Source organism: Watersipora subatra, chromosome 9 (genome assembly GCF_963576615.1).
Source record: "Watersipora subatra chromosome 9, tzWatSuba1.1, whole genome shotgun sequence".
NCBI lineage: Eukaryota > Metazoa > Bryozoa > Gymnolaemata > Cheilostomatida > Watersiporidae > Watersipora > Watersipora subatra.
The window spans coordinates 42413052-42485140 of NC_088716.1; the positions used below are offsets into that span (position 1 = coordinate 42413052).

A 72089-nucleotide genomic window follows, 5' to 3' on the forward strand; every position below is an offset into this window, starting at 1 on the left:
TTAACTCATCTCTGTGCAGCTTTAGCTTGTGTAATAATGAGCCATACTCATTCACCAGTCATCTTGCTTGCAACAATTATAGTTGTGCATGAGAGCTAACACTTATTCGTTATTAGACAACTTGTACTCAGAACCCATTCACAAGTGGATAGTCAGCGCTGACTTCAACAACAGTATTCTTGCAGTGCTTCTGCATTTTAATTGCCATAGAACGTAACTCGGAATCCCAATCTCCTTTCTCGAATAAACCTAAAAATATCACCTGTCTTGTGTTTTTCCATTATCCCTTTAAATTTTGTGTTTGTTGTCACAGATTTACTCAAAAAATTTTGTTACGTGTCGATCACATTATAGGTGGGTAAAATTGTTTGTACTCTCCTTCATATCTTAATCAAAAAATTAGGCAAGTTTGCTTCATGGGCATTTATATAGTTTGTGCTTAGCCAAGTTATTTACTTTACCTTTATACTGAGCTGTACTGCCTACCTAGTGTTTACCCGGCAAACCACATATTTGAGCAAAAACATGATCTGCACATATATTGTTATGTCTAAAGCTAAATGCATAACTATAGTAGAACCCCTACGTACGACATTCATTTTTTGGTGTCGGGATCGTAAGGTGAAAATGTTGTATGAAGGGGCATAGGAACCTATTGTAATTATTTAATGCAAACCCTCTGGTAGAAACATCAAAAGGTTTTATACGTACTGTGCATATAAAAAACTAGTACAGTAGATGCTCCTACAACGTAAATAATCTGTTTCAGAAGCGTTATGTTATAGGGATTTTACTTTGTATGAACAGTAAAATACATGGAAATTGCCTAATCCGTTCCAAGATCTTTCTAAACTCACTCTTTTAACCATACAAAGAGAAAAAACTAAACTTGGCTTTTTAATTTGTGGGCTGTATTGTAACTGTTAATGTTATTAGTTTGCAACGACAAATTGCAACTTTTCGGATCAATTTCTCTGGTTTTATAGACTATTATTGCGATAGTTTTACAATAAGGTGATGGGAACGCACATATTCGACGTCCATTTACTATGATCTGTTTATTTTTTTCTAGACAGCCAAGTCTATTCTGCGAAGCAAAACTAATCACAAATATTTTCTACGTTTGCAATAAAGCAGAACAAAAATGTATTTTTACTATAAAAAGAGCAGCGTCTAACTGCTCGTTGTGTATCTGTACTTTGGGTCAAGGTTAGGATAAAATATAACTTTTGGCGATATTCCAACCCGTGACATTCAGATATGTACACTGACGCTGTAACACCTGCACCAATTGATCGAATTTAAATATTTATTAACAATTGTACAGCTACTTATTCTCTGTTTTTTCAATCTATCACGATGAATTAATTGTCATAGAAGTTGTATATATAACGCTATATGTACATCATTTTTTCACAAGTGCGGCGAGATATGTTACCATTCAAATCGAATTTGAGAAGTTGCCCCTTCTTGACACTTTACGTTATATGGAATTGTTTACGTGGTACAAACAAAAACTTCGCATAAATTTTTTACGTTATCTGGAATTTACGTTATAGAAGGTATACGTTATAGAAGCGTCTAGTATAGTAACCTTGGTAACTATTGGTGACCTTTATAATTACCTACTTAGTGGTTATGATCTGCAATAAAATGTAATATTACTATGTACAGTACTGTATGGAGTTCTTACTTTCAAGTCAGATGCTGTGGCTAATGGCGGTGCGAGAGACTTGACAGCAATGTGTTCGGTACACTAGACTTTTGTGACGTTACGTAACGTAAACTTTAAATTTAACTTGAAGAATTTAGCTTACTAAGCACACACGCACACTTAAAGCTAGGCTTTGATATTTTACTAAACTTACGCGGACTTTAATTCTGTCATGGTCTTAATATTTTTATTACCTGTCTGTTTCTGGCTTGGCGTTTTTGGCTTCGCATTTACTCTAACTTTTAGCTAACCTTAATAAAAAAATTTTCAAACTAATTCGACAAGAAAGACCAAGCCCTGCTGTTCAAATTTGAATTTCGAAGAGAATTTTGTTGACGCCGTATGGTGGAGAAAATGTCATAACGAGAGCTCGGAAAAACTTTTTAAGGCGAAAAAACCGTAAGGCAAGGTCGCCGTAACTCGGGGTCCGTCGTAATTATAATCACTGTATACATAAAAAGTTAGCATGATATGATCAGTAATTAGTATTTTGATTTGTCTGCAATGAATTGCCAAAGTTCTTTGTTCGGTCCTAATAAGTTGAACTTAGGAAGCTCACATCAAGAGCATGAAATGCTGTATGATTGCTGAACTTGGTTTTAGCTTTAACAAAGCGTTTTTATCTACAGATGCCATTTTGTGCAGAATGATTGTCAAATCATTGCATTGAAGGTTTTTATAATCCATGAATTAATACACATCTATTTTATATATCATACTAGACATGAGTTAACTTAGGATTTGACACTTCAAGGTGTATTCTGCATTTTTGAGATCACTCTAGAATTGGTCTCATTTCTCTGTTCGCAACTGTTTATAATGCTAAAGTGATCATTAACTAATTCAAGGTGTCTGAGGTTGATCGTGGGAGTTGCTTACTCAAGCTCAGGTATTGTAGGGAGAGCGGACAATTTCATACTGTAAATGTACAGTTGCAGCGTCTCGTACTCACTAAAAACTGGGGGCCATAGATTTGTCACTATGCTCTTACGGTAGCTAATCTAACAAAATCAAGCTTATGTTGCACCAGAAACCTGCTAGCTTGCTAGGCCTTGTTATAACTGATTAACATGAGAAATCAACCTGGTATGATCATTTGGTCCCAACAACTGCACAATCCTTTATAGATTTGCGGTCTAGCTTTACTATTTACACTTTAAACAAAGTCAAGAGTAGAAAAGAACAATTTTTAGAAGTAACCTATATATGAGCTCTCATTTAAGACTGCCTGCTATTCTGTCAGTCATTCTGTTTATATGTCACCTAGGTAACAGAGAAAACAGACTGCGTACAGACAGGAACTAATGAGACATTGATTCACATAATGCTTTTTGTTATTAATTGTGTAAATTTTGATAGGGAGAAGAGGCAGTGCAGGTCATATGCAGTATGGGTAGTGGCTTTCTATTTAAGCTGCTCTAGCTTGCTGGCCGCAACATGCTTAAGTTGCATTTCAACAACCAGTACGATTTTCGTAGAGATGCCAGCTATGCAGCAGTTTTAGGTAAGGAAGTGTGTCATGTACCACGGCCTATTACACCAATATCAAAAGGATGTGTACTTCACTAGTACAGTCCAACTTACTTGCAGATCACTTACACTACTACACTTACACTACTACACTTACACTATTACACTTACACTACTACACTTACACTTTTACACTTACTTCTTTTTTACATATAGCGTAAAGCCTGAGCAAAGATTTGCCGCGACATGAAAATGTGAAGAAAGTGAGCTAAAATTCATTTTTTGTGAAGAACTTGATTTTTGTTCGGAGTCATGCTCTCATGAAACCAGATGTAGTCGTTAATAAGATGCTGTAGATAGTATTTGTGAAAATTTTAACAATGGCAATTTAATGAAACTACTTACGTAAATATGTGGCTAAAAATTACCAGAGCTCCTCAAAACTGCTCAGAAGTCCAATTTTACATACGACTTTGGCCAGTTACTATTAAGCAATTCAGCAATAATTTTTTCTGAGAGCGAATTTATATTTTAGCCGGATGTTTGTATGCTCGCCACTATTTTTGCTAACCTTGTTAAGTTTCAACTCAACCAAAGTGATAATTGCACTGTTTTTGATTATTTTTTATGGAAACTTTTTTGATGAATAATAAATAAATAATAATAATAATAATAAATAATATGTCAACAAATTGCAATATTTTTCATTGTAGCTGACTTTCAGAAATGGTAAAGAGTAGAGTTCTGTGGTTTTACTTCCGACGTAAATTTAGATTTGTTTGAGTCATTGCATAGGCAACTACCAGTGTGTTCAGTCGTCAATCTCTTGACACAATCAACACACTGAGTCACATAAGGCAAATTTAATATTAGTGTTAACATAAATCAAAAGACATCGAAATTTTCTTAAAACAACTCGATATTTCGTTTTGATGAGTCTTAATTATCATCTCGCAATTTAATCAACTCTTAGTAGTGCATATTTGTTTGTTTATAAGTGAAAGCTGATGCTCATGCTAACAAAGTCAGCACAATCTGAACTGGCTTATTTTCTAATCTTTTCATACATACCGATATATTAGTGTAGCTGAGATTGTTTGAAGTCAAGGAGAGAGTCGTTTGCTCATGTCAAATTATTTTGTTATATTTCCAACCTGTGTTCTAAGTCAAATTACCCTTTAACGTTGGCTAGACTAGAGCTACAGTATGGTGATGTGGTTTATCGTAACACCTCTGGAGATTTATACAACTTATGCTAGTGTGACCAGCACTATACATAGCGTCATTAAAACTTGATGTATTTATGACAAATCATTCTTAGACACTTTCTATATCGATCGCCCCTAAGTGGTTATCATATCTACTCAAAATACCTCACTTTTACCTATATAGAATATGTCACTATGAACATTTTTATTATGTTACAAGTTTTTTGTGTGCAGGAAATGATTGCCTCATTAGAAGACTGGCTCTTGAGAAGAGACTCAAAGTGCATAAAGGATGTGTAAGTTATTTATGAGTCAATCTTAGCCACAATATTGGTCTTACTAAGAAGAATCTATTAAAGGGATAAATGCTGCTTGTTTTGTTGGCTTCTAATATCAGTTACTGTAAATAACGCTAACATTTCTGATCGCATGATCTGCCAGTTCAAATACTTTTAAAGCTCATCACTACACGCTTTCTCATAGGAAGTAACCTGCTGTAGTTATGCTATAGGTCAATACAATTGCTTGGAACAGCAGTGGCGAATATATACTCTCCGGATCAGATGACCTCAAGCTAGTGGTGACCAATCCTTTCAATGGGAAAGTAAGTTCTAGTACATTCTATTAGGAATGTAAGACTTTGATGGTTGATTGTATGTTATATACTTTCAAGTATATCATATTTTTGTTGGGTGCGATTATGCTAGATATTTTCAAAGAATTCAGATCATTGAGTTTTGCCGGAGGTATTCAGCTCAGGGAATTTTTTGCTTTCTCTCGCTGCATACATACATATATTAATCTTTATCCGTTGGTATTACACCAGATATCAGTGTCAAATGTCCAATCATGACTACTTTACTAGTGTAAATAGAGTGGTATTAATATTAGTTATATAAATATAATAATAATAGGACTAGTATAAATAAAATAAAATAATAGTAACATAAACTGCTAGTCCAGTTGTTTTATATTCCGCCACTGATTGCAGGTGGCTGCCCGGCTGCCCTCTGGTCACAAACGGAACATATTGCAAGCGAAGTTCCTACCTGTGAGTGGCAATAGGCGGGTAAGTATTAACTGACCTTCCAGCTTGTGAATACCTAGCTGTCAGGTTAAACAAAGATAATGCATGTCTACTGGATATCTTTGGATGTTATCTCCTCTCGTCTTTACTGGCACTGTTGAAGCGGGTCATAGGCAGTGTGTCTTAACTAGAAATATTGTTGGTTTAGTGGTGATAGATTGTCATATGGACTCTTCAGTCTAATCCTCTAAGTTCCCCAGTTATACGGTGAGCTACGGTTTGTCATGTATGGTGAGGTGAGAAATGGGTTTTGACAGATTGTCTATTTCCTATAGTATGTGCACTCTGGTAATACAGACACCGTTGAGCTGACTGATTCAACATTATATGCCATTTTGTATGCTGCTTTTCTCCTCACCCACATTGGCAATGAATTCTACTCAACCACTAGTGCTCCGAATGGATATTTGTGCAAGCTGTAACCTAAACGTAGCAATTCGAGACATTAGACACAAGATTCTTGAGTTTATTTGGGTCTCCGATTCGAAATTACCAGGTACACAGGCTATTGTGGTATCACAGGCTCAGTATTATAACTGACTCTTTTCCAGAAGATGTAGGGTGTCTGAGGATCAATCTAGCGTTTTTGCCTTTGTGTAGTTTTTCATAAGCTAGTATGATTAAAGCTTAGTTTGGAGTTTTTTTCTTTTATGCAAACAATGTTTAAAAGCATGAGATAATAACTGCTAATAAAATATAGTTAGTTTGGAGAGATCTGGCTTTGGCTATATTGTTTTTGCCTATTAATCAGTTGGCCGATATCCAGTTTTCGCATGTAAAAAAGATGTTGCCATATGTTAACAGTTGATTAACTGGCTTACTGGTTTCTCCTCTATTGCATCTTTAGAAAATTAGTTTAAAAATGTACCATTAAAAGTGACCAACCCATTATCACTGAATAACCCATTCTAACAATGGTTTTTTAAAAGGGATTTTTGAAAGGCTATATTCGATGTTTCTGGATTCCTTCCCTCAACCATAGTGAGCTATAAGCTTCGTCTCTTGGGTGGAACCATTCGTTATTCAACTTCGTATAACTCAGTCAGTCACATAATGAGTAGTGATGACATGTGGTATCTACTAAAGCCTCTGTTCATTTACAGATTTATGTTCTTTGCATGGGTGATGGACAGACGCTAAGCATTGTAGACTTATTCAATCTGAATATAGACAAGGCCTTGCATACAACCACAAGGCCGGCTGGTAAAGTCTACATATGAGAAAAATTCTTGCTCACATTATTGATTGGAGAATATCAAAATTAAAAAAAATTGGTTCAACATTTGTTTTTCGAATATTTCTCTCTTTTGTAAAACGACCTTTTAATCAGCATTGCTTCTACATTGATTGAGGTTTAGTTTACAGCTGATGAACGCTAAACAATTGAAGATATCTTATCGCGCACTGTAATTGGTAATTGTTTAATTGCTTGCTAGTCCAGCGGTTTCAGCCACTGGTGAGTCTAAACGCAGGGGTGACATGGTGCACACAACTCCGCATAGATGTAATACGGACTACTCTTTTTGTTACTATAAGCATTGACCCTCAAGTTTGTTAGCTACTGATGAGTCTGGAGGAAAATTTCAGACTTGGCAGCTTGTTGAACACTGATTAAGTCAAATCACATGTTCACAGATTCATTAGGCATGTTTATTATTGATAAGTATTGTTTTCCAGTTTAGTTTTTACATTGCAGTTAATATCATCTGACATGGCTGGCACCGTATCTTATACCCAACTGGAGCGTCCACAGCTGTATGGAAAATCTCTCTTCAATTGTCACAGTCGCACGGTCTATCAGGTAATTTGCATGTTTGTTTTCCCACTATTTGTTGTGGTCTCCATAGTCATCTGATGAGACAACTCCACTAGATTTTGAATATGTCAATTCTCATATTATTACAAACAAAAGTCATTCAAATAAAATGGTTTGATGAGCTAACCATGGCTGCCAAGATATATTGTTACTGGCAGCTATTAAAGAGCAAGCTGAGCAATAGCTGGTCAGAGGGAAAAGAAATGTGACAAAAACTATAAGAGAGAACTTCTATCTAATGACACCCAAAAGCAAATTTACATAAAGGTTGAAAGAATCTAGACCAAAGCAATCATTGTACTAGCTCAACTACTATGAGAATCATGGGTTACATACTCAAGTGAACAGTTGTAAAATTATATAAGGGAATTTAGTTATAATTATTTGTTTTTCAAAATAACTTCATTAAATTGTAAGATTCCAAACTCTTTTGATATTGAATTCTTATCAATTATTGATGAACTGGCTAGTAAATATTGCCAACAAGTTGGTATCAGAAAGGAAACCTAGTTTTCAACCACTTTCCATTCCAGAAAGATGTTGAAAAAGTGAATTGTTAGAATCCAGTAACAAATTTTCTCAATAACAACTATTATAAATAGTTTAAATCCATTTTAAGGCTAGAGGTCGACTTTTTAAAATGTTGTTCCATGACCAAACACGAGCGAAACGATTGTTTGGGAGCTTTATGATAAATGCATATGCGCACACAACTCCCGAAAAATTATCCGTCAACGACTGTTACCAAACCCTTGTACCGAAATCCAATCAAAAAGTTTAACTATTTTTGTGTAGAGTCGTTTAAGTATAATAATGATACAAAACACATATAAGCATATTTAAACATGTTACCAAGTCTTTGAAAGGTTGACGCAATATCCTAAAACTAACCCATCGGATTATACATAAATAGACAGATTAATTTGGCCTAAAATTGTCATAAAAACTTGACAAGGCTTTTTAAATCAAAATTAAGACCGACCAACGAAACGCCGATAAGGCCGTGCGACAGAGAGTAGAACCATTGTCTAGCGCATTTCACAAGGAAATCGTGCACATTGCACCAGTCTATGGCATTGTCCAATGCCAAAGGTTTCTGTAATTAACGTAGAAGTACTGAAAAGTGATCGCTTCTTTTTTTGCCGATTCTACTGGACTCTGACATTTTGGACACTTGTATTGAGTACTTTGGTATTCCAACTGATGTCCAAAGCAGTGAAAGTAAAGGAAATGATGATGATATTTTCTAGTGTTTTTTATAAGATTATTACAATATTTAATTGTAAGGATAATTATTCGATTTCATACGATTATTATAAGATTTAGTTATAAGAATAATCATTCGAATTTACAAGATCGAAGTATATAGTGACCGATGGTGTGCAATATGTTACTGTTATTATTTTTCTAAAGATTTTGTTGATGATACTGCGGATGTGCCCAATATTGCGGTACTGCCAAGCCGTTTTTAATATCTGCACAATAAAAGGCCTACATTTTCTTATAGATATACATCTATTTCTATAACAACCAGCTAAAATCTGTTTAGATTTTTAAATTCAGCATAATTCTTTAGATATAAATACAGAAATCTAGATAAATATCACAACTTCTTGATATTGGCTGCTATGACCAATGATATACAGCCCCCCAGCCTGTGTATATTACACAGCAACTTGCCATTTTACTTCTAATATTGCATTTCTCCTACTGCAGGGGAGAGATATAAACATAATCTTTTCCTTTCATTATTGCTGTTTGTTGTACATGATAACACCCAGTACATTACAGCTACCATTGAAGCTACCATTGCAGTTCTCCTATTGCACTGCAGTGCCATTTGACTGCTAATATTGCATTTCTCAGCCGGCAGTACCCTTTCTTTTTCCATTATCACTTTGGTCGTGGGCTGTATGACAGGGGAGTTTCTAGTTAATATATCTTACACCATGAACTGTATATTAAGCTCGTGGGTAATATATAAAGTACACTGAATTTCACATAAATACTTTATTAATAAATACATTATTAATAAATTCTCTATTAATAAATACTCTATTAATAAATACTCTATTAATAAATTCTCTATTAATAAATACTCTATTAATAAATACTCTATTAATAAATACTCTATTAATAAATACTCTATTAATAAATACTCTATTAATAAATACTCTATTAATAAATACTCTATTAATAAATACTCTATTAATATAATAGAGGTTTTAGCGAATGCTTCAAATCTCTTTAAGACTCAAGAAATGCACTTTTATTTTTCCATAGCCAACTTAGCATTTTGTCATCATGCTATAACAAATATATTTTTAGCTACAGACCATATTCGGTGAGCCAAATCTGTTCTTTTCCTCTTCTGAGGACGGCACTGTCAGGTGGTATGACACACGAATAAAAGAGTCTTGTGTGGAGGAGGATTGCTCCGAGGTAGGACAACTTCAGGTTATGCAGGTTTATGATTTTCAACTTGTGTCTAACTATCCTAATTCATCTGCATATCGGATAGTCAGTACTGTCATTAAAATTTTTTCTGGATTTCTAATTTTTATGTTTAAAATGTTTTCATTACATCAGAAATGGGGGCCTACTTTGCAAATGTTGTTGTTCCCAAAAATTGTATATCGCTCCACTAATATCCAATAATCGCTAAAAAGCTAATAAAAAGGTTCTGTTGTCATAGCTGGTTGAAATTATAAAAATTTGTCAGGTAACCTTGAATCATTTTTTTTAGAATGTTCTGCTGGACCTGCAGTTTGGAGTCAACAGCATAGACATAGACCCCATCAGGTCACACTACCTAGCAACTGGTACCAACGATTCGACGATCCGAATATTTGACAGGAGGATGCTAAGTGAATGCTGTAAGTGTATGTTAAAATGACTTATATTGATGATGAACTATATTGATGATAACCTATATTGAATATGACCTATATTGAAGATGTCACTACTAATTACCACTACTTGTGTTTTATTTCACAGAAGTATCTATAAATATCTCAAAGTTACTTTTAGATAACAGTGCCCTGCTGCATCGAGGACTACGGTAACCTTTTAAAGATGTGACATCAATTAAATTGAACAAATACTCATTATGACACAATTCATTTATAGTAGCTAGCGAGAAAATGCTCAAGTGTAGAAGCTTGTCGTTGTGACAGTCATCTCAGCAGACACTGGTGTAGCTACCTTACACAAAATAATTCTAACTCTGCTACAGACAATTCTAAATAATTCTAATTTTGCTACAGACAGTGCTGTTCAGCTATTGAAGCGTCATCAGTGCAGCTCGGAGCTGGCAAGGGAGATAACTCCCATTGCCAATGGAAGGCGACTTTCTGCCATAAAACAACTAGGTTGCTTTCCAGGAAGGCAAAGTGTGATACGAAAGGGCTCAAATCACAAAAGTGATTTGCGCGCATTATATACATACATATATACCGGAAAACCTCTAATTGGACGCCACATTTATTTGAACGCCATCTCTATTTAAACGCCACTATGAGAGAAGGGTTGAAAAATAGAGCACCACCCTCTACTTGAACGCCACCTCCATTTGAACGGCACTTTGACTATCTTTGATCTTTATGAACCCATAATATCAAATGATTAATAGAGAAGTGTGCGCAAAATTGTATTAACCCATTCAGGACTAATTAGTTATTGGTTGACTGCTCCCCCAGCCTAATTAATTTTTCAGTAGCCTTACAATTAAATTAGAGCTACACAAAATTGAGTATAACTAGAGTTCTTTTCAAAATAATCTTGATTTGTTTTTTGCAGCTTAACAAAGACATTCCAGGCTACAATTTGATTTAAATTTCTGTGCACTTTTACAAATTCTACTAACCACAATTTCTAATACTTCTGTGAACTTTTTTTTGATCAAAATTATTTTTTATGTTTCATAGCAGCTCACAAGCAGTTTTTTGGTACTGACATTGTTGGACCTATGTGAGATTGATAGCAAACATTATTAGCAGCAAATAAAAAAAAGATTTCTCAATTCCAAGCAATAGAACAAGTGTTACTAGCTTCTAACCAACACTACGTCACTGACAGTTTTATCAATTATATACATGTAATCAAACAATTTGTTAATTTATATTGAAATGCATCGCAGAGGTTATTATGAATATATTATGCATAAAAAAAGATACTCAAATTACCAGCTAACAGACAATCAATCCCCAGCAAAGAAAATATGTGTAAAAATGCAGTAAAATATATTGTAAAAAATACAGCAAAAATGAATATGCATGAAAACGAAACAATATATACATGTATAATATGGATGTGTTCATAAAAAAATGATGACACAGTGAGAGTTATTTGATGCCAACTACACATGCATATTTGCTCCCATTATAAGTTAGTTGATGCAGTATTCATCAGATATTGGTGTTGAAGCCCTAGGCTCATCATCAATGGCATCATCACTCACAAGCCCTTGACTGTCTTCACCTACATGTAGCAAATATGATCGGTAGTAAGCAACCTATTTGCTTTCAAACTTCTCGTACAGCCTAGAAAAAATTGTGCTTTAGTAGCTTTTCAGGGTAAATACCTGATAAAAAATTGAAAATAAGTAGTCTACTGCAGCTAACAATTGGTAATACAAATTGTAAATATTTTTTGATACTGTAGATATAAAAACAGAAAGTCATGAAGATGATTACTGTGGTAAGTGTCCCCTATCAACCAATATTAGAGCCTAGTGGTTGGGGCTAGTTTATAGTAGATGTTGAGGTTGAGAACTATATGCTTGACTAACTGTGCGTTGAACAATTGGATATAAATGAAATAAGAAATTTTTATTATCTTGTAATTCTACAAGGAAATCATAAAATTATTATTTATTATGGGGTAATAGAGTGATGAGTTCATGCTGCAAAAAGATCTAAATTTTATTGGATTGAAAATGTTATAATCATGTGTATCATGAAAAAAATCCATATCTTACACTGTTAGAATAAAGTTTGTTAGAAATTCACAAGAAAAATTTCAACTTTTTATCGTTTTTTTTTGGTAAAATTCTATAAATAGCCACATAAAACTTACCTTCTTCCATCAGAAAATTCTCATTTTCTTCTTGAACATTACTTTCGTTGCTATTTTTTCCCCTGAGCTGATTACCACATCTAATTCACTTAAAAATTTTGCCATCGTTTGGATAAACGTTTTCCAAAATGGCGATCAACAAATTTTCAAAACAGTTGATATCTATCACGTAATTTGTTAGTTAAAACTCTCTTGTCCAATCGCATATTTGGTATCAAAATGATGCCCAGACTCTTAAACTTCGTTTGGTGAATGAATAAAACCGATGTACCTAAACAGCTAAGCAATAGAGCAAATCAAAGTTTAACCCGGACACTCCGGGAACGGGCCCTGGAGAGCACAACTCTTCCCGTAGTAACCGGGAACAGTCCTGAATGGGTTAATAATGAATCATGTACATCAGTAACAATCAATTCTCTCGTCGTCCAACTCCAAAGCTTTTTCCTTTTTTTTATTGAAACTTCAAAAGCAACACTATAGAAATAATTAATAACTGTCTCAGGCTAATATTAGTTTCTTGTTTAACATGGTTTTGATACTTCAAAGTACAGTCAAACATGGATAACTCGAACTTCAAGGGACCGAGCAAAAGTGTTCGAATTATCAGAGCGTTCAAGTTATCAGAGCACTGTCACAAGTCCATATATTTACTTATTTATTAGTAGATACATGTACATATACAAACTATAATATAAATCAAAAGCACAAATGGCTTGTTTCAAATTAAATGCTTCTAATGTAAAGTTTAAAAAGTTTTCATGAAAAAGTATAGAAATTTTTCTATCACTTGAGATTGGTTTGTTGTTTGAGGTGATGTTATTGCCAGGACGTTTTTCAGATTGACATTGGCAAAACTTGATCGTTGTTGAAATGCTCAAAAGAAAAGACATTTTTTTCTTTTGGGGTTTTACCCACGATCAATTTTGCCGTTTTTTCTTGAAGTTTATGCAGATTACCTTACTTTACCTGGGATTCGTTAAGAGCAACACTCCGAGGCAGTTCAATTAGAAGTTTTACGAGGTTTTACGGTACATTCTATATCACTCACCCTTTTTTAATAGATACTTATTGAATGTACACACGTATTCTGTGTTCAGGTCAAACGATGAATAGTTTTTTGTAGCTCAGACAACGTATACATTTAATTATAACATTTTTTAAGACGTTTTAAACATTCAACATTCTGACGTTGATTCAACACGGAATCAACATCGGAAAACTATTCATCACGGGCTAGCCGGGTCACGCACTCAAGGATTTTCGCCACGCACATACAAAACAACATGTGATTTTTGTTTTGTATGTGCGTTGCGAAAATCCTTGCGCGCGTGACCCGGCTAGCCCGTGCTATTCATCGTATCGCAGTATAAATCAAATTCCACCAAACTTTTAGAAAAGTCGTTGACAAAAATATTTTGCCGATGGTGGTAATAACGACGCTTATGAATTACGAAAAGATGAAGTTTACCTCTATGGCTTTAAATAAAGTGATTTTCTAAAGCGATAACAACCGTTTCGGTAGCCGTTGGGCAAAAAAACAGTTCGAATTAACAGTGTTGAGTTCGAGTTATCTATAGCAATTTATCATTACGTGGGAACGGACCAAAGGAAATGTTCGAATTAACCATGTGTTCGAGCAATCCGTGGACGAGTTATCCATGTTTGACTGTACATGTATACAAAAACGGTTTACAATTTTAGACCAAAGGTTACGTTTAGCGAGGAAAACTTTCACATGTTGTATTTGTGCTCAATGCAGCGCGTAAAGGTTTTCCTCTGCCATAAAATTGTTTGGAAGCTAATATTGACTAGCAAATATTTTTGTTTCAAGATGTAAATTTTTGTTTCTGCATGTAATATAAGTATGGTTCATTTATGTCACTTGTTCATGAATATATATTTGTAGGATTTGATAGATTATCATTATATAACTTATAAATTTGCAGATTTATAGCATACTATTTGCTAGCATCATTGCAGTAATCTGATCTTACAATTGATCAATGCTCGTAACTCCTCTTCTATTGCACCTAGAAAGCTAGTTTTGGCTGCAAACTGTAGCAAACATATCAATGAGTGCACTGAGTTTTTTATGCACCATTGATAAATATAGATATAAAATAAAAATATGTTTTCAAATTTAGAATTAAATAAAAACTGAAAGTTCCAACAAAACGCAAAGCAGGACACATGCTATAATATTATTGGAGGTTAGTTGCGAGCAATAGATATCAATTGGTAGAGATATTTCTCGGTTTCTCAATGCATATTTATTAAGAGATCATTGACAAGTTAGTGGTAAGTTAGCAGATTTATTGCATCCAAAAGGTTTAATTAATATCGCTTTACCGGAAAAAAAGGGGCAAAATATAGGCGACACCATGTCGCCCTTAAAAGTGCTAAATTTATCTTCCAAAATTCTGGGTGTGCCATTTGAAAAATTCGATGCCAGCCTCTATTTGAACGCCACCTCCAATTTACCACCACTATAGAGGAAGGGTTGAAAAATAGACTGCCATGGCGTTCAATTTAGGTTTTACGGTATATATATTATATATTTTTATATATATAAAAATATATATATACATGTATGTTATATATATATTTCTCAAACAACAGCTACTGTAATTTAAATGTTCTACTAGTTCTACTAGCTTGCTGCTCCAAATGTTATTATGTTGTTAATCATGGATGTTAACTATATTAAGGATAACTCTAGCTGAATGTGTGACCTGGACCGGCACTTGAAAGGGTAGAAGTACAAATCTTTTGATTAGATCAACTGAACTCTGCACTCTACATTACATGATTAGCAGCATTTTTAATTACATCAATCCTATAAATCTCATGTCTTTTATTTAATTAATTGTGTGGTTACATGTTTGAGGCTCAGTCTGAAGCGTTGTTTTTTCTGTTGGGACTAACACGGAGCTAAAGGGCGTAAGGATATCAAGTGGTAAGGATGACAAACCAGCAAGCAAGATGGTAGGCGTGGTAACTTGGTGATGATGTTTGTTAGTTTTTATCTGACTGTGGATACACACCCTCAGAGCATCTAGATTAGGTTTTTTTTGAGGGCATACCTATTCGAGTCATTCTATCTACATACTCCAAAATAATACAGGTACAAAATGCAAAGCTCTTCTTTCTGGATGTTTGTTAATAAAGTCATCACACAAATTTTTATTTTACAGATATGAGAAATGTGTCTGTGAGAGAATATCATGTTCCAAGACCAGCCAATTCTACGGGTTTGGGTTTGACGTCCCATATAACATGCTTGAAATATGACAGCACTGGGAGTAAACTTCTCGCGAATGTCACAACTAGTCAGCTGATTGAACTGGACTGTTGGGTAAGTGTCAGCACTCTTTCAATAGGCAGCAATTCTATCGGTTTACTGCTGATGTCTACTCGAGAATAGGTTTGTAGTTCATGCAGACCAAGGATGATGTAGTCTAATGTATTTCAAATGGTCTCAGTGTCCTACCAAGTTCACTACAGCATTGGTCATGCAAGCTAACAAGGAGATATACAGTAAACATTCCAATAACGTAAACCTTTCATGTAAATTTCACTTGACATAAAGAGTTTATATAAAGTTTTTGCTTCGTATAAAAAATCCATATAACGTAAAGCGTGAAGCCAGTCCAAGTCTTCAAATTTGATTTGAATAAGATTCCCATAGTTAGCCTTAAAATATCTCTTAATATAGCCTTAAATTTTCTCTCTTGCTATGCTTGGGAGAGAAAATAAAGTATCAGGCTATCTCTATTATATGTACAGTAGATGCTTCTATGACGTATACCTCCTATAATGTAAATTCCAGATAACATAAAAAAATTATGTGAAGTTTTCACTTTTTACTACATAAAAAATTCCATATAACGTACAGTGTCAAGTCGGACGAGTTTTTAATATCGATTTGAATGTTATTTTATTTTGCCTTGCGGAAAATCTATTATTATTATATCTTTTATATATAACTTTCGCGACATTCTAGTAGATCGTTAAATGTGTCGACAAAAAGGGAATTAGAATAGCTGCACAAATGTTAATAAATACAAAGGCAATTGATTGGTGCAGGTGTTACAGTGTCAGTCTACCAGTCTTAATGTCACGAGTTGGAGTGTCTTCAAAAATGATCTTTATCCCAACCTTGACCCTTGGATAGGGATAGAAGACGAACAGGTAGAACTGTTTTCTATAGTAAAAAGATTTTGTTGTTTTGCTTTATTGTAGTCGTTCAAAATAATTGTTATTAGCTGTACTTTGCAGAATAGAATTGCTGCTTAGAAAAATAAGCAAATCGTTGTAAATGAACGTTGCAAATGTGCAGTTCCTATCAACTTGTTGTAAATTTACCACAATCGTGGTCTATAAAACCAGTGATATTGATCATAAAAAGGTGAAAAGTTGTTGATGCAAACCAATAATTCTGCAGTCACGGTACAGCCCACAAATTAAAAGAGTTAAAGTAAAGTTTTTCCTTTTTGCATGGCCAAAGGAGTGAGTTTGGAAAGATCTTGGAACAGATTAGGCAATTTACATGTATTTTACTGTTCTTATAACGTAAATTCCATATTTGACGTAAACGTTCCTGGAACGGATTATTTGCGTTATAGGAGCGTCTACTGTACTAATACCCTGGTAGTCTAATTTGCCATGAGAGATCATCAGGTGTTCATGCACTCCCCTAGTTTCAAACCATCTGAGGTAACAGTCTTCTTGTAACTGGCTAACAACGTGACCTGACCAGTCATTAGGTGTCACACGTTGTATCCGCCACTGGAGCTATAAAAATATGCATGAGCTATTGGAAATTTGATGGTTGCTCCCATCTCTATGTTAGTTAGAGAGTGGTTATGTTCTGTTAGACAGACGAGGTAGAGTGCTTTGAGGAACCACCTATTGTGACAGCTGAGGAACCTAGAGCTCCCCCAGACTCTCGTAACATGAGGGTTAGAATGAGAGGAGATTGGAGTGACACCGGCCCCTCGGCAGTACTAGATCATGAGGCTACTGATGGTAGGAATATAATTTTGTAAAAGCTGATGATGATAATGGTAATAACAAGGACGATTACGGACATATTTTGTAACTTTTGGGCGTCCATGCATGTGGAAGGGACTGGGTAGGTGTGACACTTGTTTTCAATCAATCAAAAGGCCTGTTGAAGGTGTTAAACAATTTTACCAGTAAAGAACATCAAGTAGAAAATTCCTGTTCCACCCTGTTTATCAGTTGTCACCGACCATAAATATTCTAATAGTAGATTCATCTCATATTGTAGTGTTTGTTTAGATTAGAATTTACTTTCAACTTTTGTGACGTGTTTGGTACGACACACATACAACTTACTGTGAGCACTATTGTTAAATCTCATGCTATTACGCTGGGCAACTAAATCAAGGACAATGCGTCTTTTAAAATTTTTTTTAAAATTATGAACACACTGGCCATAGCGCAGTGAGGAATGTGAACTGGCAGCGCAGTAGCTGGCAGCATTAGCCCCAGCCTTGTTTATTGGCTCTTTTTACTTCTTTGTACTCCACATTTTTATAGTGTTGAAACTGCACAGTTCTCAAGAGTGTCTCCTAAACTATGAGGGTCAGTAAGTAAGTAGTGGGAATTTTGTCATCACATTTTATTACAATAAGATGGAGCTTTACATTTTTTCACTTTTCAACATAGTCTCATTTTTATACACTTGTAACTTTCCTACAAGGTTCTCAATTCCTGCAGAATAAAATTCTGGTGGCTTGAGTCTAAACCATTTACACTTCTTCAATGACAGCTGCATCAGTAGTGAAGTGTTTGCTTCTCATGTGGTTCTTTAATGATCTGAAAAGATAAAACTCGTTTGGTGCCAGATCTGGAGTTTAAGAAGGGTTTACGAACACCTCCTTGCCTGGTTTAGCAATTTCGGCCATTGTACGAGCAGCGGTATGTGGGTGAGCATTGTCCTGGTGGAATACGACACTTCTTGCCTGGAGGCCTCTTCTGTCACGCTTCACCGCCGCCATGCGCTCACAGTAATTTTGAGAGTTAGCAGTGTTATCTTGGCTCTTTAAATCCAAAGTTAAAGGACCCTTTCTATCCCAGAATACCGTGAGCATTACTTTTCATGTTTTTTCTGCGACTTCAACTTTTTCTTTACAGGAGAGTCTGTATGCTTTCACTTCATTGATTGTCTTTTTGATTCCTATTTGTAATGATACGCCCGAATTTCATTTATGATTAAAAATCTTGATAGAAAGCATCCTCTTTCAGTCTGAGTCTTCTCATGCATTTTTTGGTAGCCGTAAAACACTGCGTGTTGTGATCATCAGTCAAAATCTTGGGTACCCAACGTGCGCTGACTTTGTTGAAGGCTATCTTCTTATGGACAATATTGTGTGCAGTTTTATGTGAAATGTTCTTGGTTTCAGCAACATCATCTATTGCGAGTCTTCTATCAGATCTAATCAGCTTTTCCACCTTAGCTACTGTGTGTGGAGTTAAAACATCCACTGATCTACCACTTCTTGGCTCATCAGTAATGTCTTCTTGCCCATTCTTGACTTCGTCACCATACCTATAGCAGCTTGTTTGAGACATACAGACTTCTCCACACTGTTCTTTCATTCTACTGTGTATGACACGTGGCTTTACACCTTTAGCTATATTATAAAGACTCTTGGCTAGAGTAAGCACGAGAAACATGAGTAAGCATGTTCTCAGCTTGGTGGCCATTTTGAATATAAATAATACGCAAAAGTTGAATTGCCAAAATTTTTACTTTTTGTGTGTGATGACAACTTCCATTCGCGAATGTCCAGAAACTATTAAATTGCTAGATAAAATAAAACAAAATTTATTACAAAATTCCTACTAGTTATTGTCTGACCCTCATATTGTACACTCTGAAGAGGTAAGAAACCAGTCCTTTTTTGTATAGCTACCTATGTAGATCTGGCTATGGTTGTCCTTACAGGTCGGGAGTTGTCTCGCTCAGAGCAAATCTTCAGAGAGATGTCAACTGCCCTGACAAATCTGTTGCGGGCGCGTGCCGAAGCTGTCTATCATGCTGACGAGGAAGAAAGCAGTGATTCTAGAAATCCTGATGAGCAACCTGCTGCTTCGGGGGTCAGTGATAGTTGTAGCGTTGACGAGCTTTGCTTCTGGATTACTGTAGTCAGGAGGACACAACTTTGTGATTTATTATTTTCAGTGTTTTTGGTAAAGAGCCTCCAGCAATTGGCTCGTCTAAATCAGGACCGAAAGTCTAAGTGGGTCATGAGAGAATGTCTGCATGTATTGATTAAGAGATCTATAGGGATGTATAAAATAAACTGGACCATCTTTGTTTATTGAGCAAATTTCTCAAGTTTATTTATCATTTGTTGTTCCCATCTTTGTTACTAGTAAACAAACATAAATTATATACCACTAGATTTAAAATCTTGTCAAGATTCATAATATCTCATCAAATAATCTGTAGGATGCACCTACATGTAAATCAGATTAGATGTAGAATCTAGAACTGTAAAAAATGGAGTGGATTGATTTATCATCGGGTTTCATGAGATGGTTGTTGTTTCTAAAAGTTATACATACAAATTCTTTGTTTCCAAAATCTTGTTTTGTAGGCAAATCTAGTCTGCCTACAAGCAAATAAAATATATGTACTGTGATCATATCTGTACAGATCGTTGTCTTCTGAAACAATGAAATGTTTAGTATTTAGCATACATAATTATTCAAAAACATTAGTACAACTGTTTGGTTTACAGATTTGAGTCAAAACAAAAAAAGGATTAATTTAATATGTAATTTATGGATAATGACTAAATTCACAATTCACAATGAGTAACAGTGTCGCAAATGGGAATTTTAGTTTTCCATCAAAATGGTCCAGATTATTTTGCATACCATTATACCTCATTTTTATATTTTAATGGGTTATGGAATTTGTTTAGAAGATTGAATACTTTATCTTCATTGGTAGCAAGTAGACCATTTAATTAAAAGACCTTTGGTCAGAGTGGCCCTGAAGAACTGACTCATAAAATACAATATTTAATCCACCAAACAAATTTTCGTATTTTTAACATGTAGTCTGGAGCCTTTATGGATGGTTGAGGCATAACGATACTTATAACAAAAGTTTTACTTTTTCAAGCAAGAATAAAAAATTTGATGCTTTTAATTACTCGTTTTTCAGCTTCTCAAATTAACGGGCTGAAAAATGAAGGTAAAATTAGAACAAGCCAATGATCAGTTAAGATGCCTTGTTGACGACTTCATATCTGCGTTTGAAGAGCTTAGAGTTTTTAGCCCCAGTTAAAATATTGCTGTACAGTCTACGATTTAGCTGTAGTTTATTGTTTCAATGAGATATTTTGTGGTAGTTCTATTCATGATCTGCTCAGTTGTTCTATGAATTTGGAGTGGTTACTACTCACTTTGGCACGCGTGATGATGAAGTCTAGAGTGCTCATTCTGTCATTTTTTACTGTAGCCTGTGGAACCTTCATCGGAAAATGCTGCTGGGATTCAGGGTGGTCCAACTCCCTCTCAACAGATGTCTAAGTGCCATGGCTATGCAGGCCACCGAAATCAGCGGACTGCAGTAAGTCTTGTTATTCCATATACCTGATTTTACACCCTTGCATGGTGCTGCGAGACACCTATTCATCGTATTTATCATGATACCTTAATGGATTCTCTTTCAGCATTTATTGTCGGGCAGCCCAGAGATGGTTTTCTTGCCTCAAATTTTGAAATTTCGGATTTATCATTACCAATTAGTTTAATAATAACAATAACATAATACAATTGAAATAAATTAATTACTACTTGAGAGTTTGTCACAGGCTCGCTATTAAGTGGTGATAAGTGAGGTAAGAAAGGAAAATTACGAGGTGATGAGCTAAATGGTGAAAATGTATAGTTTGGTCATCAGCCAATCACTAAACATAAAAACATGTAAGCTACATGTACAACCTATCAGCCAATCACTGAACATAAAAACATGTGAGCTACAGCCTATCAGCCAATTACTGAACATAAAAACATGTGAGCTACAGCCTATCAGCCAATCACTGAACATAAAACATGTGAGCTACAGCCTACAATCGGGTGACTTTTGTATTATTTTCGTGTAAACCTTTGATTTGTATATATTCTGCAAATAGTATTATAAGTTATTAGCTGATTAAAAACATGTTCTTTGGTTACAAATGCACGTGGCTTTATTTTAGCAGCCATGATTGAGCAAACAAGGAGTTGTTTACTCTTGTAATGTTAAGTTCGAAAGCCTCATTCTGTTCATTCAATGTTTTTATGAGTGTATAGCAGCAGTGCAACTTTTCAGATGAGTGGAAGACATGTCTGATCTCCAAATCTGTATTATTAAAACTATGAACTCATGGTGATCAAATACCTGACAAACACTGTTATAAAAATGAGTCATTGCACCCAAACAGACTCATTTGAAACAGACGTTTTGAAACAGTTTGATTTCTATCTGATTGGAGCCGCTGTCTAGCGCTTCATTAGATTACTCATCATTTCAATTTGTTAATATGGCATATTCATAAAAAATAGGAGCTAGCAGAAAAAGGATTAAAATCAACTGCCAGCATTTTAAAATTACATTCTCCATTACATTACATTATACCATTATAATCATGGTATTTTGTTTTTACCAATGTTTTTGATGGGTGAAGAACAAAAAACCAGTTTATGGACCAAAAAGATTGCAATGCAAGTTCCAAGCTGTGACGTAAGGCGGTTATTTTATGGCAAAACACAGACTTATGAATTGCAATTTCAACACCGACCATTAGCCAATGCGTGAATGCGAGACAAAAGCACTTCAGGTGGCCGCCATTCTTGAACATTTTCCAATATTTATTCAACACGCTACAATGTTATGATTACCCAGCATGGGAGATAATTATAATGTAAAGTCGAAGCAGATTCCACAAATACCAGAAGTCTGTGTCATATTCATAATTCCGCATTACTTTTCGAGGGTGATTATAGAATTACACCAAACTGCTTTTGCGTTGGCCTACATCTTGTGGAATCAGTGATGTAGTGCTAACCTTTTTTTAACCATAACTGTAAAGTTGAGATAAGTGGATGTAGGTGACCAAGAATTGCAACGCGACTCTTGGTCCCCAGCTAATTCGGTTGGAACAGCTGGGGGCCTGGAGGCGCTGTTAGCCCCCCCCGGTGGGGTCCGGGACGAAGCCTCGGCTGTCAAAGCCTACAGAGCTTTAAAATCGTGTATATGATATCAGAAATGAGCACATCTGCAGTAGTAATAAACAAGTTGAGAAAATAATAAAATCAATGCCTTTGTCCTTTGGTACAAATTCTGACTGCCATTGGTTTGCTGTAATCTGATCTTAGCCTTTGTTGTAGACAACCAATTAGGGTCACAATCTTGTCATGTTACATGATCATTACATCACCGTATTGTACTGTATGCTGCTTTTATATTGAATGGCCATTGAATGTCAACTATAATGACATTAGTGGACTTGAATAAATGCAATAGAGCTATAATATACCTTGAGAATTGGCAAAATCTAAATTTTTTTAACCCTAATTATTGTTATACTTAGAAAACACACAACTGTTTTAACCATAACTTAGTTAGGGAGATTTAGCGTAGCACTACATCACTGTGGAGTGCTGTAGCAAGAGATTCTTCACACAAATAGGAAATTTAAGAATTGGTTTGTAAGAATTAGCCATTTTCATGTAAATCTTATCAAAACGTGATCTGGTTTTACAAATAAGGAGTTTAAACAATTTAAAAGTAATTGAATTTAAACATGAATTTTAATGTAACCATGTAATTATATAGCATCACGGACATTTCCGGGTGATGTTTTGCAAAGATCGAAAATCTTTCTGCCCATTTTCAGGACAAAAAATTTTGACAAAACCTGGTATTTGGTTGAATCATAGATATATAAACCTAGATTGGCCAATAGGGAAAAAGCCTGTCAGACATAAATAGCACGACGTAACGTCACTGTATTGTACCTCACGCTTGACTGCACTGCTGTTTACAATGAATCTAATGGGAAGAAGGTAACAAAATTACATTTATTTTCACATAAAAACCTTCTTGTATACATAATCCAGTAAACTAAAGCAATTCTGTGATAATATCTGATAACCACCATAGATTAAAACTATAAAAGCTATGAATTGTTGCACACAAACCATGAGCCATCATGGCTTTATTTGCAACCTCCCTTATCCCCATTCTCTCTTTTCCCCTTCTCCAAAGAATAAGTTAGAAGGGGAAAAGAGAGAAGGGGAATGGAGAGGGGAGGGGAAATAGCCCACCCACTCAAAGAGCCAGACCTTGGCTAGGTAAATAGACTAATATGCTGAACTAAACATGACTAAATATGATGAGTATGCAAGTATGTCTGAAGTCAAAAATGAGACAGAATGATTATTTTACAGCTGGCTATATAGCTGGCTAGGTCACCAAAGCTGAAGTGTAATGATTGTATTACTAGCATCGTGGATGTTACCAACGTTGATGTAAACCAAGCAACGAATTCCCTAATCACAGTTAAGAATCAGGGTGGCTTGACTTTGTCTTCGCCTGTGGTGATTGAGGTTTGCAACCACAGCGAGAAAGCGACAAGAGTGTTGCTTAGTAGTGCTGGATTGGTGAAAAACTTTGCCAGGCTAGTACTAATTGCCACCACTAAGAAGCCAGTCACGAAAGAACAATACCAAGTTATTTGTACAATAATTATGCAAAAGCAAGTTAAAGGTTGACTTGCAACAAAATTCACATTGCAGTTATTTGGTATCATAAGATTCACCATGCCTTACTCTGTTGTGTTGTAGGTGTGAAATATATGAGTAGGTGATTACAAGCTCTTAAAAGCTAAAAACTTATACAGTCATACTTCAACTTACGAGCTTAATGCTTTCCGAGACTGAGCTCGTATGTTAATATACTCGCATGTTGGTGCAATTTATTTATATATCAAACAATTAAATATATATTGCTTGGTTTCCATACTCTAAAAATGCAAATAAAACACTCAAAACAAGATATTGTAACAGAAAGAACATGTTGGTTATTGTCATAATTTACCACATGCTTTCAAAAAGTAACAATTAAAAAATAATACAAAAAATGTGATTATTTAAAATGTAAAATTAAATACATACAATAGCAACTAATGCTAGCATTTGCGAGGGAGGGAGATATAAGTTATCCTTCATTACAACAGTTGTCTTTGATAAATTTGAATTTTATCAATGTCTTAAAAGACAAACTCAGAAGCAAACCTAAAAGCAAACTTTCATTTTTAACTTGGCGTAATTAAAATTTCTTCGGCGTTCGTAGTTTAATGTTTCTCGCTGGTTAGCTAATTTTTCCTTTGTTTCGCTTTCACGACTAGCCGACTCAACATGTTGCGATTAGGACGAACACAGGTGTCGTCACAAAGGATTAATGCACAACCACTAGCCAACTTGTCCGAATGTCTATTTTTATAGTTTTGATAGATAGCACCGGCCTTTTCACGTAGCATCGTTTCAGTTACGCTGTCACCGGACAATTGTGTATTTTTTATCCAATGCCTGAGCGGTCTCTCCATCAGCGGTCGTGAAGATCGCTGCGCCGTTTAGAAACTATGGTTAGTCCTTTTGCGAACTAAATGCCCTGAATATAATCCTTCTGTTTGATAATTGTGGATGTATTTCTGTCATATTGCTGAGCTAGCTCAATCACGCATACACATTTCGCATATTTTTCAATAATTTTCTGTTTAATATCAACTGTTATCATTTGCTTTTTCTTTGCATTATTTTTCATTTTACTGGCAAACTTTCAGTCAACGCAGAGTACTTTTAATTCACATACAGTGTAATTCTGCACTGAAAATCGCGCACAAAAACGCAGTACCAAAGTATAAATCTGAGTAGTTGAAAAATAAAGAGTGATGCTGTTCTCATAAAACACCTTCGGCATACTTGGCAACTGACTCACGTGCTCGTATCTCAAACATGGCTCGTATGTTAGTACTGAAACTTGCTTAAAAGCTGGCTCGTATCTCAAGTTTCTCGTACGTTGGAGCACTCGTAAGTTGAAGTATTACTGTACTTGGTAATGTTTAGTTCAACATGATATTAGTCTTTTACCTAGCCAGGGTCTGACTCTTTGGGTGGTTTGGCTATTTGCCCCCCTCACCTTTCCCCCTTCTCTCTTTTTCCTTTCTCACTTCTTCTTTGGAGAAGGGGAAAAGAGAGAATGGGGATAAGGGAGGTTGCAAATAAAGCCATGATGGCTCATGATTTGTGTGCAACAATTCATAGCTTTTATAGTTTCAATCTATGGTGGTTATCAGATATTATCACAGAATTGCTTTAGTTTACTGGATTATGTATCCAAGAAGGTTTTTATGTGAAAATAAATGTAATTTTGTTACCTTCTTCCCATTAGATTCATTGTAAACGGCAGTGCAGTCAAGCGTGAGGTACAATACAATGACGTTACGTCGTGCTATTTATGTCTGACAAGGCAACCGATGGGAATAGCTATTATTGGCCAATCTAGGTATATATATCTATAGGTTGAATTTACACAAAATTATCATTGAAACTTCAATCTGTAATATAATCCGCTTCTGTTAATACTATAATAGTTTGTACTGTCAGTTAACCTGTAATTTACTCAGATGGTCACCAGACAACAAACTTAAATGTCTCTTAGTTTGTCTCAACTCATGACAAACTAGGTTTGTGTTGACAAGTCCCACCAGCAGCTTGTCCCTAATCATCGCTTTTTTCTGACGTCATCAAGCCGTTTGCACATGCACTCGTTCGCGAAAAAGCCGCCATATTTGTAGAAAACGATCATTTTTCTTTTAACAGTGCTTTTTGGTGTTGTTTTGATACTATAATAAAAAAATTGTAAACAAAAGCATCATTTTCAAAAGTTCATTGCAAAAGCTTCGTGTTTTTAACAATAAAATTGTCTATAAAGATGGCTGACAAGGATAAAATGACGTCACGAAAAAACGAAGGATACAAATTAGGGACAAGTTGCTGGTGTGACTAAGTCACTAGCTCATTAGAAGCCTCTCAAGACAAACATTACATGTGCTCTAATATCGTTGCAGCGATAAACAACACAAGTTGTACCAAACCACTAGTCTGAAGTTTACACAATTCTAGCACATCGCTATCAATCGTTTATAGATAAAACAATGTGCATACTGGGGAGATGAGTTGGTGGTATCCGGTTCTGATTGTGGTCACATCTTCCTCTGGAGGAGAGACTCTGGAAAGCTTATCAATATTGTGGAGGCTGATAGGAGAGTCGTCAACTGCGTCCAGCCTCATCCGTATCATCCTTGTATGTTGATCATCCGTATCATCCTTGTATGTTGACAACGTCATCCCAGTTGGCAAATAGATTTATGCAGCCATATCTTGAAGATCTTAATAAGTTTTGGATACGAATAGTTAATAATTCAATAGCCAATAATATAAGTTTAAATATATATAACACGCAAAGCTTGTTGCTTTATAGCTTTATTTGCTGGATAAAGTAATCACTCGGAGCTAAATCAAAGGTCTGTGTTCAGTTTTACTACTGTGCTACGGGTGGACTACGGGTGTGCTATGGGTGTACTATGGGCGGATTACGGGTGGACCACGGGTGGACTATGGGAAGCAAAGTGGTTCGCAAAGGTTTTCAGGCTTTGTCATCAATGTGTCTTCCATCGCCTTGCTGATTAGTTTTTGTGAGAGAAGAATACTCTTTGCTCAACTATCTTAGTAGTCATATAAATCGGAGCACATGGATACACGTGTCAGCAGTAGGAAAGAATTTTTTCGCTGCAGCCAATGATTATTCTCTGTCTTGGCAAAAATTGAACATTGTTCCACTCTTTTAACTGGCAAAATTGCTTTGTACGATGAACTTCACTCATCGCTGTGATTGTATGGAAAAATTTAATTTTGTATGAATTACATGTTTGTTGAGCTATACTGGCATGAGAGTGTAAGATATCATGGCATGTGTCAGTAGCATTTGGGAATTTCGCAGCAATTCCTTTAACTAACTGGTGTTTAGAGTCTGAAGATTTCAGTTTTTTTCAAAGGATGACAACAGATTGTGCAGCTGAAAGACCACCCTAGGGTATAGTTTGGCTTATTCCGTAAGGAACCCAAATCCTGCAGCAACGGTGACTCAAACGCCCGAAAATAGATAATCTTTACTATAATAAGAGCCGTGTCCGTGTAAATAAGATTGGTGTCTGTCTGTCTGTCTGAAGCCAGGGATAGATTTTGTAATCTTGTATGGAACCTTCAGTTTAGCAGCATGACACGCTAACACCTGCACTAATCGACCGTCTTTCAGTATTTCAGAATAATTGTAAAAATAGTTATTATCTGTGCTTCATCAGCGCACCTGACAATCTCTCACAGCGAGCTAGACTACCAGAGTACTAATTATATATAATAGTTATTAGTCTCTTATTTGTGAAGGAGAACTGTCATGGTTGATGGAGAGAGGATTTCTTCAAACATTTATTTTTATTCTAACATTAATTCATATACCCTACATGATAAAATTATTTGCGGAGTTACATTTCGCGAAAATTGTCTTTTCATGCATATTCGCGGACTAAATTATTCGCGGATAAACGCATTCGCGAATAAATTAATCAGTGAAAGCATCTAGCAGTAGAGTAAAACCTTCACGAGCGTATACCACGTGTTTAGGTTTGTATTTAGCTGAGAAATTTATTTCGATCATGCTAAGATATAAATTTTTGGCTGCATCCAAAGGATTTTTTATGAATGTTCATCGATTTGGAGACCTTTGGTGAACCAACAACTTGTGGTAAGTTATGAGTTTTTTTAACGTAAAGAATTGAAGAAATTAAAGAATCTTTTTGACGCCCTGCCAAAAAACTTGTGGCAACCTTGAAATATTTTGTAAAGGAGTGTGATGCGTTGGCAATGGGCTTAACTCGAAGCCTCGGCGATAATTTTAACAGAGTTCGGAACTCAGCTGCGTTTACTAACTCTGCATAGCGGCTAGTTTTTAATTTGAGGTAGTAGTTATTCTCCCTTGCGTTAAAAAGTACAACTAATTATTCGCGGATTTTAGTAATTCGCGGAATTGACTGTACGCGAACTCGCGAATTATTAAATCCATCGAATAATTTCACCCTGTAGGGTAAGACTTGAGAAAGATAAGATGGTGCTTTACATATGCAAGCAGCCTTAGTAATCTCATACTTCTCTGTGTTCACTGTGGTGTCTAAACAGCTACTTGTATGAGATCTTTGGAGAATTTTTATAGATGGATTAGTTAGTAATTGATTACATCTGATTAGTAGTTTAAATTATATTTTTCAACTTCATCATTGTCATTATGTTTGTTATCAGATGTTAAACAAGAGAGAGCACATAACTCTATAACAGTATTATAAGCATCTATGACCTAGTGCAAAGGAATCTTTAAGTTGACGGTTCATCTATAAAATGTCGGTTACTTGCATGGTATAGTTATTATTTACCTACCCTGAGGTGTAAGTTACTGAAACAACACACTCACTTAACGCTGCTAACCATAAGATTTCATTGTGTGTTTTGATTGTGAGTCGCTTATTCCCAATCCTTGGTGTGACTGAGAGATCTTGTTTATGCCTTTTTCTTAGTGTCGTTTGAGATACTCCTCCTCCAACTTGTGTACTCTGCGCAGGATGACAGGCCCAAAAGATATTTTTAATTGCTGTGTGATAATATACCTACAGTCCTGACAACAACAAAATGTCTGGCTGTCTGAAAAGAGGCCTAAAATTTCATCTTGTGTCAACAAATGAATGAATCTTTTTTAACAGTGATATGGCTAAAGGTTATGAATTATCTAAACTCTCCTACTGACTGCATTGCTTACCACTTACAGCGTAATAGGCATGTGTCTTGTCATCTAATGATAGATTGTTTGAACCCTTTATAATATGTGTTACGAGTTTAGATAAACTGTTTAGTCATTAAGTGTGGCGAACTGTTTTAGTGTTGGCATCGAGTGGAATAGACTATGATGTGAAGCTGTGGGCTCCGAGTTTACCAGAGGATGATACTGAAGGGAAGGACGCACTCATCGCTAAGGTGTGGAATGTGTTCCTTAATTTGTAACTTTGTGGTTTTAGGCTGAGAAATGTAGGCGCTTTCCTAAAAAATTATATGACATGACACTTGGGAGCAAATATACTAGATGCTCTGAAATATTTGTCTTGGTTGATCAAATACAATTATATAGACAGGAAGTGGTGAAAGCTGCTATTGTACTTGTATATCAATGTTTTAAACAGCCATACGCCATAATTAGGTCATACTACCCTAAGTAGGTGGTACTATCATAATTAGGTCATACTGACATAAACAGGTCATACTGACATAAACAGGTCATACTGACATAAACAGGTCATACTGACATAAACAGGTCATACCGCCACAGACAGGTCATGCTGCCATAAACAGATCATACTGCCCTAATTAGGTTATACCACCATAAACAGGTCATGCTGCCATTATTAGGTCATACTGCCATAAACAGGTCATACTACTATAATTAGGTCATACTGCCATAAATAGGTCATACTGCCAGGCTTGTAGACATTATATAAAATAGTGACAAATGAAGTTCATATATGCTATTGCTATAATCAGAAAGGTATTTCAAATATTGATGACATGACTGCTAATAATGGACTTTGATATTGTTATTAATAATCTCAAACTGTTTAAAACAAATAATTTAAAACCTCTATCTAAAGCTATAGGGCTTTCTCTAGTAATAAAAATCGTTAAATATCTATTCAATACCTATGAAAGAAAATTTATTAAAGTTGACATTTTCAGATATGAATAACATTTGCTTAATGCCTTTTATACTGTGGTAAGGTTACCAGTAGTTACTGTTGAGTTGATGACAACTGCAAGTGAACTCTTATATGTCGATATCAGGTGACAGAAAGAAATAAAGACATATTGGAAGGAGCTGGTGAGGTCATAACTTTACCACCACGGTTTATCCTTCCTATGATTGCTGCTTTTGCTCGAAGACGGCTCACTGACCCTACAGGTATAATATCAGGCCTTTTCTATTCTTTAAATAAGTGTGATATATTGCTGATTTGGTAAATTATATTTAGTTATCAAAGGACAAAAACTTTTATTAAATTTTGTGATCTAATTTCGTTAGTACTTCCAAATGCTGAAGTTATACAAATATTCTTGACGACTTGATTGAAAAGGTGGTAAAGACATTGATATTTTTCAACTATCGCATATGTGTCTACTACTGAATGCCCGGCGTTGCACAGGTAATAAAAAACGCTTTTATGATCTAAAAATGCTTTAAGTCTATTTAAGTTTATGCTATAGATAAGCCTACATATATTTGCAGTATTTTGCAGAAGTCCAGGCACAAATTTTTCTTCTAATAAAATTTGTATTCTAGTAAATTCAAGCATACTAGCTAAAGCGTGGGTATTTTACTCAATTGTCATTAAAGATTGGCAATTGTAATAACTATGCGCACAGTTATTTTATGAAATTGCAAGTAGGCCGTGTGGTGTAGTGGATAGAACGCTTGTCCGCAGAACTGGGGTTCACAAGTTGAATTCCAGTGCGAAACAATTTTTTTGTTGCTAAAACTTCATAGCTATAACTGGACACACGAACAACAGACAACAAACGCATTTAAAGTGATAATGGTATATAGATATATATCTGTATATATAGTTTTGTATGTCTCTGAACAGAGAGATGAAGTTTAAAAAATGCCAAAGTGTGAATACATGAAAAACAGTTGTGCTATATTTAAAATTGTTCAAGTTAATTTAACCTGCATTCATGTATTTTACAGTTTGCATTTAAGCTCTCTCTTGTATTCAAGCTCTCTCATTGGCTTACCTGTATATAAGTACATATTGCATTGACCACCTATGCATGTGTGGCACTATCACCCTGAAGCACTTATAGTTTTTTTAACGTCTGAATACTGTGAGTTTATGACCGATTTTCTAACGCAATCTAAAATTTAATTCAAGTTTTTGTGTTTCTATTTCTTTACTGCCTTATTACCTGGAGCTCTTTAGTCTAGCTGCAACAAAAATTAAATGATATATATACTTTTGTAGAAGATGGTTGAGAGTATCCATAAGAAGATAAGAATTACCCTGAATGTGATGTGCACCCTTTTTATCGAGGTCATTTCTGCCTGTATGCAGTTTTAGCCTGTTGCATCACTCAAACTACCCCTCCACTAGAGCTTTCTCATTGTCAAATTGAACATAAAGAAGGTAGCTTGTTCGTTGTTTCAACAATTTATACGTTGAGACAGTTGTTGAACATGTTCCAGCTCTCAACCCACAATGGGATAACTCAGCAAGGTTAAATGTACAATATAAGAACATTATTGGTATGACAACTATAAGTAACAAGAGGACAACTTCCTCGCATCTAGGATTGTTGGCTAGTTGATAATGGTGGAAAATTTATGATATGCAATGATGCCATTTGAACTTTATTTTTGCTATTTCTTAAATATCTGTATTTATTCTAGACTGCAATGCCCCATAATGCCTTTTCCACAGGAAAACCTAATGTTATGTGAGGATAGCCTACTACATAGAAAGATAACCCACACGCCTTCACTAGACCTTCACTATTATTTATTATTTTCATCATGTTTATTGTTGTTATTATTTATTTGAAGTCCAACGGTTAGTCAAAACAATTTAATAAGAAAATGATCTTTGAAAATCGTTACAGTGTCGTTATGTCTAAATGCATATCAAAAACTACTTAAAAATAAAGAAAATAAATTACATTTACAAAAAATTTCTGTGTCAAAAATGTAATAAAACGGAATCATGCATGAATAATTAAGGATAGCAGAATGATAGTATGATGTATAGAGGCTCGTAGCTGCCATGTTGATGTGTGGCAGCTTGTGGTTACCATGGAGATGTCTAATCACTACTACGGCTCTGCCGAGTCCACCTGATGCCTTTCTATATTCCTAGTGAAAGAGACAAACACAATTTATACTGTATACTGTTGAATGCAATCGTGCAGCACACCTATTGCATATCTCTGTCTATCAGAGTTGACTTTACCAAACGGATTCAAATGTTGTAATATTTAGTGATTCAATTTCGGTAGCCATATTGCTAGTTTTCATAATTGCACTGACTGCCTGAAAATATGAAACGATGACCAACAGAGCATGTTGTGCGTACACTCCTTATACTATGATGTCAGCATTTGATAAATGCAGTTTGTATATAATTCTTACAGCTAGCATCACTACAGATAAGCGATCATAGAATTTATATACAGTTGGGTGATTATTAAAATACAAGATACAAGTTTAAAAAATAGTACAGTTGCAAAGTAATTAAGTCAATTTTGTACTTTATATGAACTATACACAAGGCATCTGATAGCATAGCATGCTACTAATACCCTAGGACACTTATGTATTCGCCGCATCTAACTTTTGCGTTTTCGCGGAGTCATCCTCTCGCGAAAATTTCATGCGCGAAACTAAACTATCATAACGAACGAGCGAAAATGCGAAATTAAATAGCTTTGTTCATTAATAGTCCAAGAAACAATTGGCAGCAAGCGATCAAATTGCATTATCGACCTGGCCCACACCATTCTACCTGCGGTTCACAATTACAAACTAGTCCCAAATTGAATTTTTTTTCTTATCGGTGAACCAGGCCCGTATTCCCTGGGGCAGCTGGCCGGCTGAGCCGTCCCAACCTTTTAGGAACTTTCTGCGGCTAAGTACAGTCAAACTCGGATAACCCGCCCTCGGATAAAATGTAACATTTCATCTCAAACACAAGATTAACTCGAACGGATTTGTTTGGTCCGTTCCCACGCAATGATAAATTGCTTCAGATAACTCGACCTCAACATCATTTATTCAAAAAGTTATTTGCCCAACGGCTATGGAGACGGTTTTTATCGTTGTAGAATATCACTTTATTCGAAGCCATAGAGACAAACATCAACTTTTAGTAGTTCTTAGGCGTCATTATTATTATTATCATCAGTGGCAAAATATTTTTGTTAACGACCTTTATAAAGGTTTGCAAAATATCAAGTTTTACCAAACATTCGCTTGGCCATGTCCCATCGAAAGCGTGGAAACTTCCGTATGAACTTAAAATAAAATCGGTAAAATTGATCTTTGTTAAAACGCTCAAAAGAAAAAGATGCCTTCTTTCTGAGCGTTTTAACTGCGGTCAAGTTTTGCCTATTTTAATTTAAAAATGTCTCGTCAGTCACATCACCTAAAACAAAACAAATCTCAAAAAATAGAAAAATGTTGATACTTTCCAATAAAAATTTTTAAAACTTCACACGAGAGGCCCGGCTGAGGCCCTACATAAGAAAAACCTGTTGGGGGCTTACACCGCCCCCTCAACACCCTCAGGTGTTCATAACTAGTCGCCTAACATTAGCCGCCCCAACTTGCAATCAGTGAATACAGGCCTGCGGTGAACTGAACATGAGGAATCTAATTATGTTTGTTCCAGTGCATTTATTTTCACATCACTATATTTTCGCACTCATCAGAGCTGCGAAATTAAGTTGCAGTGAAATTTTACTCTGTATGCTACTCACGAAACTAAATACTAGCGAAATATAAGTGTCCTAGGGTATGACACATTATTTAGGATAGGACACCTTTGGTGACCCTAGCATTGCCTTTCACGGCGCTTGAACCTCAGGGTAATTCTTGTTCAAAATTTTCACATGAATTGAAGTTCATGGGTATTCCCATAGATATAGTAAGGGTTTACTATATCTATGGGTATTCTCATAGATATAGTAAGGGTTTACTATATCTATGGGTATTCTAGTTATCACCAACAAATTTTACAACTTCAATGAGGTTTTTAAAGTATAAAATAATATCTTCTTGCAATGGATGTTTCTAGTTCACTGTCAAGGGCAGCACCTGTGTTATCTATAATTGTTTTAATAGAAAAAGTTAAACGTCAATAATAGGAATGGTAGGAATGAAATACTCAATATTATTATGCATTCTGCCAGCAAAATAAAAGCTAATTACATTAAACCATTCAAAAATATATAACATGTGATCAGTCGCTCATCACAGCTTTCAAACAATGACACCAGACATGAACAATAAAAAGGGTATTTGATGTGGCTAGTTTACACTAAGCAGCCAGGAAACTTACCAAGTATTAATTTCAGATGGCGAATAATTTGAGAAAAAAACCATACGAGACCTCTGTTTACCGTGTAACCAGTGTGTAGCAAGATTTGAACAAAAGGTACAAACTGCCTTGCAGACGCCCCTTAAACACTTGATGCTTTCTCAAGATATACCTATATGAATGCTAGGAGACCCTGTGAATGCTGACGGTTTGGGTGTAGAGGAGACCTGATGAATAAAATATGTGATGTTTTTCCAAAACTATAAGTTGTTGCACGCTAGCATTGCCCAGAATTAATCTGATGCATAGGCGTCAAGAACTTCGCTAGCTCATCAAGTCACCGCTAATAACCAACTTGTATCGAACATGAGGTGCTAAGGCAGTGCTTTCGGGGCATGGGAGTAGTCCCACCACAGTCTGATCAGCTTTCATGATGAAATCAAGTTGTCAAACCATGTGATACCTCTGTTTACCGTGTAAACAGTGTGTAGCAAAAATTTTGTCAAAGTTCTGTCAAACGTAGACTTCATAAAAGAAAAGTTATGGCAAAAGTGGAATTTGGTTTCACTCAACTGAATACGAGGTCATGATGGTGGGTAGCATTGGGTTGACTACAGATTTTTACAGAGTAAAATTTAAATGCTTATTTGGATATTACACCAAAGCAGCCTTAAAGCAAAGTTGTAACAGCTATAGCGCTTGATGGATTTTGAACCAAATCACTATGAGTTATACTATAAGCGAATCACTATATAATCACTATATAATAATAAGCGAATCACTATGAGTTATACGATACTATCGCTACACTTACATTATGGATCATTTGTCAAACAATCATGTTTTCGGCTGGTAATTTTCATATAAACTGAAATATTCCACAAACTGCTGACAAGGATAAGCGAATAGCTTCACTGCAGCCATTTTCGGGCTAACAATGTTACCAAGCGTAATGCCTAAAAGGAATGCCAAATCCATCTGTTTTAAAACAAGGAGTTGCCCTCCTTACATAAGCGTGACAACTACTCACTCGTAACACCATTCACTGATCCCTGTACCCTTCACTCCATTGACTGTGAATGTGCACATCCGCTCATAGACTCTGCTGCCATGCCCGGCATCTGAGTGACAGTCTACACCGTCTATATCCCAGCTACCATCTTGTTTCCTATCCCTCATGTAGAAGACCGGGGAACACACGACCTCACACGTCATATGGTAAGTTTCACCACCTGCAAACACATGACCACACATGTCATATGATAAGTTTCACCACCTGCAAACACAGGACCTCACATGTCATATGGTAAGTTTTACCACCTGCAAACATATTTTCCATAAGTTCTCTGGGTGAATGCCAACTAAATAGGAATGAGATGAAGGAAAACTACATAGCCATTGTCCTATCATGAAAGTTTATTATTCCATCAGTGAAAGTAATAAACCGTGTAAATATAGATAGTTGACTTTATTGGGAGTTGGTGAATAGAAATGATTTAGTTCTATACTACATATGTAATAGTGTACTCAACCTTGTTATACTTCCTAGACCAAAATAAAAGTTGCAAAGACACGAGACGAATGCTGAGCATAAGCCATACAGACAAAAGGCTTGAGCAGTGATTAGCCTGTCAAACACTCTACACTTGGCTGCCGGTGAAAGTTTTACATATACAAGTACAGTGGAACCTCGGTTCTCAAACGCTTCGGTTCTCGACTAATTCGGTTTTCAATCAAAAATATTGAGATTTGCTCGTCTCGGATCTCGAACATAAATTCGGTTCTCGACCAAACCGGAGCACACGCATTAGAATTAAACGTTCGGAACAGCTCCGGAAACAGCATGGAAACATTCGTTAACTGAGAGAGAAGCAAGTTACGCTTCATAAATTCTTTAGAAAAAGGAAGGAACCATCTGGGACGACGTCCCTCTACCGAAGAGATTTGCTAGAGAGACAACTCCTCCAGTCGAGTTACCCTAAATTGTTTTGGAAGAGGATTCTCCTTCAAAGATGTAAAGTAAACGTGCCATTGCTGTTTATATTTTCTCTTTCACACGATTTCTGATGTAATTGATCTGTTGCACTTTTTGCTGTTTCATTATCAATTTCTGATATTGTATCTTAACCTAGAATATTTTTGGTATTTTAAGAGCAAAACATACGATATTTTTGGTTTTTGTTTTCTTTTTCCATCATCATAGATAGAAAATATTTTATTAAAAATGAACACGAGCTATATCTACCCGTTTCTATTTATAGTATGTAGTATACAGTACAGTTTATGGTGTAAATGTTAAAAAAATACTTTACCAAAGTTGTTTGCTCGGCTTGGAATGGATTAAAATTTACATACATATATATTAATTCTAATGGGAATAATTGTTTCAGATCTCGAACCACTCAATTTTTGAACAACCCTCTGAAATGGATTAGGTTCAAAAACCGAGATTTCAATGTATGTTCGATGACCCAGCTGTACAGAAAAAATGTTCAGAGATAAAACTGACTTGGTGTAAATATTTGGATTAGCAAACGAACAGACATGTACTAAGAGCTGTTTTATCTGAAAGATTATTATTATTATGGAAAACATAAGACTATTATTATGAAAAAGATATTGAGCTAATCGCTCAAATAGATCAACAAACCCGCAGCAAATGAGAACTCCATCTTGCTGGGAGGACTGCCATCATCTCCCCATTTGTAGAGCTCAAAGTCTGTCCAAGAAACAGAGTTGATTTTACCACTCGGTGATATAACATAGCCCATGGTGATCCTGACAAAAAATAAAAGAGAACCACATGAAAACACAATTTTATAAGAGTAGAATAATAACAAAAATTATTATTTTTTTGAAATTATCTGTGATTTGAATGCAACGGACTGAATTCAAAACTATACTTATTAAATGAACACAGCTAGCATTATATCATATTTACTTAGAAGTTCCATGATAAATAATCATAAAAAGAAATATAACAGTACCACTCTTCACATTGTATTGATCTATTTACGACTGTTCAACATATGAATTTGTCAATATAGGACATAAAATTCTAGCAGATATTTGACTTAATACCTGAAATAACTGTTTAATAGGTGAAGTTGGAAATTTCTCGAGATTTTGCAATTTCATAAATAAAAGAGAATTCTAGAATAAAGTTAAAAATGATGCTATACATATCTAAGAAAAGCTAGTTAAAACTGCCTCTTAATCACCACCTCTAAATCTGAACCAAGGCATCTCCGAGCCTGCGTGTCCATTTTGGAGTTTCTTGGGTAAAGTAACATTAAACACTGCTTTAAATCAATTATTGGTTTATTTAATTATTTTTTCACATATAATTCAGTTTTACAATTAGCATATTATGTAGTTTTACATAATGCATGTACATATGCTTTAATCTTTTGACACGTGAATTTATGTCGCCTAAATTTTGCACTCTTCCATGGCCAGGGCGACATTGATGTGACCAGCGCACGCATTTTTAAAAAAACTGCTTTTCATACACATCAATGTATCAGACTGAGTTAAGCAAAGGACTATTTGGGTAAACATATAAGAATGATAAAATTGTTAGTTATTTCCATTGTGTGGCTTCCAAAGTTTTAAAAAAACTTATAAGTGATAAAAACCGAAAAATAATGGAGTTAGAAAATGGATTTATGATATGCCTTAACAATGGTGGATCCTGATGCTAAAAAGATATATATGTTCCCTAAAAGCATTCTAATTGTGCATCTAAGCTTTTAAAGTGGCTCAGATATAGACTTGAGTGACTTGAAATCAAAGCATAGTTCTGATTTGAATTTGATTTTGAATCAGAGCATAGTTCTGATTAATCTGACAAGCGATCTTCTCGGCACTCTTCACTAAAACTACGGCAACCACAGCAGAAACAATGAAAAAAATAATGGACATTGGATATAATCAAGTCATTATTAGTACCTTTTTGTAGAGAATTTTCTACTGACAACTTTTTATTTTGGGTTCATATAAATCCAACAAACCATTTGTGAGTTATGCCCACAATATTGAGTGTAAAACATCGATAATTTTCTCAAAAATATTTCATTCACAGAGAAGAAAAACTGAAAATAAATTTACCCATCAAAGGGTTAATTCTATTTTTAAGGAGTTCTGGTATGCTTTTCTACCTTGCAACAAATTGAAACGAGTAGTGTTCTTTATTTTGACGATTTTACCATAAGAAACGGAAGTCTGAATAAAAAATTTTTTTTATGTAAGTTTGACAGTAGTAGTTTGTATACTATTGGCTCCTACCCGTACAGGCATTAGCAAGTGTATAGATTCAATTAAATACTGTTTTTATTCCAAATGTTTAGCGTTTTAAATACATTAATAATGTTATCGGGTAGAGGGTGTGTAGTTACTGTAAAGGGGTAGATGATGATGTGATAAAGAACTAACTTAGGTAATCTCCAAAAGGAAATCTGCAATTTAAAAGCAGACACACTTTACCCTTTACAAAATTTGGAGTCCATGATTACCCTGCAACTATTTGCAACAACTAAACAGACAACTACAATGTAACTGTTAGACAATGCCAGGAATAAATCTCTAAAAACAAAAATAGAAATATAACGTGCGAAAATGGGGTTCTCTAAAATACCTTTTTGATTAAAATACACAACTTTCAATTTTTTCCCTTATAGACTGAAAGTTACATACTATAACATCCTGTTAAATCTAACTTATAATATGTTCATTATAGTCTAGTAATATTCATATAATACTAGTTTCAGAACAACAAGTATTCACGAAATGAATAGTGCAGCAAATCACCATATCTGAGATTTCAGTCAGTTCACAGGATGATTTATTCACCTGGACAGAAGCTTTGGCATGCAAATTAGTCCTACAGCGATGTTGGTTCCATTCTCAAGATGCACGTACTGTAATGCATACCTGAACAAGTCCTGCCACTCCCTGATGTTACCTGAAATGAGCAAATCAGGTGAAAACAACTAACAATGTGACAAACTGAAACAGAATAATGCACATCATCATATTGCAGCAACTCAGTTAGGACACTTTTATTTTCGTTTGATAAATTCCAGAATATATATTGTATTTATTCCATTGTCTGCGCTTGCGTGACTGAATTCCCTGCCCACCTACCATATGAATGATCTCTCAGTCCATGCAGCTCCACAGTAAATGCCTCATCATGGTCCTCATATTTGACCTCAACACTACCAGTGAGATGACCAAACTGCTCATGGTGTGTTTGGTGCCGCCTACAAAATGTCAAGTCACCTCAAATCACAAAAAATTTAATGTACCTTTTAAAATTGGTGAGACAAATAATAATTACGTTTTAGTAGGATCCCAATAGTTAACAAATTTCATAGGATAAGTGAACAATATAGCAAGACTAGCTGTGCCTCCCGGCGATGCGGGTATTAAAAATCAGCTTATAAACAATGAGAAGTGATGAGATTTGCTTACTACTTGCTGGCAGGCAACTCTCTAGCAAGTGGCAGGCCATTGCCAAGTGGCCTGGCACATTGCCAATGGAAAATTCCACTAACCTAGTTAGTAAGCTTCAAATGCTGGTAGACAATGACATTGCGTCAGCATTGTTGCCCAGCTAGGCTGTTCTAATAATAGCCATAGCGGGAATGCAGACAGACATACGTCATACAGACATAAACATACTTTGAAAAATATACGTATATATATATAGACTAAGGTTATCAACAATGAATTCCAAAACAGAGAGAGTTAAGAGCTACCTTTTACCATCTGATTCCATAAAATCCGCTAGTGTGGTTATATATTATGGCCATGGTAACAGAATAAACACTTCTGCTAGATAACCTACCATTTAGATTTCCTATCAGTTAGTAACAACGATAAGTCTGGGAAAACAATGCATATAGTTTCACTCGGGTAAGATTTCCTGTTCATAAAAACCCAAAACGAATTTGCAATCATGCCATTCCATAAGCATACTAACTTTTTAGTACACCGTGGTTGCAAATTGTGCAATGGGCTGACAACTCCATTCCTAAATGGTCGTCGACAAAACAGTGCATGATTGCAGCTGTTGATTTAAAAATTTGAATAGGCAGCGAATCATTACACACTACTAAGTACTCGCCAATATGAGATTAGACCTCAAACAGTAGCTTTTATAAATTCAGCTTTTATGAATTCAGCTTTTATGAATTCGGTCTCAGAATACTATTAACAAATCTAGTTTGTTATGTAGTAAAAAAAACTACACAATGAATCCAACAAACTAGTCATAACCATGGTAACTAATAAACATGGTAACTATGGTAACTAATATTGGCACAAGAAAGCTGAGTAGGAACATACGTCTGGAGGAGCTTGAACCAGTCCCTTGTCCATGTCTCGCGAGCCATCGAATCGCATGTAACCCAAGGGTTCATGTGAACATCAAAGTCAAAAAAGGGTCCGGAGGAAGTCCAGTCTAAGTTGAACTTAACTCTATGCTCCTTTTTGGTGCCAGTGTGCCTACAGTGCATAACATGCAGTTGGTATCAAATATGAAGTAAAGGCATTTATCTTAGACAAGAGTAATTGTTGTCACACTTGAGTAGAGTGCAGCTTCTTTTACATACGAATGAGGCAGAAAAAGTTACCGGATGAGTTAAAGAAAAGAAATATAACACATGGGAAAGAGAAAAAACAAAACCTACAGGTTGACTTGCAACAAAATTCACATTACAGTTATTTGGTATCAAAAGATTTACCATGTCTTACTCTGCTGTGTTGTAAGTGCCAAATATGTGGAAATGTGATTACAAGCTCTTAACAGCTCAAAAACGAAAAGCCGCCGTAGATTGGAATCTCTTTATTTCGATGACGTAACCACGAAATTTGGTTATCGCCTTGTCACGTATGTTCTCACGTGAATTGAAAGGCCAATACAAAGCTCAATGTAAAACTTATCTTAGTACTAGTTAATGACAAACACCTCGGGTTTTACTGAAGACCCCGTATCAAATATAGATGCTCGCTACTTTACAGTTTTGTTTCGGCCTGGTTTAATCGGCAAGTCGTAATCTGATCATGTGACCCAATACTTCGCAAATAACTTTTGCAGCACTTTTCGATTATCACAGGTGACCAACAGGCTCGTCATGATTATCAGACAATGATATGTACTCCTTCAAGCTAAGGCTAAAAAATGAAACGAATTTTTACGGTAAGTTATAAGATATCACTGCTAAAAGTGACAGCATTACGATGACGATAAAACAGACGCGTAAGAACAATAGACATAGTTTTATTGAATGCGTGAAGTATATTTGTGAAAACATTTCGACAAATAAGGTTGCATGAAAGTGTAAACAGAAACCATCTTTCACAACTACATCACATTTGAGCCGTTTTGGAAAGGGAATCCAAACTACAGCGGTCTCGTGTGGCTGCAATTTTCTGTTCGTTTTTGAGCTTTTAAGAGCTTGTAATCACCTTTCTACATATTTTGCATCTACAACACAACAGAGTAAGACATGGCGAATCTTTTGATATCAAATAACTGTAATGTGAATTTTGTTGCAAGCCAACCTTTAAGAATGCCCAATAAGAAACATCTGTGTTTAAAGCAATGAACTAAACAAGTAATATCTGAAAACCAGTGAAATTTAGTTGGTTTACTAGGATTATATTTGAATAGTTGGCATCCCATCATCTGGTTAAAGGCTTGTCAGATTTTTTATACAATTTGTATCCTGGATCACAATAACCAATAAAATTGACAAACAATGTAGAGTAATTATTTATGCACAAAGTCGAATGAAACCACATGTAGACAAATGAAATCAATGCAAATCCACGATACTAAGAGTTACCTAGATATTTCGTGATGAGCGACTACATGTGAGCAACAGATCAGTCGCATTGATGGAAAAAAATCGACATTTGGCTTAGATTATTATATCGTCTGATGCTAGCTCAACTCTGAAAAAATGCTAGAAAAGCAGAAAGGTAGAGCTATAATTTACAGCTACCCAGAAGGCAAACAGAGTGTACATATTAATAAATAACTTTTTTGTGTTTTCGAATTCCGTAGACATGACAAAATATCTGACAGTTATCTATTTTGCATTTGGGTGAATGATAATCATTCATTAGTTCTTTGCATATCCATAAACTAGGAGTTATCCTCTAAATGCCGCTCAGAAATATGCGACTGACATGATACAGTAATAGCTCTATTGATTTATCTGCAAATCAATCCAATAAAGCATCTCCAACAGTAACTGAACATATTTGTCATATAGAATTTGATTATTGTGGTCTAAAACATACAACAATATTTTTGAACATAAGCCAGAGGTTTTGATGATGCATCGCTACAAATGCACTATCAACAGCCCTGACACAACTCTTTTATCATGATATCTCATGCACCCCAATGAGATAAAAACTACTGTAATGTGCCTAAAATTGGGAAGGATGTGCATATGGAATCTGAAAGCACTCTCAAAGTAGAAATGGCTAAACAGGAACCTTCATTTTTAGGCGTTTCACTAACAACTAAACTAGTGACACCCTTGTCATGCAAAACAAGTGTTAAGGCTGTACTTGTGTGTTTAGTTTAAGAGTGTAGAAATGATATCTAAACAGTATTTCATTTAAAACCTGTTACACATTGTATTGGCAGCAATTGCACACTACATCAGTGATTGTCTGTGATAACTTTGTTCATACTATCACAAACCCAGCTGAGTTTACACCAGTGAATAGTCCGCAACATGGCATTCTCATTACAGAGTGTGGTGGCTAAAACATTGAAATGCTAGTCACGCAGCAACTATAATGGAAGGAAATATAGATTAAGCAATTCGCAATAGACAATCACCATCGACGAAGTGATGCACATTGCACAGACTGTTGCGGATGCATGACGAAATGTCAGGAAAGTTTGACAACTGCAATGTTTGCAGACACATTTACCTTTCCTCAGATATGCTATTGGTCTACACTTTACAGGGTACATAGTCTATGAATAATTGCCGCAAAGATAATCCCGACATACTACTGTACCAGACGTAAGAACATTCACTCGATACAAATATTGACCTTCACACTGATGATTTATAAATCGTTGGTTTATAAATAAACATTACCTACCCTAGGACAATTATGTATTCGCCTCATCTAACTTTCGCGTTTTCGCGGAGTCATCCTCTCGCAAAAATTTCATGTGCGAAACTAAACTATCATAACGAATGAGCGAAAACGCAAAATTAAATAGCTTTGTTCATTGATAGTCTAAGAAACAAATGGCAGCAAGCGATCAAATTGCATTATCGACCTCGCCCACACCATTCTACCTGCGATTCACAACTACAAACTAGTATCAAATTGAAATTTTTTTCTTATCGAACCAGGCCCGTATTCCCTGGGGTGGCTGGCCGGCTGAGCGGTCCCAACTTTTTAGGAACTTTCAGCGGCTAAGTACAGTCAAACTCGGATAACTCGCCCTCGGACAAAATGTAACATTTCATCTCAAGCACAAGGTTAACTCGAACGGATTTGTTTGGTCCGTTCCCACGCAATGATAAATTGCTTCAGATAACTCGACCTCAACATCCTTTATTCGAAAAGTTATTTGCCCAACGGCTATGGAGACAGTTTTTATTGCTGTAAAATATCACTTTATTCGAAGCCATAGAGACAAACATCAACTTTTAGTAGTTCTTAGGCGTCATTATTATCATCATCAGTTGCAAAATATTCTTGTTAACGACCTTTATAAAGGTTTGCAAAATATCAAATTCTACCAAACATCTGCTTGGCCATGTCCCATCGAAAGCGTGGAAACCTCCGTCTGAACTTAAAATAAAATCAGCACATTTGATCTTTGTTAAAACGCTCAAAAGAAAAAGATGTCTTTTTTCTGAGCGTTTTAACTGCGGTCAAGTTTTGCCTATTTTAATTTAAAAACGTCTCGTCAGTGACATCACCTAAAACAAAAAAATTCTCAAAAAATAGAAAAATGTTGATACTTTCCGATAAAATTTTTTAAAACTTCACACAAAAGGTCCGGCTGAGGCCCTACATAAGAAAAACCTGTTGGGGGCTTATACCGCCCCCTCAACACCCCAAGGTGTTCATAACTAATCGCCTAACATTAGCCGCCCCAACTTGCAATCAGTGAATACAGGTCTGCGGTGAACTGAACCTGAGGAATCTAATTATTTTTGTTCCACTGCATTTATTTTCATATCACTATATTTTCGCACTCATCAGAGCTGCGAAATTAAGTTGCAGTAAAATTTTACTCTGTATGCTACTCACGAAACTAAATACTAGCGAAATATAAGTGTCCTAGGGTAATGTACAATACAGCATGCCCTCACCATCGATTTTAATCCATTCCAGGATTGGCATCGTAAAGTGGAAATGTCATATAGAGGGGTGTTATAGAAACCCATACTAATTATAAAATGCAATTATCCCCTGGTAAAAATTATCAAAATTTTATAAGTACCTATAAAAAATTAGTAACAAAATAGTAGATTAACCTTAGTAACTATAGTTACCTACAGTAACTTTAGCGTATTTAGTGGTTATGGTCTGCAATAAAATGTAACATTACCAGGTACAATCTGTATATGCAGTAGCAGCAGTACGTACCATAGAGACTTCTTACCTTCGAGACAAACTTACAACTTCGAATTTAACTTAAATGAATTTAGCTTACTAAACACACACTTTAAACGGAAGTTTTAGTATGTAGTTTTAATTATTTTACTGAACTTCAACTTTTTCATCGTTAAAATTTTATCACCTATCGGTTTCCAGCTTCATTTTCACTATAGCTTTTAGCTGACCTCATTAAAACCATTCTCCACCTAATTCGACAAAAAAGCCCAAGCGATGCTGTTCCCAAAAATGTTCTGTTTAATTCTAATGAAGTAGACTTTTTAGCAGATTAAGAAAAATATTCTGATCCCTGAGCCTCTGTTCGAAAGAATCGCAACTTCAAGTTTGCTACTGGTTTTCAAAGGGAAAATATTGCCGTTTTCCGCACGAGGAATGCTGAACTGAGAGAAATCGGTAATAGGAAGGCGCTGTAGGAAGGTTTCCGGTGAGCAGCATATCGGCATTTTTGTTATTTCGATGTGATAAGCACACCAACTGCCAAATCTTTAGTTGAATTAGTATGGCGAAATAGGATTTGTATGGCGAAGATGGAAAACCCTCGTGTTCCACTGTGTGGGGCAAAGTAATCGTATAACAGACATTGTAACCCGAGGATCCACTGTATTAGCTAATCGCTGCTTTCCTAGTGTAACAAAACTATGATAGCTTTCTTTTACAAACTATATTTACAACTTACTTCAAGGATCCATCAAAAGTGATCTTCCAGCGTTTCATTGGTTCTACAACTGATATTGAGAGACCAGCAGCGGCGAAAGCCATAGGTTCAGACTGAGGAGCTAGAGTGCGCGGGTGGAGGGGCAGTTCAAACAAGCCTAATTCAGGAATCTAGAAAATATCTATGCCATGCTAGCGAAAGTAATATCAAACACCAACTCGAAGCAAAATAATATGACCTTGAAATGAAACATGAATAGAGAAAAAGAACCAAGAACATATACAATGGTATTTATAGGTGGCTACAAAAACCATCAGCAACTCTAATTATATGCTTCTGCCAAACTAATCTAGGTAGGTTTAGCCAAAATGAAAACAAACGACCTGAAATAAAAATACTGAGATTAGTAACCTGCTGTGTATTCAATAATATGATCTGGCAGTCGGACAATTTTTACAGATAGTGACATTTATCCAGTGAGTATTAGAACAAAGCCAGTTAATACACCTATGTTTAGATATGTCCTACAACAATATAAATGTTTTATTTATTTTCATTGCACACTACTTTAGTAGCAGATCATACCGACATTATCACAGCGATAAATGCTAAAAGTTGTCTTCAGCACTACTACTAGCATAACAAAGTTAACTAAAGTTCATGGCAGCAACTTTTGAGAATTATGAGTAAATAATAAACTTTTGCCAAAGAGTGATAACAAATTAGTACAAAAAGAAACGATTGCTGTGTCTAAAAATGTGCTGTTTTTCATTGAAGCAGCACCCTCTTTAACCTTTGGAGTTGCTCTCTATTGTTATTGATCTCCGCTAACATAAAGCTAATGATGAAAATAGCAATACAACAAAAAAGAAACTGATGAAAAAGTAAAACAATTTCTAGTTGAAATTGAGAATAAAAGTAGTTTTAAATATACTGTAACACTTGTATTTGAACGCCATCTTATTTGAGCACCACTATAGGAGAGGGGTTGAAACATAGAGCGCTACCCTTTAATTGCACATCACTGCTATTTGAACGTCACTTCTACAGTGTATTTGACATTGTTATCTTTACGAACAGGATCTTTACGAACCCATAATATCAAGTGATCAATAAAAAAGTGTCCATAAAATTGTACTAATAATGACTCGATTACATCAATAAAAATTAATTCATTAATTGTTTCTGATCGTATCGAAGCTGGTTTTCCAACTGCAAGTATTGACGACTTTTTCGTTAAAACTCTGAATGCAATACCACAGAAATAATTACTGTAAATAAATGTAATGTAAACGCAAATAAAACTGTACAGGCTAATAGTAGTTCCTATTTTAATGCGGTCTTGATACTTCGATATATGTGAAAGAAGTTTTCGCACATACGATGGAATCTGTGCTACTACATATTTTGAGGCTATTTTAATTACACGCGGTTCCTCTTTAGTGACGCTAAAAGTTTTTATTCAAAATGGCATCGCATAAAAAGTTTTACTTAGCTAAAAATTGTTTGGACGCTAACATTAACTAGCTCAGCTGCGCAGAAGAAAAGTTGAGGTCAGAAGACACTGTGAAAGGTATTGAACAGCCAGGAGAATATGGAATGGTTCCAAACGAAAACGACAATCAGAACGCAACTGGCAGAACAAACAAACTAATATTTGTTTTAAAATGTTAATTTTTGTTTTTGAATGTATTATAAATATGGTTTGTTTACGTCACTTGTTCTTGAATATATATTTGTAACATTTGATAGATCATTTTTATTATATGAGTTATGAATTTACAGATTTATAGCATATTATTTGATAGCATCATAGCGATAATATGAACTTGGCATACAACGGATCCACGTTTGTAACTCTTCGTAACTTTGGCAAACATATCAATGAGTGCAATAAGCTTTTATGCAACAATGATAAATATAGTTATAAGATGAAAACATGCCTTCAAATTTAATATGGAAAATGATATATAAGCTGGTCGTAGGCTAATTGTAAGCAATTAGAGATGTCAACTGGTAGAAACATGCATCAGTTTCCCCGGGCATATTTATTTAGAGATCTACAAGTTGGAGTTAAGTTAGCAAATTTATTCCACCAAAAGGCTTAATGTCACTCCACTCGGAGGCTTAATGTCGCTCCACCCAAAAGGTTAATGTCGCTTCACCCGAAGTAAAGTGCAAAATATAGGCGTCCTTGGATTTATTCACCCGTGAAAGAGTTAAATTTGTCTTTTCAATATTACGATGAAGTGTTTGAAAAATACAACACCACCCTTTACTTGAACACCACCTCTAATAAAGCGCAACTCCAAGGGTTGAAAAATAGAGCGCCATGCCATTCAAATGAAGGTTTTACGGTAGGTTAAGGTTTGAAGAGAAGATTACTGTTGCCGGTTGATCAAGTAACCAATGTATCTCAAACATCTCTACTAGTGAACAAGAGCGATAATGTGTGATACAAGTTACATTTGTTCTTCCACTACCATGCCAACAAAGCCTATAGATTGGTCACACATGTAGTTACGTGTCTCATGTCGAACAACTAATGAAAGATCTCATCCTTAGCTACATGAGAGCTTCTTGTAGACTCACCCTAAGATATGTCAGCACTTGAATCATGCCTCCTTGGCGTCTCGCAGTAGCAGTAACTAGGTACCAACCATCAGCATTAGATGAACAGAAGTAGACTGCATCTACTGCCTGAAGAGAATATACATTGTATGTCTGTAACTAGTTGTCCATCTAATTTAAAACATGAAATCTCTGCTGAAAAAAACATTTTTTTCGGTTTATCATCAAACTCCTATAATATATTTATAACTCAGACATGTTCAAAGCCCGACCCGTGGGCCAATTGCAGCTCGGGGTCAATTTTCCTCTGGCCCGCAGCCTCTGTCATAAAATCAATAACGTCTGGCCCGCCTGTAGAATTAACCCTTTGAACCTTAACGGCCGATTTTCCGGCATTGTGTAGTGTGTGTCAAAATCCCTAACGGCCGGAATTCACATGGCTTTATTTACAAAAGCACGTATGTAAGAACGTAAACCAAGCAGATTACTACTTGTACAGGATGTTTGACCAGAAACGTCTCATCCATTTGTAACAGTTTTCAAATATCTTTAATTCCTTTGATTTAATAACAAATTTTATTAGGTATCGCGAAAAACATTGATATGACTCATTTGTTAATAGGTCATAAACGATTGTGATGCAAATAACAAATTTTATGATACTAGCTATAATTTTCCACTATGTTTTGAGTCATGAAATGATGATGAACATGTGCTCAATGGATATGATGCTACTGTAAACGTTTTCACGAGTATTTTTTAATCGTACGAACTTTTATAGTTTTGGCCCGAATAATGGTGACGCACTGTTTTTTCTGTTTGATGACATTTAGCGTGGGTCGTGTTGTATTAAGGAATTTGTTAGGCTCAGGCTATATTGGCCTCTGAGCTCACAGGTGATCTTGGCTCACAAGCAGTACAGGTGGTCTTGGCAATTACGGTGAGTGAATAAAGCTGGATAAAACTAGTTGGTAAAGCTAGTAGATTAGGTAGTATATGGCAGTATCGGGAGAATATAACGAAGTGTAAGAAAGACAGAGACTCTTCTTGTTCTTCTCCCCATCAATACACGTAAGTGTACTCATTCATACAACAGGTTGCTCGACCTTTTTACTAATTTTTTACCAAATATCATTGTATTATGAGCATGTTTAGTTATATTAAATAAAAGTTTAAAAAGTTTGGATCGTTGGACAGATTGCTTAAGGTTACTGACATGCACTGACAAAAACGATCAGGGATCAAAGGGTTAATAAATTGTTTAAGAATTCTATAAATATTAAACTGCCATAATGAGATACATAAAAACCTTTTTATGTTTCAAATTTAATTTGTACCCAGGCGTACAATTACTTCCGTTGAACTGCTACAAAAAAATTGTGTTAAAAAGTCAAGTGATTAGTAAATTTCAACTATAATCTCAATGCAATTTTGATATGCATGTTTCAAGCGAACCAAAACACATGCTTAAGATAGCTGAAATGAAAATCAAAAATCAACTATGAAACACAGATTGGCCCGGTAAAGTTTATTTGAATTAATTGCTGTTATATGTAAAAAATGTCTGCGAAGGTTGGCCCTAAATTTTAAACACACCAATTCTGGCCCCCTTTGCAAAAAGTTTGGACACCCCTGTTATAACTAATAATATTAATTTTTTGGCAATAATTTCATTTTAAATAGATTTTTTTTTTAATTTTGCCATACATCAATAATATAACATAAAAGGAAAGAAGGGCAACAGTTAGCTACTAAAATCGAATAAATGGTTTGACAAATAGTGTTTAAAATGCCTTTCTCTACTAAAAGAATGGATATTAGGTGGAAGATTGTTAAAGCAGCTGGCAATGATATTTCAAAATAATTGTTAGATGCTGTATGCATTTTTTTTCATACCATGTAAGTGTAAGTTGAAATGAGTTGAAAACTTGTAACTGTCCTGTGAAAAACGAGGACACAAGCCATGAGAGACCTTAAAACCTTTAATTGACATAAAATAACAGTTTATCATAGGTAAAGTAAAAAGATGCAAAGATTTGTCCCAGAAAGATCATTCGTTAGGATAAGATATGCCGGAATATGATGTAGACTTGCAATAAGTCATGAAATGTTCTTTTTGCAACAAGAGTAAATCATTTGTGACATATCTTGGGGCTAGATTATAATAAATGTGTATACCATAAATGAAAATAATAATATAATAGATTAAAATTTTGTATAGGCTTATAAGGACAAATCATGGTTTATTCAAAGTAATGTGTATTAATGACCCGGCCGATGGATAAATTCTCTACTATACTGGAAACACGCAGACGGTTTGGTTGCTATGATAGTCAAATTAATCATGTACAGTACGCCCTTGGGTTTGGCGATGACAATAACAATGACTCTGTTATACGATTTTTTCGCCTTACGATGTCCCACACAATGGTTTTTCATCCTCACCATATGACATTTTTGGCCATACGATATTAATAAAACTTTCTCTCGAAATTAAAATTTGGCAGTTGGTGCGCTGAATACGTCGAAATAACGAAGATGCCGATATGCCTTGAATGTAAAAACTCCCTATGCTACGTACTCCGAACAGTACATTGTAATGTTACATTTTATTGCAGATCATAATCACTAAATACACAAAAGTTACTGTAACTATAACTACTAAGGTTAACATATTATTTTGTAACTAATTTTTTAATATGTACAGTACTTATATAGAATTTAGATGCTTTTAGTAGGGGGTGTTTACATTAGATAATTACTATGGGTTTCGATACTGCTCTATACAACATTTGCCTTACGATGCCAACGCTGGAACAAATTGAAATGGTATGGCAAGGCTCCACAGTATATGACAATGATATATAATCTATATCTATGTATAAATCTCAGTGTTTCTATCTGTCGTCTTTTATTTGTCTGTCAAGATATAGTAATAGTCTTAGGAACAAAAAATCTGCCTCGACTAAAATTTGAACTCACAACCTTCAGGTGTGAAGACAGAAAAGTCAAACTAATGGACATGTATCCAAATGGCCGTAGCGATTAACAATAGTGCACATAATAATTACATCAGTTGAAATAGGCATGTTTAACAAGCTTCAGAAAATAATAGCATGCGTGATCATTATGCTTAAAGTAACATTTATTAAGCTGGCTTCTGACTCAGCTTTTACTATGGTTAAGATTTTACTAGCGCAAGTTACTAGCTTACCAGGTAAGTTACTCAAACACATTGGATAATTATTCTATTACCTATGCAGCGCTGGGCACTCACCTAGTAACCCACACATGATAGATTAGTGAATAATTGTTAAATGTCACATGACTAGGTAGACAGACACATACAGCCAAACAAGGCAATCTCATCGGCACTCAAATAAATCAGGCATCGTATGCAAGTGTTATTACAGTAGACGCTCCTATCACGTACAATCCGTTCCGGAAACGATTACGTTCCCAGAACATAAGTATTTTATGTTATACGAACAGTAAAATACATGTAAATTACCTGATCAGTTCCAAGATCATCCTAAACTTACTCTTTTGGTCCTTCAAAAAAGAAAAAGACTAAACGTTTTAGTTTAATGACGGCATTTGAATTGAATTATTATTGGTTTGTATCGACAACTTTTCTCCGTGTTTCTATCACTTTGATTTGGTTCCTGGTTGGAATAATGTTACTATGAGTTATGGAGAATGCACAACTTTAATGTCAATTTGCGTCGAGACATTGTTCTAGACGGTAAGGTCTATTTTGCAAAAGGAAAACAATAAAAATGTTTCAAACGTTTAAAATAGTCATACAAAACTATAACGTTAATATAATAAGAGCATAGTCTATCTGTCCATCCATCTATCCGTCAAAAAGGTTCAAGGTTATGATAAAATATAGCTTTCGACGACGGTCAAACATGTGACATTCAGATCGGTAGACCGACACTCTAACAGCTGCACCAAATAATTGCACTTGTTATCCGCGCTTTACCGATATACCTGACACTTTCTCATTGTGAACTATACTGCCATGGTGCTAGTATGTATAATGGCAATAATGTATACGTTGTTTTCTCAGTCAAGTGCGGAAAGAGAGAAAGCGATATTTTTAGGGCTAACCACAAGATGCGCATGATTCAATCAAATTTGAGAACTTGCGCCGACTTGACACTTTACGTTATGTGAAATTTTACGTAGTGTGAAGCACAAACTTGACATAAATTCTTTACATTATGAAGAACTTACGTTATAGGAAGTATGCATTAAAAGAGTGTCTACTATACCATAGTATACACAATATTATTACCATAGGGTGAGCCCTTTCATCTGGCAGCATTTGTGCTCTTTCCATTTCAGCAACAGAACTCTTTGAGCTGACCCCATAGCCAGCAACTTCTCCGCTGTCGCTTGAATTCTTCTTCCTTAGGGACCGTAATTTGTAGATTAACCAGAAGAGTAGATACTACAAAATATAGCTAATGTTGACTCAATGTTCTAAAACAGAACATTTTTATAAAAACAGTCTGTTACACATTTCAAATTATCTATATATCTTCACTACTTGCACAGGTAATAAAAAGTCTTAACATAGAAAATCTATTTTTATTTAACGTGTAACAACAGTTACTATTCTAACTATTAAACTCCATATCATGACAAAAAAGTTCTGTGCATTTCAAATAATTTAAGAGAAAAAATTAAATGACTAAAAATGTTTAAATGTGAAATAATTAGAAAGTAATGGCTAGATAAAGTCTGTTTTACTATAATGAAATTACAATGAAAAATGATACAATTAATATGTACTGAGAAAACAAAATAAAAATCATAAATAAGTTGAATTAATAATAACAAACTTCTGCGTATAAAAAAGGTTACTGTTGCAGCAAAAGCTTGTTGTATTTAAAGTTTTGATGGATGATACTGGTGCCTCTCGATACCGGTGCAAACGAATAGCAGTGAAGCGCACGAGAGTACTGTGCCTGACCGAATGTGAAAAGTTTTCAGCTTTTAGCATTTTAGCAAATGCCTTAAGAATAACCAGAAATTGATGGTGTCGTGAAATTTGAAATTCAAACGTCACATATAAAAATAACAAATTAAAAAAATTGGTAATGTTAAAAAATAAGCTCTTAAAGTTTTTTTTAAAAATAACAAACTACAAATTAAAAAAATAAAGGTAATGATAAAAAATTAGCTTTTAAAAAAATTTCTAAAAATAACTAAAGGCAATATTAATTAATTATAAAAAGTGCCTATTTAGCGTGTGCAATCGCGATAAGGTAAGAGATAGATAAGGTAAGAGTGTTGGCTTAGCTAAGAATAGCTTAGCCTAGTGATTACGCATGCACGTTTGTGGACTTGTGATTTGAATGTGGCAAGTTCAAACCCATTATAAAAAAATTTTTGTTCGAAGATTTTAATGGCTATAACTGACACATGATGAACAGAAAACAAACAAAATACAAAGATTAAGATTTATATAGATTGGTTGTCTTACAGTGCAACTACAGCAAGTACATTGTCATTGTATGAGATATGACACGAGTGTTTTACCGGCTTAATACAGCAATTATACTTCTATATTTTTATTCACCTCAAAATTCATAATGAGTTTGTTTTCCTCTGCCCTTACACAATGATGCACTCAAATGCTGCTGAGCGCTGGGACTTCACTGCTGACTACGAAACACTTAATATAAATGTCTATGATAAAAACTTACAAAATTATAAGGTTATTCTCATATTTTTAGTGCCCTCACAAATGAGAAATTTTGCATGGACATGTTTTTTTATCGAAACGAGTTTGATAAGAAGACAATGTGAAACCGTGTAATTACATACTTAGCTGACCTTCCAACCATAGCAGTGGTGATATAATGCTGCTCATAATTACAGACAGCAGTGAATGGGTACACTTAGGTCCATTACAACTTTGCACTTCCAATATAGCGTTCAACAAGGTACAGTCAAACCTTGACATACAAAGTTAAACTAACTTGATATTCACTCCTTACATTACAACCATCTTAAGTTTGATGAAATGTTCATATATTAGTACATTTTTCTTTATTTAATACATTTCAATACCTAAAAACAACGATAATTACTTTTTATGATTATTTATAGCCGTAAAAGAAATCTATTACCTTCAGATTTGGCCAGTTATTTCAATTTTACTATGTAAATCCAAATACTTGACATCATATGTCAGAAGTTATTTTGAATCCCAAACAAGTATTTGATTAAAAGTTGACTTGCAACAAAATTCACATTACAGTTATTTGATATCAAAAGATTCACTATGTCTTACTCTGTTGTGTTATAGGTGCAAAATATGTGGGAATGTGATTACAAGCTCTTAAAAGCTAAAAAATGAACAGTTAATCGCAGCCACACGAGACCGCCGTAGTTTGGATTCTCTTTCCAAAACGGCTCAAATGTGACGTAGTTGTGGTAGATGGTTTCTGTTTACACTTTCATGCAACCTTATTCGTCGAAATATTTTCACAAATATACTTCACGCATTCAATAAAACCATGTCCATTGTTCTTACATGTCTGTTTTATCGTCATTGTAATGCTGTCACTTTTAGCACGGATATCTTATAACTTACCGTAAAAATTCGTTAAACTTTTTAACCTTAGCTCGAAGGAGTGCATATCATTGTTTGATAATCATGACGAGCCTGTTGGTCACCTGTGATAATCGAAAAGTGTTGCAAAAATTATTTTCGAAGTATTGGGTCACCATGATCAGATTACGACTTGACGATTAGTTCAAGCCGAAACAAAACTGTAAAGTAGCGAGCATCTATATTTGATACGGGGTCTTCGGTAAAACCCGAAGGGTTTGTCATAAACTAGTACTACGATAAGTTTATATTGAGCTTTTTATTGGCGTTTCAGTTTACGTAAGAACATCACACGACAAAACAATAACCAAACTATCATGACTATGTCAGAGAAATAAAGAGATTCCAATCTACGGCGGCTTTTCGTTTTTGAGCTTTTAATCACATTTCCATATATTTGGCACCTACAACACAACAGAGTAAGACATGGTGAATCTTTTGATATTAAATAACTGTAATGAGAATTTTGTTGCAAGTCAACCTTTAAATTGTACATCTTATGTTGATAAATCTGTATGTCGAGATGGACATAAATCAAGATACGAGTGTAGATATATAATAGTTACAATTACAGCAAGCTTTCCTTTCATGGTGAATCTATATATACTTCTCAAAGTTTGTCTGTATGTGTGTAGTTCCAGCTATAGCTATTAAAATCTTGGAATAAATAACCCGTATCGTAGAAGATTTGATTTTAGACCCTCCGGTTCACCAGTACGATGCATTACCAATTCAGCCACACGAGCTTGATGAATGCAATTGGCGATATATGTCACTATATAGGAGCAAATACGCTACTGGTCTCCCTCAAAACGTAATGTGATGGCGTAACATCATGAGAAGCAGTAGCTCTTATTAGTAAGCTTTCTCAAATTATTCATTAGCAGTGTGCCAGGCTAATAGCAAGCAACTCTCGTTACCTCTCATTGTTTATAAGCTCATTTTTAATGACCGGGCAACGCCGGGTAGAACAGCTAGTATATATATTTCTCAAAGTTTGTGTGTAGTTCCAGCTATAGCTATTAAAGTCTTGGAATAAAGAATCCATATTGCAAAAGATTTGATCTCAGACTCTCCAGTTCACCATTCCGATGCCTTACCAATTCAGCCACACAAGGTTGATGGATTCATTAGGCGATATATGTCACTATATAGAAGCAAATACGCTACCGCTCTCCGTCATGACACAAAGTAATGGCATCACTTCATGAGAAGCGGTAGCTCTTATTAGTACGCTTACTCAAATTATCCATTGACAATGTGCCAGGCTAATAATAAGTGGCGAGTAACTCTCATTATCTCTCATTGTTTATAAGCTGATTTTTAATATCCGGGCAACGCCGGGTAGAAAAGCTAGTCTATCTATAAATATAAAACTCAATGTATGTTATTAGTCATCCGTATGTGCAGTTATAACGATAAAGTTCTAGGAACGAAAAACCCTCTTCGCACTGGATTTGAACTAGCATCCTCCAGGTCTGCAAACAGACGTGCTATCCCCCAGGCCAAGCGGCTACATTGCTTTACAAGAGAATAACTGTAGTCATACTCATTACATCGATTAAAATACACATTCTTGAAGTGCTTGCAAAAATACTATTGGTTACTACTAGCACACTTGAAGATCCTGATTGATTGCGTGAGAGATCATGACCCGTAAGGATTATAGGCAAAATCATTCCCTGCTATGGCAAGGTAGCTGCCTGGTTTCAGGGCTCTTAGTATAGTAAAGATTTAGACAAGCTCAAGTTGGTAGCTAAAGTTACTCAAATTTTGCTAATTTTGCCATTGGCTAATTACAGAGTCAACTACATTACCTGTTACCGGTTATAAGCTGTTTTTTATTATTCGTGCAACTCCGGTCATTCAGCAGTATTAAACTACATGTATTTCACACATAGTTACGTATAAGCTTTGGATGAAAAAAAAAACAAAGTGGAAATTAAGTGCTACTTATATCATGTTTTCAGTTAATCAAGCAATAGTCGGCTAATTTGTTATAACAACAATAATTGGTATTGATCATTCACATGTACTTCTACTGGTGCACCAGCATGCAGAATGATTGTAAATTATTCCGGAAAGAATTTAAAATAAACATCTGCAATGTAATGACTTCTTCAAAACTTTGAGCAAAGATAGTGAGTGAGTGAACTAACTTTGAGGTAGTAGAATTTGCCTTTTTGCTGATAGATACCATTAATGGGTGCTGGGTCATCCTTTAACAAGAATAGAACAGCAGCAGCTACTACTATTGGTAGAGAGAAATACCTCCAGATATCTTCAATAAACCATAGTGACCAGCTGGTAGAAATGCAATTGATAAAGTATTGAGATGATGCCACATTATAAAAAGGGGTTGACGTGACATAAAGGCAATCCCATTTCCAAAAAATCTCTAAATAGTTATGATTTTGCGTACCTTTCTGCGAAAGATATTTCTTTCATTCAATTTGGTTGAGAGCTTTATGAAATGAATTCACAATCTTAACAGAGTTTAGTCTATACAACACAGTAACACTGCTTCATTTTGAGTTGTCCTTACTTTTGGGCCGCAGCACAATAAGGTTTGTAACCACATTTCAAAGCAAACAAAAACCTAGCAAAAGTAGATAAAAACAAAACTTGTAGTGTCGAGAAGTTTCTTTTAAATTGTAACATATGCTCCCAGCTTCAGTGGACTTGACATAAAGTTAGCATAGCCTCAAATTTGGGTATAACCTTGCTTAAGATGTTTTGATACTCCATCTATTATTGAACACAAAAAACATGTTGTTATAAATCCTACCAATACTCTGTCTTTAGACGGTTAAGTTAATTTTCCAATACGTACTTATAATGAAAGTTACATCACTAAGCTTGGAGCGGATAGAAAACCAATGATCCCAACATAGAGAGCAACAGCTGTGCCAAAAAAATAATGTTAATTTGACTCCCATGATTTGGTTTTGTTCTTTCCTTCATTTACCAGCAGAACAACTAATGTAGCACGTTGAACTAAATATAGCAGCATTCTTAGGGAGCAATTATTGGAACTTAAGGATTAAAGGAAATTTTGGATAAGCTGATACACAGACTCACAATGACATAACAAACTGGCTACAAGTGAGTTGATAAATAGATACGAACACTGATAAAGAGGGTTGATAAGCAAACAGAGTTGAGTGAATGGAACTGATTATAGGCGAACTACATCGTAAAATAAAAAAAACAAAAATGGGATAGGGAAAAATAGAATGCAATTTATCTATTAGTAACAATTTCCTTGAAAATTCAAATAAATTAAACTATTAAAACAAAATTAAGAAAATTGAATAACGTAATGTAATAATAATAATGTAACCACCGCTTAAAAACCAATAATATAACCACCACTATTAAAATTAACCACCACTTAAAAAAATAGACATTAAATAAACACGTAGCTAATGCTATCGAATTACATAAAAAATCATGCAAATTGTTACGAGATCAACAAGCATCTGCGGGAAGATATGAACAAGCAAACAAATAAACATGATACAATCTGAAAAAGTGATGATGAAGCTATAATTTTTAGCTCTTTTATTCAAAATGAAAAATATTTAAGTGAATACAAAAACTGATTAACAACGCTTGTTAGGAACGGGATGACCTAAAAGGGGCATTAGTAAGTTAGCTGCTAGCCTCATATTTTCATCTCTGGCTATGGAGCAGTGGGTACCCAATCTAATTACAAAGATTTCTTAGCATTCATAACAATTAAACAATATAGTGTATCTTCTCGTGGTTTTCAAAAAGCCTCTAAATTCTGCATATGATTACTGCAGTATATTGATTACTTATTGTAGCATTATCATATTACTTTGGTTTACATGCTATTTGTTTACTCATACGTTGCTGATTGTATTCGGAACAAATACACTTTACGCTCTCTTCTGGCACTCTACTCAATGCTCACGGTTGTTGCTAGTTCTAAGTTCAAAATTTAGTTTAAGTTTTAGTTTTAAGTTCAAAGTTCTATAGTTATAGTTCAAAGCGGCAGGCATGACACTGAATTATAAAAAGTGTAAATTTGGACAATCAACAGTTAAGTTCTTGGGGCATGTTATAAGCGCAAACGGCGTCGATGCCGATCCCGACCGCATAAGAGACATTCTTGAACTACCCGACCCTACCAATAGAACACAACTCCAATCACTATTAGGATCCGTCAATCAGTTAGGTAAATTTACACCGAGAATAACTGAATTAACCATACCACTCCGAGCTTTACTCCACAAGGACACTCCATGGGTGTGGGATTTTGCACAGCGTCAGGCTGTCATCGATATCAAAGCCGAACTCAAATCCACTCCATGTTTAGCCTGGTATTCTCCGGAACGTCCCACTATTATTATGTGCGACGCATCTAATGAAGGATTAGGAGCAGTGATGTTTCAGATACAGGACAACACTCGTCGCTTAGTAGCATGCAAGTCTAGATCGTTGACTGACACTGAGAAGAATTGGTCTCCGATCGAGAAAGAGGCTTTAGGAATAGCTTGGGCGTGCACCAAGTTCGAAATGTATATTCTGGGACACCCTGATGTCAGAATAGAGACCGACCACAAACCTTTAGTTTCAATCTTCAACTCTAAGGCTGTGAATGATCTGACAATACGCATCCAACGCCAGAGACTACGAACTATGAAGTACTCGTTCACTGTGTCCCACATACCGGGTAAAATCAATCACATCGCCGACCTACTTTCACGGCAACCGTCTGGCAAGCCGAGCCAGGACGATAATGTGGAAAATGTGTTGGCCAATAATGTGGAAATCGGTGCTGTTTCAGACATTAACTATTTGCCATTAACAGAGCCGAGGTTAGTTGAACTCAAACGCAAACAGTCTGAAGATACCACACTTAAATTAGTTATCAAATATACGCAACACGGTTGGCCGTCGTATCTCTCCGACGTGGAAACCAACTTGAAACCATACTGGCGCACCCAGTCCGATCTAACATTAACTGATGGTTTACTATTACATGGTAAACGTATAGTCATACCACTCTCAGAACTCCACGATATACTGTCACGTTTACATAACGGACATTTAGGTATTCAGAAATGTAGAGAACGCACCCACCGCTCAGTGTGGTAGCAGAGATGGTAAAGACATGCACAACTTGCCAGAAAAACCAGTCAGAGTACTGTGAACTGTTGAAGCCCAGTACACTGCCCGACAGACCTTGGCAACGTGTAGCAACAGACTTCTACTGGCAGCGAACTAACTACATCCTTGCCACAGATTACTTCTCGAGGTATGTAGAGATTAGTAAGCTAGCCGACCTAAACAGCAGATCTGTCATAACATCTCTCAAATCTATATTTGCCAGACATGGCATACCCGAAACAGTTGTATCTGACAACGGGACACAATATTCTAGTCAAGAATTTAAGGAATTCGCCAAAGATTACTCCTTCCAAAGTGTGACTAGCTCCCCACACTACCCACAAGGCAATGGAGCTGCTGAGCGTTCTGTAAGCACTGTCAAGAACTTGCTTAACAAGTCTGCTGACCTGTACCGAGCTCTACTAGCGTATCGTAGCACACCTATACAAAATGGATACTCAACCGCCGAACTGCTGATGAATAGAAGACCTAGGACAGACTTGCCTGTTGATCCATCTTCTCTGATGCCGACTGTACCCGACTACAAAATCATCTCGGATCGAGAGCACACGTACAAACAGAATATGAAGACTAACTACGACCAACGTCATAACGCCCGTAAGTTACCAGAAGTCGTACCATCTGACAATGTATACGTACGTGATCTAGATCGAACCGGTATTGTAACCCAGACACTTCCTGACAATTCTGTTCAAGTGCTCACTGACTCTAGTGAAGTTCGCCGTAACCGACGTGCAGTTATACCTCTACCTGACAATCAGAATACTGACAATCACATATCTAATACTCCTGAACCTACAGAGAGTAGACCGCACTTATATAGCTCGCCCAGACCACAGGTTACGACAACTCCTCGTCGGAGCACTCAAACCCGTAAACCGATAAACCGTCTCGACTTGTAGATGTAGGTTTACTATTGTATTAGTCATTTTACTATACTCAGTAGTTCAGTAGATACGCTTTATATTATCATTTTGTTTTATGCTCACACTTTGTTGGTGCCTTTATATAATAAGGGAGATGTAGCATTATCATATTACTTTGGTTCACATGCTATTTGTTTACTCGTATGTTGCTGATTGTATTCGAAACAAATACACTTCACTCTCTCTTCCGGCACTCTACTCAATGCTCACGGTTGTTGCTAAATTAGTCTCTACAAATATCCAACGACATCCAACATGTAACAAGCGATAATACTATACTTATAGTATATCATAAAACTTTTTCGGCACTCATGTACCCACTTATATTTTACAGTTGTAAAATATCAGAAAAACCCATTACTATTTTCTAATTGGAAATGTGAGACGGGGCAATATGATTAACTCATGAGAAAAATGTAGGCCTACATTGGGAAATTTAGAAATCTTTCAAATGGGAATTATGAGAACACTAACGTTTTTTAAAGGCTTTTGAAATTAGAGTTGACATTTTTCGTGCTTCAACATTTGGGTTAAAAATTCTAGCTGTGGCACTACAGGTGCTATCAGAAAATTTTTTTTGGTAGATTACTATACATCATTTCACCATTTTAAATAGAGGTGAGCAGCAAAATATCTAATGAAATATTTAATACAGCCTGCCAGTGCTTGAACGGTGGCAAATCTTTGAAGCAAAAGACAGCGTTACGAGAAAATGTAAGACTATAATAATATAGAATAAAACAACGGTTCTGAATAATGCCAGCTGTTTAAAAGGTTACATACGTTAATTTATGACACTTCCAATGGATTATTTTCATTTACTAATGTACTATAGTTTTTTAATCTCATTTAATGTAATTTATGTATTTCAACAATAATGAGCCAGTTGAATTTAAAAAAAGCTTCTCTATTGCAACCTATGAAGGCCTATCATAAATGACTCAAGACCTGCTTATGGCAGCGCTTTTGAAACAAACCATTTAGCTTCTTCGTACTTTAAATACAACTTAGTATTTTCTAAACACCTGTTTGCCTGAGCTTCAATATCACTCGTTTGCCTTGTTACAAACTGATATCAGTTTCTGGCAACCGCTTTTACCCGTTATGTGACTGCTCCTTTGTTAATCAATATACTACTTTAATTTGAGAGTGCTGAAAAGCAATGTAATGTTATTGGTTCTATAAGATATTTTGTTTGCTTTCTGTCATGTCTAAATTCTATCTCTTGACTACCTGTCAGAAAACTATCTTCAATTAGGCCGGATAATGCTAGAAATACATCGCTGCGGCTACCGAAGCGCATGGCCCATTCTACGCTTGCCGAAAACCTAAGCGTAGACAACTGACAATTGTCTGTGGAAATATATCGGTAAAACCTTTTTGGCGAGTTTATGCCACTTTAGTCGATCAAAAACTCATTAAACCGAAATATTCTTAGACATGTGTTGGAAAACCTGCTGATAACATAGACCCAGAGCCGTATAGCTTCACAAAGTCCCGCGATAGAAACCGGAAACAAAACGCTTGTTTCCAAACAAACCTGATCGACACACTGATCTATAATGGAATATTCTTACCTCGCTCTCAACATCTCACTTTTTTGCAGGTCATATTTCCTAGAACGAGGCTGAGCCGCCCTAACTTTTTAGTGAGTTTTGGCTGCTTTTGACACTGAATTATACTACTCCTGAAATGGCATTGGCCTATCCACTGAATTATATTACCCCTGAAATGGCCAAGGTCATTTATTCGCATAAGAGTTTGAGCGCCATCTTGGTCAATGCTACATGGTTACGATCCTCTTTATAGTAACCTAGCAACATTCTACAACATTTAATCTCAATGTGCTTGTGGGTGCTTTTATCCATCCCCAATCTTAATCAACCTATATATCAGAGTCAAGTTAAAGATCGACATATTCATTCAACTTATATTTCATAGTCAAGTTAGCTAAAGATCTACAGATTCTAGGCTATAAGTTTTTGTTGTAGATGGCTATTGGCACGGTTAAAATTGAATAAAATCTAAAATCTTGCAACCTACATTGCTTTGTTCAAAAAGTGGTTGGATTGGCCTCGAGCCTAGATTAGGTTTAGCTATTGCGCCAGTAGGTCCCAACACTCGCTACATCGAGATTTGTGTTATATTTATATGTGTTATTCGTTGATATAGACCAAAAGCAAACTATAAATCTTAACTACAGTATGCTTGACCACAAAACTTATTTGTGACTTAGAAAATAAATGATATATGCATAAAAATTAATGAGCCAGATGCTCTGATGATCCTAATATAACGTCTAATAGCATTATAGTATATATAAATTATATAATAAATTGAACTACTACTGTTGAGCTGGTGGCCATAATAGGCCGATGTAAGCAGATTAATTCTGATGATTTATTTTTAGCAACAAGTACAAAGCATTGCCGAACAGAAACAGGAAACAGAAAATGTGATTCACACATTCGTAATACATGAATAGATTGGAGTTGCCTACTCCGTACCGAGAGCATACTTCCTAATTAATAGTGAATATACTATTTATCACATGTCTAGCATACAGTGCCAGATTGTCAGTTCAACAACTACATGCCTGCAAACTGTACAATTTGTATGCATATATATAGAAGAGTCTTAAAAATAAATACTAACTTAACATAACAGTTCACTGTCCTCTAGATAATATGTTTCTTGTAGCATTATGTCTGATGCTCACTTTATGTAAATCTAGGTTTCTTAAGTTGGCAAAGTGGTGCTATCTTAAATCAAAGTATGTTTCAACCACTAAAGCTAGTAGTGAAAAGTGATGATTATCAATTCCTACAGAAGTGTCAGTACAATGTTGCTTTAATTCAAATATATCATAGCGTGCAATCTCTTCTTTTACACACTTCAGAATCTTGGGATATTTCAAACATTGATTTGCTGATGTAGCCACTTTCAGATACTTTTCGGTGCAAAGAACAGTTGTTACAACAACATCAGAAGGAGAAATCAAGCCACCGATGTTCTTAACTCTTAACAGAAAATGAATATCATCATATTTGCTAACTTCCTTAGACTAAATTAGGGAGAGTCTACATGGCTCACTACGCAACTTTTTAAGCAGTTTTCTGACAAGCCAACCAGATAAATATACAACAATGTTAACAAAAAAGGGTGTGATGTAATGTTTAGCATTCTTTCGGGAAGCATAGTTTGTCTGTCAATAACATCTTCAACATAATCTTCACTACCAACAGTTGGTGGCACATAGGTAGTAGAAGCTTGTAACAATGCAGTGTCATCCATAGATCTGACATTACCAGCAGCTCCTGGTGTAACACCACATCTTGTAACCAAGCGCCTAAAGATATGCTGGAACTGTTCTACTGATGGATTTTTGTTCCAGCCTCCTAAAATAATAACAGTTATCCTTTGTTGCAATTAGAAATAAATTGGGAATGGTGCTAAAATATGGACTGAATAATAATGATTTTTAAAAAAAATTGTTAGGCAGTAAAGGTATCAGCCAAAATGTCCCCATTACAATCAAACATACCAAGAAAATAGATTCATAGTCAAACAATATCATGGTGTCCAGCAATATATGAATTGATTGTATTTAGATTTTTTCGCCCATTATCTTGAAGCTTGGTGATATCATTTTTTGTATCATCGTTGATTTGGCCCACTTGATCTATTTTGCTTGAAAGCAGCGTGTGGTCTGAAAAGCTATATCCAGCAGGTGAAATCACATACTGTAAAGCATAATATGTGTGTTTTCAGCTATACTTGTATGAGATGAATTAACAAGCACTGTACTACATACCACACCTCTGCACAGCATTAAAGAACAATTCTAGATTTGACCGTATTTGATGTATTTGACCAGTTTTATCGATCATAGACTCATTGAAGTGGGCACTACATAGAGTTGCATTTTTGCTGGGGATCTCCTGCCGCCTGGAAACAGTCCACCAAATATGCCATCTTTCTGGCTCTTTCTCTTTACTCGGAAACCTGATGATAAGAAAACTAGGTAATCAAATTATTAAAAAAACATACAGATTAGGATTTGTGGTCTTATAGTCAGTTATAATTAGACGAAACTTTTATTGACAAAGAAAAAACTGAAAGATTGACTTTCAACCTTTTAGAAAAATGTACCTTTGATGCTCAGGATGTTTTTTATGTTTTAAAACATTCTTATCAACTAACAGAAGTTTACTTTATTGAAAAAAACTTGTTCTAGTGATAATGATGTAATAAAGTGACAAAGTTTGTTCCATGTAACTGGAACTCCTGATCTATGAGAACAGTGACTGTTGTTATTTGAATTTAGCAGCACTTACTTTGTCTCCAACACCAGCCAAGATGAATCAACCAGCAGTACAAATTAATTCTAGTAAAAACAGTCAACGATAGTGATGTGTAAAATAATAAAAATCAGGTAAAGGTTCACTAAAGGCTGGCTGTGAGTAGTAACAGAAGCAAGCTACTAACCAGCTATTAGCAAGCTACTGCTAACCAGTTTCTAGCAAGCTACTACTAACCAGCTACTAGCAAGCTTATAACCAGCTACTACTGAAAGCTACTAACCAGCTACTAGCAAGATACTAACCAGCTACTACTAGCAAGCTACTACTAACCAGTTGCTAGCAAGCTGCTACTAACCAGCTACCAGCAAGCTTCTAACCAGCTACTAGCAAGCTTCTAACCATCCGCTAGCAAGCTGCTAGCGTGCTACAAAACAGCTACTACTAGCAAGCTACTAATAACCAGCTACTAGCAAGCTTCTTCTAAACAGCTACTGCTGTACTAGTGCTACTAATGCAGGAATAAAACGCTAAACTCACCAGTGAGATGATAATTATATCATTAACCCTCCGTGTTTCAGGGTTGTCATAGTGGTAGCAATTAATGGCAAAACACTGATTTCCAGCAGATAAATGAGTTTTTTTCTTGGGATAACTATGATCCGCCATTTCACTAATTACAGCCAGAAGCCCATGTAGCAGTAATCAAGATGGCGCTCAAATCGTTGCACTGAAGTTCATTGGTTTAGATAGGCCAATGCCATTTCAGGGGTAGTATAATTCGGTGGGCCTATCTAAATCAATGAACTTCCATGCGACAATTTGAGCGCCATCTTGAACAATGCTATGGTGGCTTCCGGCTGTAATTAGTGAAATGGCGGATTATAGTTATCCCAAGAAAAAACTCAATTATCTGCTGGAAATCAGTGTTTTGCCATTAATTGCTAGCACTACGACAACCCTGAAACACGGAGAGTTAAGGATATATCATTTGACATGTGAGTTTAGCGTTTTATTCCTGAATTAGCAGCACTAGTACAGCAGTAGCTGTTTAGAAGAAGCTTGCTAGTAGCTGGTTAGAAGCTTGCTAGTAGCTGGTTAGAAGCTTGCTAGTAGCTGGTTAAAAATTTGCTAGCAGCTGGTTAGAAGCTTGCTAGCAGCTGGTTAGTAGTAGCTTGCTAGCAGGTGGTTAGTAGTAGCTTGCTAGTAGTAGCTGGTTAGTGTCTTGCTAGTAGCTGGTTAGTAGCTTGCTACCAGCTGGTTAGTATCTTGTTAGCAGCTGGTTAGAAGCTTGCTAGTAACTGAGTAGAAGCTTGCTCGTAGCTGGTTAGTAGTAGCTTGCTAGCAACTGGTTAGTAGTAGTTTGCTAGTAGTAGCTGATTAGTATCTTACTAGTAGCTGGTTAGCAGGTTCTAGTAGTAGCTGGTTATAAGCTTGCTAGTAGCTGGTTAGTAGTAGCTAATGGTAGTAACTTATATAAGTTGTATATATTAAAATTCAGCCAATGTTAGTAAATGTAGTTTCTCGTTGTGTTTTTGCAGAAAGTTGATAGACAATTTGATATACTCAATAGTTGGCCAGTTGCAGGCCGTGGCTATAAACTGCTTATCCGGTTGTCTAGTATGGAGTGTCAACTTCGTTTTTACTAGACACATAGACATATCTTATGAGTTTGAGAACAATGAATGATACTATGAGTTAGTAGTCACATGGTGCTCGAGGGTAGCTTGGAAGAGTTTGTGGGTATGCGTCACCGGACGAGCGGAATCGTCCATGTTGCATTCTAGATGAGAGCTCCGTTTGGGTAGCTCGTGACTTTTGCGCTCTTCGTGGTGTTACAGGTCAACCATCTTTCACGTCTGTTTGGATCTTGGTGACTCGTGAGTAAATTACCTCTTAGAGTAGTCTGGCACTATGGTGTTTTCTGGGAAAATGTGCAGATGGAGTAGAAGTGACATAAGGAGAGGTTGGGAGTGTGACTGCTGGCAGTCTGGTACTGTGTATTTTTTGCTTAGAAGCTTACAAGCTAATTCGGCTTATATATGTTTTGCTTTGTTGTTAGATGGTGCTACTCAGCTGGGCTGAGGTAAGCACGAGCGAGCCATGAGTGAGCCCGGGAGCAGCCAAAAGGCTGAGCCATCTACCGATGGCGAAGAGGTCAGCCACCCCAGGGTGCTGTGGGCGCTGAAACTGTGCCTTTGGTTCTGGATGCCGCATTTCTAGCGAATCTAGTTAATCAGGCCCGAGGGCTTATACTAAAAAGGCTGAGCTGGCAAATAAAGCCATTTGCTGGTGATGGTGCAGTTGAGGTAACCGCGTGGCTTTCACAGTACGAGCGGCTGTGCGAGCTGGAGCACATTGTTTTGTGTACGCTGATTGCGTACAGGCTCTCTGACACTGCTGCCAGAGTGAAAGACTGCCCACGAGTTAAGCGGCCTTCGTCTGGTACAGGGGCGGCAAAGACCTCTTCTGGTAAGAGGGCCGGGTGTTTCTGGTGCAGTCGCACGGATCACTTTGTACGGGACTGTGTTGTATGGCCACTGCCTGAGGCGGCAGCAGGGCTCAATGAGGATGAGCCGAGTTTTGATCAGGAAGATGCAACTTGGGGCGCCGCATCCTTCCATATGGATACCGTGTAAGCCAGGCTTACGGGTGTCTCATAACATCAAGGGGACCCAAGGTGGTGGTGGCGTGACAGGGGCAGGCTGGAAGTCACATGCAAACAGTAAGAGTGTACTGCGAGACAGTCCTTGACTGTCCAGGGCGGCCTCAAGTTCGTGTATCTACAGATCCATGTTTTGGAGGACCTGTGAAAATATCAGGTCGTGGAGTATAAGGGGGCCCTTTATGCGTTGACACGTTTAGGCTTTGGGCTTTCGTGTGCGCCTAGGATCATGACCAAAATCCTAGGCAAGGTTTTTTCACTAGATGAGCAGGTCCGACAGGGAACTGACCACTATATCGATGATATAGTAGTGCAGGAGTCTGTACTTGGCATGGAGGAACTGAGGAAGCACCTTGCTAAGTACGGACTGGCGACGAAAGAGCCGAGGGCCTTGATGAAGGTCGGTTGTTGGAAATTTCTCTAAAGAGAAATACCCAACAACCGTGACTTTTGCGCCCATCCTCTGAAGAGAAATTTCTCTGAAGAGAAATACTCTTGGACATTTGCAAATGTCAAGGGAACTTCACTCTCTAAAATACGTCTTGACCCAGCTGGGCTGACTAAAAGAGAGCTTTTCTCATTTTGTGGCCGACTGGTCAGTCATTACCTAGTGGCTGGGTGGTTGCGGCCCTATTGCAGCTTCTTGAAGCGGCTAGGATGCAACAGAGCCGAGAATGCCTCCATTGAAAAGGAGGTCAGGTCGTGCTATTGAGCTTTTTACCAGGGTATGTCGGGAAGACCCTGTTAGGAGTCCGTGGCATGTAAAACCGAATGGTTCGGTCATTGTGTGGATGGATGCCAGCTCTCTGGGCCTCGGTGTTGCAGTTGAGGTCGATGGCAGCGTTGTTGAAGATGCGTCGTAGCTGAAGGAGTCAGACCATTCACACATTAATGTTGCCGTTGGAATCTGTAGAACGAAGTATTAACCTGGCCATCGAGTGGGTGTTTAAAACTTTCACTTTGGCGGTTGATTCTTTCACGGTTGTCAATTGGATGTCAAATACAGTTTACGGGCACCATCGTGTTCGCACAAAAGGTGCCACGGAAATGCTGGTAAAGCGTCGGCTGGAGTGATTCGTGACACGATCACCGAGTATGGCCTATCGGTCACAATGCGTCTTGTTCCTACGGTAGAGAACAAGGCGGATAGAATGACAAAGGTGCCCAAGAAGTGGCTTGGGCATCGAGAGATGAGGGGAGGTGAGGCTGTGAGCATGGTTGCTGCCATCTTCACCAGCGAGAGCCTTGGGGATGCTATATGGACGGCGAATTTGCTTCACCATCTGGGCGTCGAAAGGACACTGTACCTGCTCAGCAAGTACGCAGTGACTTGTCATGGGAGCAGGTTAAGCGCGAGCTGGCTGTGAGACCTGTCAGCACGTTGACCCGGTTCTGAGAGGTAAGAACCTCGTGGAAACAGGCAGCTTGGCTGTTGAGGTGACCTGTTGCCGGGTGGCCATAGACGTGACTCACTATGGCAGCCAGGTGTTCCTGTCCGTGGTTGATTGCGGGCCATCACGTTTCGCAATCTGGCGTCACTTGCCAAGTGAAACGGCAGCGCACCTCGTAGCTCAGTTGCGCACTGTTGTAATTGAGTGAGGGCCATGTGACGAATTGTTAATTCCATGGCGTTTAGGTCAGCAACTGTTGCACAGTTTGCTGACGAATAGGGGATTTCTTTGAAGTTTCGTACCCCCTACGCCCCGAGTGGCAGTGGAATCGTCGAGAGGAATCACCGGACAATCAAGAGAATTGCCGAGAAGGGAGGAATTAGCCCCGAGGAGGAAACGTTTTGGTATAAGGTTATGCCTCGCAAGGGTAGAGAGGGGGTTTGGTACCCTCGAATAATCTGTATTGTTATTCTGATTTTATTTATTATTATGAGAAGTTGAGTCAGTAGCCTTTTTGTTTTGGTTAACAAAATAAAAAATATGCATTTTTTAATGCAAATTTTTAATTAAAAGTATGAGATCTTTCATCAAAACATCATAACGTATTTACATAGCTGTTTATTGCAGTTTTTTCGTGTTAGGAAAAAATGATAACATGTTCAAAAAATAGAAAAAAATCTTCTCAAAATACACCATTAATTTTTCTGTATTCGTTCATACATATATATGATAAATATCCTACATACATTGTAATATGATTGCACCTTTGTAACGTGGTATTACATAAAATATTGACTGATTACGATTATGATATGAACAAATAAAATGCGCATTAAAACAGTTGTCCACTTTGTTACCATTCTGAGAGCTTGAGAAGATTCTATTTCATTTCACTTTAACTATTTATGTTACCGTTTCGTGAGTCATTGATTGCGAAAAGGAAGGCAACAGAAAACATGTCATATTTTTAATTAAAGATTTGTCTTAAAAAATGCATGTTTTAGTTTGTTAAACAAAACAAAAAGATTACTGACTCAACTTCTCACCAACTAAACCTTTGCACTTCCAGATTCAGCCTCGCCCGTCCTCGGTAAATTCTCGATCCGAGATTATGAACATCTCGGATCGAGATTACAAGATTTCCAAATGGCTGCGATCAGCCACCATAGCAACATGGGCAAATATATGCATATATATATTTCTCAAAGTATGTCTGTCTGACATTCCGGCTATTGCGCTCGCTGATTATTATACCGATGCGACCAAGCGTTACGATACCTCTGTTAAGAAACATTTTTGTAAGGTTCAATTACTATATCTGGAGTCGAGGCTAACTCCTCTCCCGCGGACAATTGCATTGTCTCCGTGGGAAGAGTCCCCGTAGAGTAGGAGTGTCTCCACATTCAAAGTTTTAATGGATAAGCTTCTGGTGGAACAGTAACCATTTTTATAGACACACTTCTATGCAAGAATTGTTATTATTAATTCTACATAATCAAGTTTTTTATTTTGTTTTTTTTTCAGTTCGCATTAATTGTATTATTACTGAATCATCTTTTATTGTAATCGTAGCAAAACTGACTTAATTTAGCTATTACTTGCTAATTATTTCACATTTACATCTAAACGTTTTTTTAGTGGTTTTTTGAATTTATTTGACTTGCACGAAACATTTTCCTCATGGTATGAAGAAATATGAGTTTAAAAATGGTTTGACAAAGTTTGAAAACCTTTACAGTTGTTTTTATTTTCTCTCTCAACTTATTTTAATTACACAAAACACTTTTCTCATGATATGTAGTTTGAAAGTTAAAATGGCAAATTTTGTTATATGTTAAATACAAATCAATTTTCTGACCAGACCTTTTTATTACCCGGGCAACGCGGGGTAGCACAGCTAGTACAAAATAAAATATATGCCAATAGAGCCGCGCAGGACTAGACTTTTATCGCAATAGCTGATGTGAATACGAGAGATAGAGACAGGTTGTATCTCTCGTTACATCATTTTGGGCAAGTCTGGGCATGTTTTTTTGGCCTGAGCGTTTTTACCGCGATCAATTTTTTCATTTTTAATCTTCAAATATCTTGACGATGAGATCGTCTAACACAACAAACAACATACCGGTATCAGCTGATAGACCAAAAATGCTTTCTTTTAAAATCAACTAAAATTTGATACAATCACATCTTTAAGTGGCCGGTATTGTTCATGATCAACTCATGGAGCAGCAATGAAAAAGAGGCTGGTACAAGTTGATTCAAACAACGTTTATCAAATGTTGATTGTAGGTGGAGCAGAGATAGAACAAGGCTCCTATCTGTCAAGCCATCTCATTTTTATACCATTCTAAGCCCGAATTGAGTCAGCAAAACTAGCCTAAACCAAACCTATATATATATATATATATATATATGTGGTATGTTTATCAAACATTCAGTTTATTCAAATTCAAAACGCAACTGAATC

General features: G+C 36.1%; 2 protein-coding genes and 1 pseudogene across 2 annotated transcripts; 1 reads left to right on the plus strand and 2 right to left on the minus strand.

The window, feature by feature from the left end:
• Positions 1–3078: 3078 nt before the first annotated feature.
• On the plus strand, positions 3079–31716 carry LOC137403635 (DDB1- and CUL4-associated factor 6-like). The gene is made up of 15 exons (XM_068089613.1): positions 3079–3218; positions 4627–4688; positions 4904–4996; positions 5384–5461; positions 7176–7280; positions 9624–9737; positions 10042–10171; positions 15566–15726; positions 17249–17399; positions 19348–19499; positions 20875–20985; positions 26610–26766; positions 29446–29540; positions 30399–30516; positions 31577–31716. Exons 1-15 carry the CDS (start codon positions 3152–3154, stop codon positions 31585–31587), a joined length of 1605 nt encoding a protein of 534 aa, XP_067945714.1. The 5' UTR covers positions 3079–3151; the 3' UTR covers positions 31588–31716.
• Positions 18040–19106, minus strand: LOC137404092 (uncharacterized; annotated as a pseudogene).
• Positions 31717–32318: 602 nt separating the features above from the next.
• Positions 32319–57624, minus strand: LOC137405084 (uncharacterized). The gene is made up of 11 exons (XM_068091310.1): positions 57599–57624; positions 57336–57480; positions 52849–53004; positions 48567–48674; positions 45996–46144; positions 40994–41152; positions 39788–39906; positions 39494–39605; positions 37293–37420; positions 35673–35874; positions 32319–32460 (listed from the first exon to the last, which is right to left on the minus strand). Exons 1-11 carry the CDS (start codon positions 57622–57624, stop codon positions 32421–32423), a joined length of 1344 nt encoding a protein of 447 aa, XP_067947411.1. The 3' UTR covers positions 32319–32420.
• Positions 57625–72089: the final 14465 nt, after the last annotated feature.

Excerpts from the sequence above, each read along its gene's own strand:
- LOC137403635 (XM_068089613.1), top strand. The coding sequence starts at position 3,152 with ATGCTTAAGTTGCATTTCAACAACCAGTACGATTTTCGTAGAGATGCC. Across the intron at positions 4,689-4,903 it reads TCAAAGTGCATAAAGGATGT|GTCAATACAATTGCTTGGAA; the intron begins GTAAGTTATTTA and ends GTTATGCTATAG. Across the intron at positions 15,727-17,248 it reads TGATTGAACTGGACTGTTGG|ACAGACGAGGTAGAGTGCTT; the intron begins GTAAGTGTCAGC and ends ATGTTCTGTTAG.
- LOC137405084 (XM_068091310.1), bottom strand. The coding sequence starts at position 57,624 with ATGAAAGAAATATCTTTCGCAGAAAG. Across the intron at positions 48,675-52,848 it reads ATGAAAGGGCTCACCCTATG|GCAGTAGATGCAGTCTACTT; the intron begins GTAATAATATTG and ends TATTCTCTTCAG. Across the intron at positions 35,875-37,292 it reads GGAGTTCTCATTTGCTGCGG|GTGGTGAAACTTACCATATG; the intron begins GTTTGTTGATCT and ends ATGTGTTTGCAG.